The sequence below is a fragment of the Acipenser ruthenus genome, chromosome 3 (genome assembly GCF_902713425.1).
Source record: "Acipenser ruthenus chromosome 3, fAciRut3.2 maternal haplotype, whole genome shotgun sequence".
Lineage (NCBI taxonomy): Eukaryota > Metazoa > Chordata > Actinopteri > Acipenseriformes > Acipenseridae > Acipenser > Acipenser ruthenus.
The window spans coordinates 64853587-64925675 of record NC_081191.1 but is presented as its reverse complement, the minus strand read 5'-3'; the positions used below and the strand labels follow the sequence as shown (position 1 = coordinate 64925675).

The 72089-nt window shown below is 36.2% G+C and overlaps 1 protein-coding gene across 1 annotated transcript; it reads left to right on the top strand.

Moving 5' to 3' along the window:
• Positions 1–16890: 16890 nt before the first annotated feature.
• On the top strand, positions 16891–61434 carry LOC117394421 (coagulation factor XIII A chain-like). The gene is made up of 15 exons (XM_033992672.3): positions 16891–17046; positions 18598–18771; positions 22759–22947; positions 34651–34902; positions 35854–35972; positions 38398–38505; positions 40001–40175; positions 41558–41696; positions 49466–49569; positions 50273–50361; positions 50723–50876; positions 56157–56435; positions 57144–57304; positions 58038–58174; positions 60393–61434. Exons 2-15 carry the CDS (start codon positions 18630–18632, stop codon positions 60532–60534), a joined length of 2190 nt encoding a protein of 729 aa, XP_033848563.2. The 5' UTR covers positions 16891–17046; positions 18598–18629; the 3' UTR covers positions 60535–61434.
• The last annotated feature ends 10655 nt before the right edge of the window (positions 61435–72089 follow it).

Below are 72089 nucleotides of genomic sequence, written 5' to 3'. Positions count from 1 at the left end.
CTTTGAAGCTCAAGCAACTTGTTCCATTCCTGGTTGGCTGTTACCACAATCTTATCTTTCAATTGCCCACAACGTGCATTCAGGTTGCAACCCATTGTTGAGAACTTCGGTAATTAGTTCTTTAACTGTTTCACATTTTGACTAGGCTTACTGTTTTATTTAGTTGTTTAAAAAAATAAAAAATAAATAAAATAAAATAAACATAATGTCCCCTTGAACATAAAAAAACAGCATTTAGAAAACAGAGCAAATAGTCATATATTGGCATACCCAGGATATCACTGTAGTTGTAAATCAATACACACTGTTAAGTCATTGCACTGCCATGGTACCAATCAGTAGCAATTTCTACCATATCAGGATAACTGAAATATTATTTATTATATTGCTTCCTATGCGGGAAATGCAGTGGTCTGATTAGGTTTTCTTTGGTTATACTCTGGTTTTATAATGATACTCCAATAGTATTTTTCTGGAACTTGCCTTTGAAGGAGGTGTTACAGTCCACGTTTACCTTCCTCAGTTTTTAATTTGGACAGAACCTCAGGTCTAAAACAACTAACAGCTAACAGTATTCCCAGAAAGAGATCTTAATGAAAGACTTGAAGTTTCATAGGCTTGTCCTTACTGCACAGTAGGATGAGTTGGATCACTTCAGCTAACACTATCCAAATACTTGTTGCACTGAAGAGCCTCTTTGTGAAACACTACAAAACAGCCTCCTACTTTTGGCATGAAATGCTTGCTATAAAGGAGCTAATTCTTTACATTAACTAATTAGTAGAGGGTACTTACCAACTTTTCACAAAAAAATGTAATCTTTTGGTACTGTTTACTTACAAAGGGCTTGTTTGCATAGCTAATTGTATAGTTTGTATTGTTGAGAACAGCAGGGGTGAAGGTTTTGTGCACATTCTTATATTCTTTCAGTCCTTTTGTACAAGTGCCTATCAAAGTGTGCCTAATCTTTGTCTACTTCAGTTCCCTCCCCACTCTTTAGCTCTTTTATGCCAGTAGTGATTGTATGGTGATCAATCTCTGACATGTCTTTGACCAGCTCTACAAGATATCACTTACTTCATTTAACAGGTTTACCATGACGATTCCACACTATTATTTTCAATTTCAGTCAATACCAGGATAGGCCCTTAGGAAGTTAACACCCTGTTTTCAAGGATATCCCAAGGAGAAGTAAGCATTCAATCACATGTTTAACAGCACACTGCAGCATCAAACAAAATGCCACTAGCCACACACAAGCTGTTTGCTATAACTTTTGGGACCAGCAGGGAACGTTATTTATTTAAAAATGTAGATGTCATCATGCTATCATTGAACTATTATTTTCTAGAGTTAGAAAGTACGTGTTTAAATTGTGTTACGCTTGGATGGGGTTAGGCCAGGGCTACTTTTACTCAACTAAACAGTGATTTATCACCTTACTAAGACATGCCCGATCATCTGCAGTTTGGTTGCAATTATCGATTAAAGCAAGGGAAACTCAAAAGATAATGAAAAGTGGGCAGATGGACCAGTGCATCCTGAGAGACAAGGATACCCTCAACTGCTCTTCATGTCACAAAACATACATGTATGTACCAGTAGTTACAGTACCATACCATGGCATTACAGTAGTTGTATTGGCACAACTTTAGCACAGCACATTAATGATTCTAAGATACAGAAAATAATTTAAGATGACATTAGATACATCTCTTGTAAACCCAGTAATGGAACCCGAAAGATAAAAACCTTGTCAAATGATTCAAGTGATACTGGCTTAGTTGTTTAAATTGAACAGAAAATACATTAAAAAAAAACAAAAAAAAAACGCACAGCCTGAACTTGTCTGCTTATTGACATGTGCAATATGGCCATTTCAACAAAGAAATTAAAACTGTGTGGTCAATTTCTTAATTGTGTGGTCAATTTCTTAATTGTGTGGTCAATTTCGTGTGTGTTTAATTAATTTTAGTGTTTTTTAATTTTATTCAGTCAGACAATCTTGTGTTAAATAACCACCTTTATACAATACAAAATCTTGTAGATTTCCAAAACATTCAACCCAAACAATGGTTGAAGAAAAATAAAAAGTAGAATAAAAATAGTTGGAGCACAGCCTCATCCTTTGGAGCATTACGGTGCCGCCTGCTAAAAAACTAAGAATAAAATTAAAAATCTATACAACATGTTCATCCCGGTGAACAAAAAATATTAGGCAGAGGAGCATCCGTATTTGCTAAAAATTGGTGTGTCGTGTTCATCCCGGTGAACAAAAAACACAGTCAAAAGATATATGTAAATACATGTATAACTATGGCCACCTACACCACTTTATACATTTTGCTGAATGTGCAAATATATCAAAAATAAAAATAGTGAACTCCCCTAAAAAAAAATTGCATAATGTGACATCTAAGTTTTTTGTGAAAAAAACAAAAAGGAAAATATCTCTGGGAACCCAAAAACAAAACATGAACATAGTATAATTATACATATTACTAACTGGTGGTTTCATATAGCAAAATGCATTTTTTTAAATATATATATATATATATATATATATATATATATATATAACAAATTATATGGTATTATTTATTATTATTATTTGTTTATTTAGCAGACGCCTTTATCCAAGGCGACTTACAGAGACTAGGGTGTGTGAACTATGCATCAGCTGCAGAGTCACTTACAATTACATCTCACCCAAAAGACGGAGCACAAGGAGGTTAAGTGACTTGCTAAGGGTCACACAATGAGTCAGTGGCTGAGGTATTTGAACCGGGGATCTCCTGGTTACAAGCCCTTTTCTTTAACCACTGGACCACACAACCTCTAGGGTTGAATTCTGGAGTAAAGTCCTTCATTAGGATGCAGGTTCCAGGTGTTGTTGGGCAACGAGAATGTCTTTAATATTGCTCTTTATGTAAATCTCATAAGCATCTGAAGACCACCGACCAAGCTTTTTGATGATATGCGCAGGAATGTTCACTGAGCAGCTGTGGTTGCAGCTCCAGTCCTGAAAGAATGGCATGAATAGTTTGAGGAGGAAAGGCCGCCTTTTTGGAGATCTTGGAGTCTGCAGAAAACCAGGATCTGGAGACTGGTAGGTTCGTCACAGTTAGAAACAGTGGGTCCTGAGGCGCAATTAATACAATTAGTACAATATTTAACATGCTTTAAATGTACGGAATACATTACCCTGTGAATGAAGTTTAAAGTCTCTGATGCGGGGGTCCGATGATGGATCAAGGAACTGGTTTCGGTGGTGAGTTCACCATGCCGGAGAAACCCACGGTAGCAGTGATGAATGTTGTTTCTAGAAGGACATCTTTGAATGGGGAGAAGCATCCATAGTGCAGTGTGGTGAGGACTGCTTTGCGACATTTGTATTCTGAAGGATGGAGCAGATCCTTGAATGTCCCGCAGCAACATTTGCGAATTAGAATAGATTTTCTTTTGTATCCATTGAGATGGTTCATTGATCTGGAAGTATACTTTTTACTCACATGGCTTCCACAATAGACAAACTATTGTAAAAGTAGAAGGACCACAGTTTAAAGTGGAAGGACCATTATAAGAGTGGAAAAAAGTATACTTTTGACTCGCATGGCTTTCGCAGAGTACTATACTCGTGACTCACATGGCAGCCGCCATGGCCTCGCAAGGACTCTGCTATGAACTCTATTCAGGACTCACATGGTCTGACTCCTTATTTACATTTTCTATTTACAATTACTGCAAAGATAGTATTGTGGAAGGCAATCCTCCCTTTTTGATTGAAGGCATACACAACTCAGGTGGTACCATTTCCTGCAACACACAAATAGAAGTTGCGTTTGCTCACATGCAGGATCTTCTTTACAGTCCTGACCAGCACAAATAGTCCATCTGGGGAATGATTTTCTGGTTCTCACAGAACTAGCCACATACTCGTTCATATTATGCACCTCCACCTTTGCCTGGGAGTTTTGTTTTGCCAGACATTGGACTGCCTTCACAGCCTTCCTCAGTGCTTGCTTTCTATATTTACTTCTAAAATGAGGTGTATTCTTCTACTTCTGAGTCCAGTAATGTTTTTCTTTCAGTGATAAAATCCACTGGTGCACACAATCACTATCCAGTACTGCATACTTAAAATCTGAGATTAGCGAGCATGCATTTGCTATGACAAACAGACCACAGTCAACAAGTTAATCTGTATAAGTGCACTTATCACATCTATATATTTCCAGTCTTCAGGCACAGAGATCTCAGAAGAAAAATGAATTACTTTATTCATTGTCAACAGATGAGGGAAAACCTCAGCAGGTCTGTCAGTGTTTGGCAGTGAGTTGCACAACAGTGTAAATTTTGCTGCAAAATCAATTACAGCCAAACTTCTGTAAATGTCAGTGTTAAAGTGAATCAACACAAGACCATAGTTAAGGACAGAGTTCCTATCAAAATGTTGTATTATATTTACATATTCTATAAAACCTTCATCCATTCCTTCTCTCACAATAAAAGCAGTTTTTGCATGCTCAGTTATTTCTCCATTGATCAATTCCAGAGACGGTAAGCATTGGTATCGTTAAGGTATGCATTGAGACTCAGATTCTGGTACATACCAGGGCTCAAATCTTGTGTCACCAAGCCTATGAGCTGGAGTGGATGAACATAAAGGAGCACCCACCAAGGAAACTTCCACAGTGTCTTCTAGGGGGTGAGATATATCCATGAATTTACAGGAGAGACTTCTTACAGGTGAATGTCTTTTAGGAGTGTCAGCAGAGTCATCTTCCAGGGTTGTTACCATAACCGAGTCAGAGGCAGGATTGACATCATAGTCAACAATCTTTTGGTCTGGGCCTTTTTCTGTCAGACTTTCCCTCCTGACCTCTGCGATTGTTGTGATACAATGTTACATGCCTTTGGCACAACAATTATACGATAACACTTTCCAGTACTTGGACAAGTGCACTGTGAATGTTTGTCCAAGGAGAGCTTGACAGCATGCGTCTTGTTACTGAAAACACTCTTCACTACACATGTTTATAGCTGTGCATTTAAAAGATACAAACCCTATCTCAATGCATGTTTTCGAAAGTGACTCCTGTGCCATTCTATACCTAGGGCCACGTTCAACCTTTTGGTTTGGTTTCAGATGTTCCCTTTACCTTGAAAATGAATGTCTACATTGAAATTCCTTTTTCACCTGGTAGTTCCCCAAGCCACATTGTGCTCTTTTGAATTTGTATTCGGAAATACTATTGCATAGAGAGAAAGTGCCATTCCATGTACAGGCAGGTCTTTCCATTGTTTTCCTTGAGCATTCTGTTGAAACTTTCCAAAATTTTGCTAGTTGCATCCTTTTCTTTGAAAGCAGCAAACTATCGACAGTAAAATTGTGCACCATACCTCATCAAATCCTCCTTTAGGTTTCCATCAAAATACCCACAAAAGGATGTTGACCACCTTTCTCTGAAATTTCCATACAGATGGAGGGAAGTATGTTTTGATGATGCACATTGAAGCTGGTCAGCATCATCTTTCAATACCTTTACATCATCTCATTCCCCTCCATGTTTCTTAACCCAGACTTCCACATCCTTTAAAATGTGGTTTACACAAAACAGGAGTGGTGCTTTATGTTTAATTATATTATTATTATTATTTATTTCTTAGCAGATGCCCTTATCCAGGGCGACTTACAATTTTTACAAGATATCACATTATTTTTACATACAATTACATTATTTTTTTATATACAATTACCCATTTGTACAGTTGGGTTTTTACTGGAGCTATCTAGGTAAAGTACCTTGCTCAAGGGTACAGCAGCAGTGTCCCCCACCTGGGATTGAACCCACGACCTTCCGGTCAGGAGTCCAGAGCCCTAACCACTACTCCACACTGCTCCACAGAACCCTAACCACTACTCTTAACTACTGACTTCACAATGTCATTTTCTCTATCTGAAGCAAAATTAATTTTCCTAGACTTAGAATAGCCAAGTTTCTCGAAAACTGCATGCAGGAAATGTTCATGGTGCTTTTGAAACATATGTTCATGGATAACACATGCTACAGGAAAGACTGGATCACCACAGAGCTTGACATTTCTAAGGACTAACACAGACACAACACCCAATTTTAATGTTGTATCATAACTGACAAGCTATGCTAGATCTGTTGTTTTTCAGTCAAGGAAATTAGGTCTCTTCCCAACTAAACAATGTTTTGATTTCCCAACATTATCACCATCTCTGGATATAGATCAATGCTCCACACAAACCCATATACAGTAGATTACTTTATTTTATATGTTGATTTCAGAGAACTGCAGAAGGTCAACTGTCACAGATAGTTCTCAAACTCAGTTTACTTCTGAAAAGAAACCTGACAACAGCCACAACAATGTTGTTACAACATTATTTTTTCAGACTTTACAGTGTTGTAATTTGGTGTATGGTTCCTACAGTACAATAGTGTATACATTAACATTATTTAAATATTAATAAGATTACTACAGATTACCTGTCACATAATATTACAACCAGTTTCAAATCAGTAATGTGTATTTATTTCATATTTTTATATAGAGTGTTTAAAAGTATATTGGATATTACAAAAATATCTTGACATTATTATTTTTTTTAATTATCAGGATTCTTTTTCTAATTTAAGTTAAATATCTATAATAAAATAAAAAGATGAAACATGATATTAGTAATAACATTAATAAAAACACAACCACGATGGGCTTGAATATGCATTATTCGTACCCAAAGGCCAAATACAGTATTGCATTTAAGTAATTCAGAATTGTTTCCATTAAATTGTTTAATAAATACAAAAAATGAGTAATTGATTACTTGTCTTATTACTAGTAAGTAGTTAAAGTAGTAATTCAAAGTAATTTATAGTAATTATATTTGAAGTAAATTATTAAATAAAATAGTTTGCGTTGTAAATAAGTAGTATAGGCGATCTAAGCAAATAATATGTAATTTAAAATAACTTTCCCCTTTACAATGGTCTTCCACTTTAAACAATGGTCCTTCCCCTTTAAGTCTTTGCTGCCTAAGCAAGATGACCATATATGGTTTGGCAATCTTAAATCAGAAATTAAAACTCTCTATATATCTACAGAAAGGCATTAAGTAGCTGTTTCCAATGGTATGTATTTTGTTGGGGAATGTATTACAAAGAAATATTTAGACCTCTTTCCAAGTTATATTAAAAAAAAAAAACTTAGAACATATAGGAGCTGCAAAATTTTCCATGGATTTCAAATCAGAAATCAGAAATGAAATATATTATACAGTTGCAGAGGTTTTACAATGCATTTTATGAAAAACAACCTCTGAAATGGCAAAAAGACTGGAAACATTATTACCCTGTTTGTGATAAAAGTATAGACGTCACAAAAATAAAGATATACCACACAAGATGTTGAGTGATTCATTTTTTTTTTTATAATAATAATAATAATAATAATAATAACTACAGCTAAATAATGACTCTCCATTCTTTCACACACACCCACACACACAGAAACAAAAAGTAAACTACTAATAATAAAATACATAGCGTAATAATAATAATACTACTACGACAACCACTAGTCCGCTCCTGGATTTCTTTACAGTATGTCAACGCGGAGTCCACTGGCGCCATGATGGCTTTTGTTGACAAGTGGGCTCTAAATGGTTTCTTTTGGTGCACTGCTGCAATTATTTATTTAATTTACAGCTTGAAAAACCGGCTTTTTTTGTTAAAATTAGTTAGACACCATCTCTGTTAGTACCCCCTTTTTGTTTAGAGGGTGCTAAGTTTAATTTTTGTCACCAACTGTCACATGACAGCTGGTGAAGGTATTTAATGGTGCCTAAATAGGACTACTATTACTAATAATAATGATATTGATTACAGCTAAATAATGACCCTCCATCATTTTACACACACATCATTTAATATTAAGTATTTTTTATTATGTATTCTGCTTAGAGATACATGTATAAAAACGTGTTATTCTATGACCCAAGGGGCCTTACAATACTTCCTGGACATTGTTTCACCTGAGTGACTGCAATGACATAATACATGTTTATTCTCTGGGTCTTTATAAGCAATAATGGACACTATTCTTGATTTAATTTCTCAAAATATTTATAAATAAAATAATAGTTATTCATTCCATTATTATCAGTAATAATAATAAAAAAGTACCTGATAAGTTTAGTTCATGAAATAGTATCAGCTTATATCCACTCATTTCTTGATATTTACATATATACAGTATATAAACACATAAGAGATAATAAATGTTAATTGGATTTACATCATTTTTCTGTGTCTTTCTTACCTCTAAACAAGTTTCTCTGAAGCAGACTGTCTCCGAGCTGCCAAAACTCTTTGCCCTTTAGACACGATGGGGTAGATTTTCAAAGGCGACTAAATTTAATCAAACGCCTTCTTAGACGACTACATTTTCGTTGAGATTTTAAAAAATGACTTGGATGAATGACATTCATCGACGTCTAGTTTACTATTCGCGGCATCGACGCCCAACCTCTCATAGGTTAGCATCAGAGTTAGACGTCAAGAGAAGGGAGTGATTTTCAAATATTTAGACATTAGTCAGCTAGCCGTCTATTTCTAATTACTTTTGCATATGACAATGTATGCAGATCAACGGGAAGTGATGCATTTCGTCTAGGTTTTAGATGTTGTTCTGGCTTCACTTGTTGCTACTTGCAGTTGTTGCTACTACTAGCACTTGTTGCTACTAGCAGTTACTAGCTTGTGCTCCATCTTTTGGATGAGACGTTGTTGTAAGTGACTCTGCAGCTGATGCATAGTTCACACACCCTAGTCTCTGTAAGTTGCCTTGGATAAAGGCATCTGCTAAATAAAACATCAACATGAATCTTTCTGAGCTGAAAGAACTACAAAGCTCAGTGGTCACAGCAATTAAAGACCTCACCATGGCCATAAGGGAGTCCACCAATAGCTGTAGTTGTGGAACTGCAACTCAAAGTGCAGTGCCCACCTCTCCTGCTGCAGAAGGAAAGACAGCTGACAAACCCACTACGGTCAAAAGAAAAGCATCAGATGAGAAAGGCAAATGCTCTGCTCAAAAGGTAGCCAGACGCAACTTCAGAAGAACTAAATAAATATGGAATTTGTTTTTCAACATCAGGGAGTGGGACCTAGGCCGTTTTGTTACATGTTTTATCATTTAGTAATGACTCTCTTAATTGAGATAAATATCTCACCTTTTCATTTATGATACTCTCCAGGTATTTAAAAAAAACATCAGACCTTGCATTGGAACACCATTGAATTTTTAAAGTACAGTATTTTTTTTCCCGAAACAATTCAAAAAGGGACAGAGAAAATAAATTTGTGTCAGAGTGCAACTTAATTTGAATGAAAACTTTTTGGTAAGCTGTACCCCGTAGCAGTACATAAATATTGCTTGATAATTTACTTAAAAACTATTACTTTTATTGCTCAGGCTTTACTTGAGGACTTTTTCATGCTTATTGATCGCATTATCAACACGCTCCTGTTCTGATTCTGTAATAAAAACATGAATGTAATTTTGGGTAAACTCCAAAAATGTGTTGAGAAAACGCAGAAAATGCGAAGTTGGGGAAAATAAATTAACGTATAATGAACTATATACACACAAACCTAATTCTTTTTCAGCAATCAATTTGTGATTCTGACTCGATATTTGTTTAAGATAAATGTAAATAATGTTCACAACCATTACAACACACCTGTCTCCCTCTCGTCAACTCTCATCTCTTTCCACTCTCAGCTTTCCACTGTGTTCTTGCAAGTGAAAGCAGCAGGCACCTTCCAGGATGACTATTTACACCGCTTTCAAATGAACATAAAATTCAAAGCAAATATGAATCATAATTAAGAAATGGCAATACAATGTCAAAGCCATTATAATGTTATTGAAGCCGTATTGGTGTTTATTATAATAGTTGTAATACTGTACGGTTATGTGTGGGCTTTCCTCAGTGGTTAAAGAAAAGGGCTTGTAACCAGGAGGTCCCCAGTTCAAATCCCACCTCAGCCACTGACTCATTGTGTGACCCTGAGTAAGTCACTTAACCTCCTTGTGCTCCGTCTTTCGGGTGAGACGTAATTGTAAGTGACTCTGCAGCTGATGCATAGTTCACACACCCTAGTCTCTGTAAGTCGCCTTGGATAAAGGCGTCTGCTACATAAACTAATAATAATAATAATAATAATAATAATAAAGGCTACTTGTATTTAATTAAATGAAATTACAAGGCTAGTCCATGAAATATATTACATTTGCCTATTTCTTTTCATTAAGAAAAAAAAATGTTTTGGTAGGCTATGTTATCTATTACTACCAAACATATTAAACTAAATATCAAAAACATTTACAATTACATTGTTTCTAATTTGTATAACCCTAACATTGTCTTGCCTCACGTCTGCTATTTCTGGGTTATCTGGCTCAATTTTGTAGTCTTCAACATTTATATTGCAGATGACTGCAATGTTATGCAATATGCAACACGCTGTGATGATTTTACAGACTTTTTCGGGGCTATATTGAAGCAAACCACCCGAACGGTCAAGGCACCTAAAAAGCATTTTCTGAATGCCAAATGTTCTCTATGGCAGAGCGAGTGGAGCGGTGTGCTGTGTTGTATCTCTCCTGAGCAGGAGTTGTGGGATTCATCACTGGGGTCATCAGCCATGGTTTCAGGGGATATCCACTGTCACCTATCACAACAATTAAATAAAACAAACCATATGATAATCACACTCAGACCCTAAATTAATGATCAGAAAAAGAAACATATGCTGCTGTAGACCTAAAAATGATCCAGCACCCAGACACTTCTTCAGTCCATGTATTGCCCCACACCTGACCTGGTCAAAATGTCATGGCATGACCTTGGATATTTCCACACCACATCTGTTATTTTCAGATCTGCATCGCATACCATCTGGACATTGATGGAGTGGAAATTCTTACGGTTAATGTAAGAATTCCCATTGATTGAAGGGCAATGTAATGCAACATGTGTGCAGTCTATAGCTCCCAATGTGAGAATCCCACGTGTGATTTGTATAGAATTGACGTTTTACCTCACGTTGCTGGTCTGGATTTTTTGGCAAATGTATGTATTGTCCCAGTCTCTTCACCAAGGCATCAACATCTTCGGTAATGATTTTTGATATTGCCGACTGGCTTGCACCGCATATATCTCTGATCTCTGGAATTCCCCAGAGGCATAAAATCTAAAAGCAGCTGTTGCCTTTACTGCTATAGGTAACGTATTTCCATTTTTCTGTCAGACTTTCCAAATCTGGTCCAAGTATTTCACACAGATCTAATATAGCCTCTGTGTTAAGTCTGAAGCATCTGAAAACTTCTTCCTCAGGAATATCTAAATACGCCAATCAAGGACGATATACCCTTTCTCTATACATCACAGTTCATCTTCTTGCTCTCCTCTGAGCAGCTCAAACACACACCAGTTGCGCGGAACATCTCCGTTTTGTAGACGTGCTCTACATGCTGTTGGAGCAGGTCTAACTTTCAATGCCTAAATGACTATTTAGATGGCGTCTAAATGTTTTAAAATCACACGTAAATATGGTAATGAGCTAAAACCCAACTAGACGGCGATAGACGGGGCAGAAAATCTACCCCTAAATGTCCCTCTCAGTCACACGAAAAAAAAAAACTATCAGGAAGTGAAATGTAATCCCTCACCTGTCCAATGATGTGTTTCAAGCCTGAACTGCAAAGTACGATGGCCCTGTAAGTCATCAAAACGAAGTTCGTTTTTTACCGTGTTTACATGATCGCGGTGCTAGACGCACACTTCAGTATGATCGTGTTAACACGATCCCGGTCCTTAAAGGGTTAAACCATGGTCCTTCCACTCTTACAAAGGTCCTTCCACTTTTACAATGGTCCTTCCACTTTAAATTATGGTCCTTCCAGGTCCTCACCATTATCAGAATGTAGGATGGAAAGTGATAGAGACCAGCATGATAGTTTGATACCGACTGAGCTGAAACAACGTACTAAAATAGCAAAACATGGGAGTACAAATGTGTCGTTTGGAAAGACTGACTTGTAAAGATGATGTTATGTTGTGATCCTGTGTTACGTTAACAACGTTTTTCTTTTTTCTGAGATCCTGTTGCGCGTGATTGCTCTCGCATTCGGCTATGCCCCATAGCATAGATGCATCCTGACAGTGCATTGGATATGAGCAAGTAAGGTGTCAAAGTCCTGAACTTGATGTCAAGCATTTCAAGGAGAAATAACAATATGACTACATTTTACATTCCTACCTTTTGAGCATGATTTTGAGCATGAAGTTTACTGGAACAGGAACGTTCGGCAAAAGAGTTACTGGAATGAAGGATTGCTGCAAAATGAAACATTGCAGCGTTTGTACGATGGATGTAGTTTTTAGACGATTCCTGTCAGGACGTTTTCCTCCCGAATCCTGGACTGGTCTACAATTGGAGAGTTGAATCCATAATGTGAAGGTAAGGGACAACATTGATACGACCAGTGAGGGTACGCAACCAAACAAACGACAAACAGTAATTCGAAGCATGGCAGGACTGAATTTGCGAAATAGGTTCCTAATAGATTGATGGGAACTTGACGGTAATTGGCTTGTAGATTGACCAATGAATAAATGCGATGTACTAGGAGCTGTATTAATGATACCATAGATTTCTTGCCTGAAAACCTTGCAATCTTTATATTTATTTTAGCTCTTATTGTCTTCTTAACTTTACAATTTACTGTACATTGTCAGGCTTCAAACGCAGGCTTCAGATGTAGACTTTTGTGCGATGGAGCTCATGTTTAATGCTGCACTCTTCCATAATTCTTCTTCCTTACTGTACAATACAAGTCAATGGTCTCTGTCCTCAGGGTAAGCAGCTAGTTGGTTAATGCAAGTAAAGAAGGCATTGAAGGAGAGGGACTGTTTCACTCTCCAGATGAAATGACCAATGAAGTGCCAGACATGCGAACACAGATTTATATAACCTAACATGTTGAAAATGTAATACATATATGTTTACTATTAAGTAATTTGTGTTCAAAACTGCACAAGTGACACCTACATAGTAAATGGAAGCCGTAAAGTAAGATTTATGGAATAATTTGATTAGCTTAACCACTGTAACCTTCAACCTTAAACCAAAAATGATCAATAATACCTGGAAGAAGTACTGGAGGTGTCAGAGCACGATTTACAATTCCAATAAAACCCTGGCTTATCTGTCCCTTATACACTGTCTCTCTAAAGTGCTGACTAGGCAGCCTTTCACAAGGCAGATGTGCAAACTTACTTGTGCAACAGTTAAGGAAGTAACTTACCCCATGAAGCCACCAAAACAGCAACCACCATGACAACTGGGAAGAGTTTGTACATAACATATGATTACAAACTGAATCCAAGGCTGTCAAACATAATAATTTACTAAAAATAAAAAATGTACTAAGAAGTTGTGTGTATAGTAGTATAATACTGGACATTGTACTACATATAATATAGGGCTTGACTATTTCTAATGAATTACATTCATATATTTTAGTTTTACATTTTGGGAACATAAACATCTAATTCTCAAACACCGATTTTATATTAGTAACAATAATAACAAACGAAGCTTGTGTTGTTTTCCAATATGCTAATTTGTTCCCTGACATGTGGTGTTTTTCCAAATGGGAGTCTATGGTCACCCTGAGTCTTCAGAATATATTAGAAAAGACACGCTGCTATTTAGACTGCTACAAGTGGACTATTTTTAAAGATGTTGTACCTTTTTAGTTATTTATTTATTTATTTATTTATTTATTTATTTTTGTGTTTCATATGTATTATACACTGTGTTACTGTGTTATCAGACTTCATTGTGTAAATTATTGTTGTATTAGTTACAAATATTGTGATCATTTGTATCACCTAAAGTGTGACATTTTCTGCAGTACTTACTGTAGTTACTGTATTTAATGCAGTATTCAACAATAAGTACTTCATTGTACTGTAGTGTGGAGTCTTCATTAACTTTAATATTGGGACTGAAAAGCTTCAGAATAGTTGGAATGGTAAATTGAGATTTTTCAGTCTGAAGATGATGTGGATCTGTAAGTAGTATTTTCTTTCTTTGTAAACAAACTAGACCTCTGTTTTTGTACAACACACACACACACACACACACACACACTGGTGTATCAAAAGTTGACCTTTGTTAGTTCTAATTATTATTATTATTATTATTATTATTATTATTATTATTATTATTATTATTATTATTATTATTATTAATGTCACCCATATTTGCATTGTTAAAAAATATTGCGGCCGGCATCGCAAATCGCTACAAATTCACAGCCATGGTCGGTGCAGAAGAGAAATGCCAACAAACATATATATTCATTTGGATTGACATGAAGCATATGTGAATTGACAACAACCTAACAAGACGTAGAACTGAGTGAGAAAAATAATATGACGTCAGGATACAATTGTGGCCTACAAGCTATGATTTTATTGCGTGTGTCAATAGTATTCCAGATTGTTTTTATGGTTTGGAAGATCTCCAAACCAAGTGACTGACTCATATTAGGCTAAATGCCCAAAAGAAAGCAGAAGGTTATATTTTACTTTATGGGCATTGTAACAGGGGCGATCTGGACTGACTATCTGGCACATCCGTATTACTACAGGTAGAGGGCAGCAGTCTCGTGGGATCCGCCTGTCGGTCATGGCGATGACACGGAGAGGTGGGGAAGAAGGTGTGTGTGCTTTCCCTCTCTCTGAGTGGCTGAGGGGCGGACCTTGGGAGATTGCTCAGCCCATAAGAACTGGCTTGGTTGTGCACTCGGGTGGCCGTGTTCGGGGAAATACAGTGACGCTGGCAGAAGAGGCCAGAGTGAAACAAGGAGCAGGCAAGCCCGGCTGAGGGGACAGCCTTTCGTAAAAACTAATTTTCACAAAGTAATATAAATAAATACGTACCCGAGGGGACGTGAGTATATATACGGGGAAACCTGGCCAACCCCAGTGTATAGGAACAACTAAATGTAGGACGGAGACCCGTGCTGACCGGCTTAGCGGGAGTGGGGGCACTGCATAAGCAGCAGTTTTGTTTGTAGTTTTATTACTGTGTTTTATTTTCCCTTTATCTTTCACCTTTATTATTATTTTTGAGCACTTGAAGGTGCACGGAATGGTATACCTGTGTTGGTAACCCCGTGGTCCTGTTTTACAGTTGGCAGTATACAGACCACGGACAACAGCGCCCTCTGCGGGCTAAAATAAATAAAATAAAATAAATAAATAAATAAATCTGGGCACCTGTGCGGTGTTGGCAAATAAAATCTTCTGTCTCCCGTGTCAGTGAATACCCCCACCCTTCCACAGGCATATAGAATTAGCGCCCCACTAATTTACATTAATTCTGTAGGTTGTTGTTGACAGTTAATGCAGCTGAAGGAGATGAACCACACACCTACCCCTACAGAGAAAGAAAACACTCCCTTTCTGGCTCAATTACGCTTGTGTACATGTTGATGAAGAAGGTTGTTACCTTATATCAGCGGTTCTCAACTGGTGGGTTGAGCATTCCAATAATTCCGTAATTATAATACTTTTAGCCTGTACTTTTGTATAAAATAAATGACTATATTTTTTGCATGAACTTGGCATTTTAGCTAATTCATTTTGCTGCCACATTTCACAGTGTTCAGGTCGCGGATCTAGATGTACTATTGATGATCTACACACCTGCACTACACAACCTATTGGACCCTATTGTCTAAGGCACACTAAATTGCTACTTGAAATTCTAAAAGAACAATATACCCATAAGTTTAAAAATACATTTTACAAACTCTCAAATGTTTTGTTGTTGTCAAGATACACTTCAAAACCACCAACTGCATGACATACAATAGCAAACGGGTGTTCATGGGGCCATGGAGTCAAGAATGTGTTTTGGATATCTAAACCAACAGGACTGTCAAAACAATATTGGCTTTCTGATAAATAAGACTGCACTGGATGCAAAGCTATGGAATAATGTACAGCAAAGAATTATAAGGTGTTTAATAATCTAAATGGTTCACAAAAACGACTGAAGCCAGGTTAATTGCCAAGGAACAAAGAAATCTTGAGCTGTGAGACTGTATTTGTCAAGTAGTGGTACAACATATCTAAAAAATGGATACAATAGCTTTTGTGATTCACAAGATCCTTTACTATTGACTCCTCTGTGCAAGACAAACTTGGGAGCCACACCACTTAGTTAAAGGAGGGCAGAACAACACCTTTTTTCCAACACTGAATATTGTGCTTTTGTGTTGCCTTTTATATGCCTATTTTATATGTCTATTTATAACAATACACTCATACTGTCGATTTAAGAAATCAAACACTAAAAATCTATTTTAGAAAAAAAGGTGCAACTGTTGGAGCAAGACTAATGCAAACTGGAACAAAAACTTATTGGTGCATTTCCTTTGAAACACCCCTAGGATTTCTGATTAGTATAAATAACGAAGTACAGTATTTAATATTAAAACATATGTAGGGCTTGAGCCACCATCTGGCACCAATATGAAGCAAGAATGACTTACAAAAAAATAAATAAATAAACTGTGAGATGGTTCGGAAAGCCATTCTTCAGCTGTTCAGATAATTTTGACAAAACCTGCTGACCAAATTGGCAGAGATGGTACATTTCTCTTTGTTAATGTGTTCACCATCCCCATGGCTCCTCCTCACATCTTCTGTCATGGGTTGGCTTGTAGCTGTCTTTCAGTCATGAGCTGCTAGTGATATAGGTTGCTGAATGACCACTGAACGGAAATTCTTCCTGTTCCAGACTGCCCAGGGGCTCTTCTCCAACTGCATATATAAGTGGAAGCAGAAGTGGGCTCATTGAACTTTGCAAAGGAGAAAGCTCTAGTGAGAGTGAAGCTCCAGTGAGAGTGAACTGTTCTGCAACTGAGGTATAGTACTACTTATCTTATTTTTAGAAAGGTTTGTCTGCTCAACCTATTATAATAAGAACTTGATTTTCAAATAGCAATAAGGATAAAGTCTGCAATCTGTTTCTTCCTCTTCCACCTTTCAAAAAAATCTGCAGCAAGCACCTCTCTCTTTAGGAAAACAAGTTTTGTTCATGTTACACAACATATAGCTGTCTACATTCACCATCATCGGTGCCTCGTAAAGCCTTTAAATACTTTAAATGTATACTTTTTTCGGTTGCAGATAATGCTAGCGAATCAACAGAACAGAGTTATTTAGACCTTACAGTACTTTGGAAGGTTATTATGTTTTATAAAAACTATAGGTTTTGCAAAGAAGGAATTACAGTTTAATGTTTAGTGTTTCACACAGATCATAAACTAATACATGACTGCCTACACTGCACTTTAGCTACAACCAAAATTTCTGAAATATAACACGCACCCTTTTTACAATTTTAGGATAATTAATGTATTACATATTATACTGTATACTAAGTGTGCGGCATACTGGTAATAGTGTTCGATATAGTATATATTTTTTATAGGGTAGTATACAAGAGAAGTCATCCAAGGCAGCTTGGACATGTGTGTTATATACAGTGTGTACATTTTTCTAAGAATTATGAGTGTAGGGTTTTAACCAATACCTTGATCCTCAGCTGGTCAGAATGCATCTAAGTCTTGTTCTTCAGTACAAAAAAGATTCAGCGAACTGTAGAAACTTGTTAAACTCCAGCATGAAATTCTGAACAATGCTGCCAAGTATATACTGCTGACTCCCTAAACAGCTCTGCAACTCCCTCCTTTACAATGAAGAGAAAATACACATCATTTGAAGTGATGTATTATTTCCACTGAGCTTTTTAAAAACCCTTCCTCCTTTGAGACTTGAGACGTGAGACTTAACAGTTAAACAGTTGTGATCAATCTTCACACTTACATTTTTGCATTTATCTGGAAACATTATGATTAAACATTGCATTGATCATTTTGGTTTCATACTATATTCTGTACATGCTGTTGATGTACAGTATGTCTTGGTCATAAACCTTTTCATCATACTGATAGCTCTAATTTTGAATTTAAAATCAGAGCGGGGAATGTATGTTACTGACATGCTTGTTTTTATTTTCCCTGAAATACAAACTCGCCTCTAATTTGTTGTATCCCCTGCCATCCCATTTTTGCTAATCATTTTGCCAACTCCATAAGAGTTTTAGTCATTTGGTAAAATTGCTGGTTTGACAGAATGACCATGAACTTGGATTACAGACTACTACGACTAATAATAATAATAATAATAATAATAATAATAATAATAATAATAATAATGAATACTGTTTTTTAGTAGGGGTGTGCTTGATTTGGATTTGGAAATAGGTGGGCCAAACTGTGTGTGAGCAAAGTCAGGAATGTACATTGTTTAAAAACATTTTAAAGAATTATACATTTTAAGACTTAGATTTGAGGAACTACCTGTGAAAAGATACGTGCATTGATTCTCTGTTTCATTTGTGCTCTTCCCAGAAAGCAAATACCTAGGTTAAAAGTCTAGAGTCATGGCTGACAGAGACAGGAGACCACCTCCACCCACTCATGTTGGGCGCAGCAACATCCCTCCCGTCTCCTCTAACGTAGAGGAAGAAGCCCTCCCTGAGTTTGAACCCTTTGGCATTCCCAGAGGACCACCCAATCTGAAAGGTATCGAATTACATCTTTCTCTTGGTCTTCTTGTTGGGTGGATGGGCGTTTTGGCCCAATGAAGCAGCTTGCACATATGGATTTACTTACTTATTCAGTTTAATTGTATTTAAGTCATGCAGCCTAATAGGAAACAGAATGACAATTTTCAGTGCCTCCATTTGCCCCATTTTTTTTAAAGGAGAAAAACATCCATTACCAGTAACCTGACAAAATGAGAAAGAAACAACACAAGAATATTATATTAATATTAGATTAATTTATAGTTATATCAATTTTCACAGGTGGTTTTATCCTTTCAGAAAACAAGTGCTTCAAGTAACACCTGCATCTTGGTATAATTACTGGTATGGGTCACAGGTAAATGGGACCATTTTTTGTATGATACACATCAGGGCCTCAATGGTGCTTGATACCTTTTTAGAGACAAAATACAATTTCAAGGGCTAAGCAGAATATTAATGTGACCCACTTAATCCTCTATGACTGTGATAACCACAACATATAAACTGGTAAATTCACTGATAATATCGTCAGAGCTGACTAAACAGCTCAACAGTGACTACCAGGTCTTGACAGCTTGATTCATTAGAACTCATTCCAACAGGTTGTTATTGTGTCTCTTATGTTTTCGCTCAGCCTGTACCTGAGGGATGTTTATAGTGAGTGGGCAGATTATGACTCACTACTTCAGCTCAATTGGCTGTCTAATGGAAGCAATGCGTCACTAGCAAGAAGTGCCAGCCTTAGCCACCAATTTTAGACCAGCTAACATCTGAAACATGTTCAATTCTTTGTAGAAATCCTTTACACTCATTTTACATACATGTATTTAAGTACAGAATTCAGAACTCCTGTCAGTTATTGATGAGAACAAGCATTTGTATATGAGCATAATAACGCAATAGCTTCCGGCTGAAGCCGCCAAAGAACACCTTCAACGAAAAGGAAGTTTGAATAGCTGGAGAGAGGAGTATAACTACACTGTAATTGCTCATGTGGAATAGCTGAGTTATAGCGTAGGTTTATCACAGGAATTTTACATGCAGCCTTCATAATAAAAAGGAATGTAGTGAAATTGTTTTTAATCCGTATATATAAGGCTTTAGAATATTGTTCTTGCCTCTTATTAGCAATTGCAACATCATTAACCTTTCCACCTTTGGATTTCTAGACTTCTGATAATAATTATTTTCTGTGCTGTAGGTCACATGATCTGATTTGATGTTAGACACTGCACAAGAGGGGAAGCAGTGATAATGCATATAGTGCCAATAAGATTGAACATATTAAAACCTTGGTTATTGCTAGATAACTGCTGGTAGGACAGCTTGATTTGTCCAGCATTGATATAATGGGCAAAAAAAGAAAAAAACTCAGTATCCACTGATTCGTTTTTCAAATTTGGATGATTCATTGTCTAATTCGGAGTCCTCTATGCACACATTGCTAAATCCCAACAATGTAAAAACATGTTTCAGCTTTTTGAAATATGGTTAACAAGAATAGGTATTTTAGAGCTGTACTGAGAGGATTGGGAGTGTTGACACATGTGAAAAGCAGTGTAAATAATATATGTTTTCCAAGTAAATAGCAGTTGTGTGATTGGGAGAAAGTAGGAAAACAGGAAATCAGCTGTCTTGATTCTTTCAAATGTAAAGAAGTACTAAAAAGAAACTAGTTATATTTATTGACAAACATTTCACATCTTGATCAATGTCTCCATAAAGACTTGTTGCATAATATTGTTACTGTAGGTTATTTTAAATACTTCTACAATATATGCCTTTGCAGATACTGTCAATTTACATTGATCTTGGATCAAGATAAACTAAAATGTACATGAAAAATGTTAATACATTGATCCCTTTAAATACAACTACAAGAAACTATAAGGAAAAGTGATGCCAAAATGTTCGATTGCAATAATTTTACCATGGAAATGTTAATAATCCTATATACTGTATTATAGTCATGTGCAACCATTTCAAATCTTTCATGTGAACATTTCAATCTTCTATAACAGAATTAGTATGTCTTCTGACATTATTGTGTGTCAGCCCCTGAGCTAAGTTTAATAGCTGAAAGAAGACTTTTAATCGCTAAAAGGAGACTACTGTGTTTTACTGTGTCGCTAAAGACAAAAATAAACTTAAGGCTAAAATTCCTTTGGTCTGTGGTCAGGCCCTCTTTTTTATCTTTTTATTAAATGGTTTATTTACCACATGTATAACAAGATAACAGTCTATCTCGCCTGCTTAGCATGTCTTCAGTCAGTCAAATATCCTGCTGGCTGAACTTTATTTTTAGTGTCCCAGCCTCTAAAGGCATTTGAAATTTTGCATCTAGGCCTATAAACTGCCAGAAGTTAAAAATACCCCAACATTCCCAAGTGACAATTCTATAATTTGTGAATTTGGTTAATCCACATCTATGCCGTGTACTGTACTTTATTGTATAAGGACCTGTCACTATTTCACAGTTTTCAATATGTAATGTGTTTTATGTGTATTATATTGTAAAATTACGAGGGATCACTGTATTACTAATTGATCAATGGTAGGCAAGTGTATCAAGCTGAAGTCTCCATTTTGGATCCATACTGATCTTAGGTGTGATTGAGAATTTGTATGTTTGTTATGTTTAGTGGAGGCATGTCACATGCCAAAAAGGAAAAAAAGCATATAGATTCAGGGAACATCACTGATTACTACATTTTATTACCTTGTGTTTATCATTTGAATGTGATAATTGAAGATGATTTCTAAAATGGCCTATATTATTGCCTTAATTGGAGTTACCAAGTAATATAGTTAAACTGTATAGGAGTGTCACGGATGGCTGGGTGATGACGTTACAGACCAGGAAGTACAGCCAGACATGGGCGTGTGTTTATTAAATAAATCAAACAAACAGAAACACACAAAACAAACGGCACGATGGACAAAACAAATATATGTATACAGTGCGCCCTACCTATAAGACTCTCGTTTATAACGCACCTCGGATATAACGCTCCTACAGCATGTCCCCCAATTCCCTTCAGCATTCGTTTTATAACTAAATAAATATTAGGCCTATTACGTGGTTATGTTCCCTAATGCATTTACTTTTTTGCTGCGAGAGGAGCTGCGGCTTTCTCCAGGAGACGAGACACTCTTTTATCTACATGGCCATCTCCAAATTAGTAATCACTTAATCAATTTGGAGATGGCCACACTGCGCACAAGTTTAGAGGGATGGGGCTTGAAGCCCATCCATGTTGTCAAACAATAACAAAACATTGTTTAGCAAAACACAATACAGTACATTTAAATAATAGATACATACAGGGGCAAACGTACCCCGTCACAAGGATACATTTAACATTTTCATATACAGTATGTACATTATTTACATTAATCTACACAATAGATACCATTTCATCACATGTTGTGTGTGTGTGTGTGTGTGTGTGCAAAAACAAGAAAAACAAATTTAAATGAAGTTTACTGAGGTTTACTAAACAGGTATGGAAATATGATCAATAAAGGCTAATCTACATTGAAAAAGCCAAAACAGCTATTGGTTATAACAGCATGACGTTTCTAATTAACACATGTTCTCATGTTAAGTTGAAATAGTATGGGTAAACTAAGCATTTATTTGCAGCAGGTTTACTGCTGTATTTTTTTCAATATACTCTCACGTGGCTAAAAAGTTCATTGTAAGTATATTAATTTCAAACTTCATTTGAAGAGTTTATTATTTTTTTTGTCTACCAAACCATATACTGTAGAAATTCTGGTAGTTAAACATACACTTTTGAACACTATCAGTAGTCTACTTTAATTTTATATCTGATTAAACTATGCAGAACTTTAAAAATATGAGGAAATAGTATTGTTCATAGTTTTTACAGGAAAAATATGCTGTTACCTCAAAGAAATGTTTTTAAATTAAAATGACATCGACAGGGTGAAAGAATTGTGTTTGTTTCTGTGGCAGATTTCCTAGACATATGGGATGTTAACATGCTGAAGAATCGAGATGAAATTAACAAAAAGGAGCACCACACAGATCTGTATGACAACGTCAAACTAATTGTGCGTCGGGGGCAGCCGTTCCAGATCAAATTAACATTCAGCCGGCCTTACAACCCTGAGAAGGACCAGTTCTGTGTTGAGTTCCTCATTGGTGAGTACCAGCAGTTGCTGTATGATTCTGCCATCTTGGACTGTTCCACACTGTACTATGGTCACTAAGTTTAGGTGGGATGATATGTTATTATTTTCTTTGTAGTGCAAACAGCAGAGTTTAGGGGTTTAGAACAGAGGCAAAAGCTATTCAGTAAAAAAAAAAAAAGTTATTATCAGTGGATTACAAGTATGTCTGCACAGAAATGTGAATGATACATCTGTGTTAGTGACATATGACATAACAAATATGTTTCTGACTGTTCTGCGTCATTCTCTTATTTTGTAGAGGACTTTTTTTATCGTTGTCTTACTCTTATGGTGTCATTTTGTCTTTCTCTTCACTCTGTATTTTCTGTATTTAAAAAAAATATATGAAAACAAGCAGTGTGTTCGTACTGTAAACAAAAATTGCTGAGCTGTTTTTGAGCTCCTGTTTATAAATACAAGATCACATACTTGCAAGGGGGCAGATGGGCAGATCACACTAAGGGACAGAACTGTACCGGAGCTGTTCTGTAATATCAGTTTTTATTTTAGCTTAGTTTGATTATTGCTCCATTATTGCTCCAACTTTGTTGAAGCTTTTTTACCAAAGCCTACAACAAAGATGAAAGGTTGAAGTTGGTAATCATGAAAGAAAGACAGTCTTGAATTGCTTTAAGCATATATTTTATTTATACTTTATTTAACTAATCAAACCAGATTAAATAAATTCATAGGTTAAAGCTTTGGGAATAGGGCTCCATGTGCATTAAAACAAATCCTACACAATGTTTTACTACTATTCTAATGAGGACTTGCAATTGACTCCCTAAAATGTAGATTTACATATCATGGATCACCACAATCATATGTTTAGCAATGTATTTCTGCATTAATCCCTAGACACAGTGCAATTTAGCGCCACATAATGTATCTGTTTGGTGCAAAGTCCCGCCCTTCCCGCACCATTTTGCAATGCCTACACAGCCCCAGAATGACTGACACATTGGCTAGCCAATCTAAGACATACAACTATATAGTCCCACTATCATGTGACTTTTTACACTCACAGCATCAGTGCAAATTCAGAGAGGAATGGGTTAGGTCATACACGTGGATTAGGAAAAGTGCATATTTATCTTACGTTTTTTTCATACGTTTTGTAGAAAAGATTTTAGAATTGGATACTGAGGTGAAAACGGTAGTAAGAAGCATTCAAAGTTGCTGAGTTGATATTTAATTTTGAAATACTATTATTAAATATACAGTATAACATGTGTAAATATACAATCCTCCCCCCTCCCCCCGAAAAAAAACGGCAGGTGTCCTGTTTTTGCATTTTGAAAAGGTGGTCACCCTGTGTTTAAGTAAAGTGTGTACAAATATGTGCATGGCCAGAGATAATGACATAATTCTCTTATGAATGTGTGGAATAATTATTTCCTGATGCCTAAGGTTGTACAGGCCAGTAGAAATATTTAATAACTGTTCTCAATGTCCACAAGTGGCTGTAAAATCATGTACCATCAGTGTAACAGTGTTTGAAAGCTAATGGTGAAGGTGAGGTCTTAAATAGCTTAATTCTCCTTAAGAGCCATCTTAGGAGCATTGTAATCAAAAAATAATTTCATTAAGCCTGGGCAATTGGTAGTTTGGGAAGAAATGAACATTAAATGTTAATGAACCAAATTTCTCTCTCTTTTATTTATTTTTATTTTCAAAAATATCAATGCTTATTATTACCCTTACATAATCTTGACCTTTAAAAAATGTTAATTTCATTTTAAAGGTCTAACATTTAAAACTCATGAAATGGCAGCACCAGAGACTACAGTTCTCGTTGTTAGTTTTCATATATGCTACATATGCTGTTTTGAAGTTATAAAACAATAGGTCAAATACAGCCTTTCTTTCTACTAGTTACATTTCTTTAATGTTGTTGGCACCCTGCATTCTCAAGTTTTAAAACAAACAGGCCTAATACCCGCTAATGAAGATGCTGATATACCTTCTAACACTATTTCAAGAGTAGTGTAAAAATCAGCTCTACATAACATTCTGAAGGAGCGGGCACATCCATGGTCAAGTCAACATAGAGTTAAAATATAAGTATTCTTTGCTTTAGTCTCCAAAAAGTAGGAGCGGTGTTGAAAAAACGTCATGGCTAATGAGCATTGTGATAAATGTATTTTTAGTAAGTCACTGTCCTGTTTTTTGTAAAGTGGTGTTTTGATTTTATTTGGAGCTAAGAACTTGGAAATAATATCATATTTTTGACACTGCTTTAAATGTTTATCACATGCCTATAACAAGTCAGTTATTAATGACTTTTACAACAAGACTGTCCAGAGGATCCCTTTTAATGTGTCACGTGTTTTATTTATTTTAAATAGGGGTGGGCATCAATATCAATATTTTCATTTGATTTGATACCTTTATTTATTCATTTTAATAATGTTTTATTTCTATTTTGTTCACCCCAAAAGTGTTAAAAACAAATATGGATCAAGTAAATGAATAGTATGACAAGCTTAGGAGAGAACTGCAGGAAGGTCAATGATTTTATCCCAATTATATATTTATTTTAGTTGTGGGATAATTTGTGTGTTACGGTCTAGGTTTCATATTTGTTGTATATTTGATAAATGATGGGGGTTATGTCTGATGTCATATGCAGAGATGATTTGAGAAAACCCATGCCAAATGTGGTTGAGGGATAAACTAGGTAATTGATAGCCAGTTAATCCCTTAGCCACAATATAAAAACAAACAGCTTTGGCTGAATGGGGTTAGTGTGTCCAAAGGCGGAATGAGAGTCAGGAGGTGAAGTAAACAAATTGCAATTGCTATTCATGCTGGATTTATACCAGCGCTATACTTGTGTGTTCCGTGTCTGGTTGTCTCTCTGTTTTGGCCACTGTGACAGTTTGTTTTGTTTTGTTTAAACCTTTTGTTTGTAATAAACGTGCGCATCAGTGCTTCCATACCCCAGTCCTGTCTTCTTCCTGGTCTGACGTCACCTGCAAGCCATCTTGCCACACCCACACTCTCCTCTTAAAAAAAGAAAAATACTTGAGGAGGACTGATGCCTGATGACTGACTCGAGGAGGACTGATGCCTGATACCTGACGACTGACTTTAAGATGACTGGTGCCTGATGACTGACTCAAGGAGGACTGATGCCTGATACCTGATGACTGACTCGAGGAGGACTGATGCCTGACAGAGGAAGGAGTGATACCTGATGATATCCTAAAATGGACATCGTACACATAGAGCAAATGTGAACCAACAATACTTAGAGGTGACGTATTTCTATGAACTCTGAAATAGAAAATTATGTTGTTGGTGACTATAGACTGTTGATGAGTCGGGAGTGACGGTCTAAACACTGCTATGGAGGAAATAAAACAATGTCCAAGACAAAGACTTTGCTGGTTAAATGTAGGTTTCTTTTATTAAAAATGCTTGTCACACACCCATTCAGCCAAAGCTGTTTGTTTTTATATTGTGGCTAAGGGATTAACTGGCTATCAATTACCTAGTTTATCCCTCAACCACATTTGGCATGGGTTGGAGGCAATGGAAAATGGTAAGTACATTGACAACTTGAAACAATAAACTATTGTGTGACGGTTTAGTATGGAAGCTATTGACATATAACTGTATACGGTATATGTAATAATTTATATCCTGCACTCTTTGTAAACCTGTTTGTAAAGTATCTTGGCAATTCCTTGGATGCAAAATATATTCTTTTTCAAACAATCCTTCTTTAAGTGTACAGTAGAATACATTTGAACTGCAGTTTGCCTTTTGAAACTGATAAGCAGTGTGCCAAGCCTAAGTTATTTCTGTCCTGTGATATCTGACCCTGTCATGGCTGAAGCAGTGAGATATTGAAGTTTAATTTAGCCATACGCCTGGGATGTTGTTACTTTGCCATCATTCATTTGTCTAGAATTTAGTGTTTGTGAAAAGTGTCTGATGTACAGAACTGGAAATCACTCACATTTATCCGCAGGCAGCAATACAGTTCTAGGCCTATTATCTGCCAATGTGTCTGTAACCTATTCCAAAGGGAATATAAGGTGAGAGGATAATTCAGACTCTATGTCCATTCAGACTTTGAACTGTCTATGAGCTTTTCAGCAAGTGTGCTTTTATTTGTGATGGTTTTGGAATGTGAGCAGTGTGCTCTGGAAATTGGGTAAAGACCGCTGGAGCTCAGTCAAAAAAGGTCACAGCTACTTGAACACATGAACTGCTTTTTTTGGTGCTCACTACATTTTTCTGTGGCTTTTTTCAATCTAAAGAGACTTTCGTATGAAACGTTTCCTCTGTGCACCCAACTGCCACCAAGTACTGTAATGATTGGTAAACAGTCATAGACCTACTACTATAATTCCAGCAAGAGTTTGCCAGTAGCTACATATAAACTGCAGTACTTTGAAAATTAGTATACCTCTTTAGGAGTAATACTGATGAGGTGGTCTTTAAGTGTTTGGTCACTGGTCACAGTAGAAGTGTTGCATCCAGTGCAAAAGTATACTCTGGTTAAGAATTAAGAATTCCTATAAATCTTCTTTGTTGGCATTTCTTTAACAGCTGATTTCTCATAAACCATGTGAGATGCCAACTTCCAATTTTTAGTGTTATGGAAACTCCTAGGCTTCTCACAGGTGGATGTCGGACGCGAACCCGGAACATCTCGCTTTGAAGCATAGCGCCGATGTCACTATACAAAATAGCCAGTTTAGATTGCGTCACCTACCAGCCCTGACCCCTACCCCCGTGCACACTACACTCTCCCCTGCCAGCCTCAAGTCCGCCTTCGGACTTGCTCAGCAGGCTACAGGCTTCCAAGAGCATGCCGAAGTACCTGCATCCATTTCTGACACCAATGTGGCGAACCTCGGTTCCCGCAGGCAGGGACTTTCCACAGGCGGAGGTCGGATGCGAACCTGGGACCTCCTGCTTTGAAGCATAGCGCGGATACCGCTGTACAAAAGAGCCAGGCTCCCTTGCAGGAGCAGAGATCAGGCTTATGTCTTCATGTTTAGATTGCATCACCTACCAGCCCTGACCCATACCCCCGTGCACACTACACTCTCCCCTGCCAGCCTCAAGTCTGCCCGGGGACTTGCTCACCAGGCTACAGGCTTCCAAGTGTATGCCGGGGTACCTGCACCCCTGCGCCCGTGCACGCTACAATACCCTTCACTTTTGACCTAAGACCTAATATAGTTGCCATATTGTGTTCATGTGACTGTTTGGCTTATGGATGATAAAGAATACATATTTCAAAATATTTGTTCGAAACATTTTTTTTAACCTCCTTTCATAATCCTGAAATCGATACATACTTTATATACTATACAACTAGTGCTCCTTTTTCCCCATCCATATCCATTTTACTTCATTCAATCCGTGAAATTCCCCTAGGCCTCTGGATATGCTTTGTCAGGAATGGAAATGGTGACCCTGTGTCCTTTGAAAGTTATGTTACCAAAGATACCTTATCAGAAGATACAGTTCCTGAAAACTCTGAATTGGTTTGGCAGAATGAACCGGCTACATAGAATAACCAAGTTCAAATTGCTTTAAAGACATAAATAACCATTGTGTAGCTGATGGTTTTCTATCTCCATTTAATTCCTGTGTAATTGGTATCACCGAATGTGAGTGTATGTGTAACTAGGTTCCTATTTCCTGGAATGTTCATGAGAAAGAAAATAAACCCTGGTTAGTTACAAATCAAGAACAAAGGTAATTCAAACTTACAGAAGAAACCTACGACAAGTGTAAAACAAAGTAGTTATCTATTGAATAAGTAATCTGTTTGGAACATTTTTGCTGTGTATAATGGTGTTTTCTTCTGGATATTTACATTCTCTTCTTCATAAGGCAAGTGCATTGAATTATATTCATATTTAGTGCATGTTGGAAAGAAAAAATTGCAGCAGCTTGCATATATGTTAACAATATTTAGAAATGGCTAACATACAAAGTAATGCAACATTTATAATGTTTGGAAATTATTTTCAGTGTGGAATTAGTTTTAAATTTTGACAGAAAAAAAAATCATCTTTGGTAATTACTATGGGAAGCAGTCAAATCCAACCACAACATTACTCATCACTTACTGACTCATTTTGTAAATGAAGCTTTTTTGAGTCATTATGCTAGATGCAGACCAATATGTAATCATTTTAGATTTCACTGCTTTATGTTATAAAAATGAATCAATTTTCCTTTAAAATGACTACAACAAGGGCATATTATTTTTAATTCTGCTTTGTTGAAAATAATGAAGAAAATTATGAATTTTCTGGTCATGCTCATTTGCTTGTTTGGCCACATCTTTCACACATAATAAAGTCATGTTATGAGAGACATTAGATCATATTTTGCAAGACCACTGTGCACTTTGAAATTACAGACTTAAGTAGTGACTTTTGCGAATTGTCAAAAATCACATCCTTATATTGCACTGATAAATACCACTTGACAACTTATGAGTAGGGCTGTATTTTTTCACTGTAAAAATATGTATTTCAAGATATTTCACGATTAAACATAATATTTATTAACCCTTAGCGGTCCATTTATTCAGCGCGTCTCAGGCACGTCAGATCTAATTTATTTTCACATGCACAGTTTATTTTAGACGCGCTGTTTAAAAGTGTTTTTTCACAGTAAAACAGGTTTAAAAGGCACCTCATATCAACAGGACATTCAGTACTGCATCTCCAGTCCCGCCTCATCCCTTGTTCGCTGTATTTTTCACATACCTCTTCATAGTCGTGCATACCGATAAATCATCACCTGATCACTCGTTTTATCACCAAACTCCTCAATAATGTGACCCAAGTCATTATTTTATTACTATAACATCTCAAAAAGCTCTGGAAATGTCTGTGATATTCTTTGAGTGCTGGACACAGAAGCAGCTATCTTGTTTGTTTATGTCCGTGTTATCTCTGTGGTGCCGGGGCTATGTGTATTGCTCAGATCCACCACTTTTTTTTCGGCTTCTCTCGGCTCCTATCGGTCTCACTCGGCCATTGAATGGTTTTCTCAGATTTTTCCGGAGAAAAAACGACCAGAGACCTGTTTTACGTCTTTTTGATGATGTCGGACCTGGTCCGACATAGGACCGCAAACGGTTAAAGCAGAAAAATAGCATTGTCACATTTACTCTATAGTTATTATACAACAAATGATCCTAAATATGTAAATGCTTACCTGAAAAACAGTAAATGCCAAATTGTAGAATATTTTGTTTTTTATGTCCACCGTTTAAAGACATTCTACAGTATTTTCACCATCAGTGAATTATCTAACACAATTAAAACATAAATAAATGTAAAAATAATAACAAACACATAAAATGTTGCATGTTTATACTGGACAGAGCACTCTTTAGCAGAAATATTTCCGATCTTTGATGCAGTGTGTTCAATCGCTTACCGGAAGCAAACTAAACTGGCTGCCAGGTTACTAAATCTATAGTAAAAGATAGTGTGTTAATAAGACAAATATTTGCTGTATTTGTTATTAAGTAGTAAAAAAGATGTGTAATTACACTATTCTTTCAGAAATGGGAATTTTCACAGAGAACTACATATTACACCGCAGTAGGTAAATCTGTGCTAGCCATGAAAAACATACAGCCTTATTTATGCAGGTTATTTATGCAAATGTGCACAAATAACCTATTTTAAGCTGATCCTTGTTCAATTACAGCAGAAAAATACTTCTTCATGAAATACATTAGATAAGATAATGGGCCCTATTTAGCAAATATGTGTGCAGCTACTTCCGCTCGGGCAAAAATGATAGTGTTAGTAAACTGCCGCGATAGCGCACAAAAATGTGATTTAGAAGTCGGGTCTCGTGTGGGCTAACTCACATCAAATAGCGAATCATGCCCCCAGCCAATCACAGCACAGTGGGGGAGTAAGGTTACAACCAATAAGGATTCAACATTCCTTTAAGAGCACCTGTGCGTCTGGGATAGCAAAGAAGGCATTTTGAAACCATAAAAAAAGAAGGAAGGAAACAAAAGCGCAAATAAATTACAAATCTCCAGCAGCCCAAGTGAGGAGGATGACCAAGCCCCTCAAGCAAGGCTATGAAATAAAAAAGGTAATGTATAAGGCTTTGTCTGACCTTCTTGGCACTTGTAGCACCTGCAACCTTCACCACTGAGGTTTCAAGTTCAGCATCTCCTTCCCCCAAACCCTGTAATCTTTCCTCTGTAAGTTCAACATCACATCCATTACGGAGAGCTATGTTATGTAAAACACAACAAGCCAAGATGATATTTCTAACCTTCAGAGGAGTGTACTGTAGTGTTCCCCCAGACAAACATCAGAATCGCATTTTGAGGATTGCAAATGTTCGCTCAATTACAGTATGAGCATATTTAAAGGTCCGGTTATACCTCTGTTTAGCAGGGGTCGAGGGGTTGAACAGCGATATCAGTAGCCACCTCTTCAGTGGATACCCGGTGTCCCCTATCAACCAGCCTCTCAGACGGTCATCCCGCTGAAACGCAGCTGCCACCTGCGAATTAGAGAGGATAAACGAGTCATGAGCGGAGCCAGGCTGGTTTGCATACACATTTGTGATGTAGTTGTTGGCATCACACACTACTTACATGTTGACAGAATAGGTCCTCTTACAATTTATGTCGAGGTGCCTATTCTGTGTTGGTGAGCGTAGCTGCACATGTGTGCAATCGATGACCCCCAGGACACCAGGAAACCCGTGCCTCCCAAGAAAACCTTGCTTTGTATTTTGTTGCAGCTCGTGAAACAGGGAAATGGATCAATTCTCCTGCCCGCTTTAATAAAGTTGAAGTTACATCTCACACTGCACATGATACAGCCGACTGGCTCATGTCTGCAGTATAACAGATGATACCCTTAGTGCTACAGGCAAACAGTGTGCTCTCCGCATGTCTCCTTCCAGGTCAGCCTGAAGCAGTTGGCAAATGTCAGTGATCAGTGATCAGACAGGCTCAGAAAAGACTTCTAAATATTTGGGGACGTCTCCTCTCTCTTTGGCTGGCCATGTAGAAATCCAGTACACACTCCATATTTCTTTTATTTCTCTTTTTTTCACTCTCTTTTCTTTGCCTGCTTCCCTGGTAGTTTCAGCAGTATTTATAGTCGACCATGTAATTTGCGCACAGTTTATACCTGGTTTTCACATGTCCATTGAAATGCAAACACTAACACTGTCAATGGTTTGCTAAATCGCTACATTTGTATGCAAATGAGGACACCCCCCTAAAGTTCAGCCCATGTCCAGCACTACTGCTGACTTTGCTGGGTGGGTACTAAAACACAGTTGCTAAATCACATTGGTGGGCAAAGTCTGTTTGCCCACACGTGCGCCTGATTTTTGATGCACTAACTGTCTGCAAAAGTGTTTGCGATTGCCTTAGGGGTTTGCGAACATTGCTAAATAGGCCGAATATTTTTTGGCTGCTTTAATTCTAAAATAAATTATTGTTTTGGGGCTTGTTCTGTAGAATGATTCGTGGTGGTCTCCATCCAGATTTCTTGAACACATTCCAGTGTTCGGAAAGGCACTTACTGTAGTTCTTCATTAAAAAGAAACAGGTTATAACAAAATAACTAGATAAGTGCACAAAGGTTGTAACAGCTTTGAACTTATTATTTCGTGTGTCAGTTAGGTTATAACCCTACCAAAAATAAGATAAGAAGATATGACCAATTTTAAAGATTTCTGCAAGGCTGTTAACAGGACACAGATACTGAAGTTAAAAATGAATCAAAAGCTCCTGAGCTGCCCTGTGCTGGATAGCTTCAGAGTTACAGGAAAATGCTCATAGAAAAGAGAGAGAATATTAACAGCATACATAAATATAAGCAATAGGAATACATTTTATCATCAATTTGCAAAAAACATGCAAATATTTAGTGGCCAAGCGTGAAGTCCATTTTCAGTCCTTAATGTCCATGTGGCAATGTGTCCCGCCCCTGTGTGCATTTGTGTGTTATATGTTGTATGTTGCGTGTTGTGTGTAAATGTTGGTGTATAGAGATGGCTGCACGGGATATAAATGGGTGTGTGCAGCACGAGTTATTTAAGATGTAATTGTATTTAGGCACGGGATTGCACATCACTTCACGTGCATTTAAAGTAATTAATATGTGAGCACGAGGTTGCACGTAATTAATTCACGTGCTGGGATTCAAGTGAATAATTAATTAGTAATTGAATCCCAGCACAACAGTATAAATAGATGCACATTTCATTCACTCGGTGTTGTGTGTTCAGGGCGAAAGAACGGGAGAGAGTGAGGAGAAAGAGAACGAGAAAGAGAAAGTGAGCAATTGCTACGTGGTGCTGGAGGACCAGCACAGTATGTGTTTGTTTAGTGTTCGTCGCTGTTTGTTAGTGTGTGTTCGTTTTTGTTTGTCTCTTTATTTTGGCGTGAAGTGCCGTGACCTGTTTTGTGTTCTGTTTAAACCTTTTACTTTGTTAATAAACGCTGAGTGCTACCATTTGCACTCAGCTTCTCATCACCACCGTCTGTCTGTGTGTCTCTCTCTCTGGTCTGAGTTCCTCCCTGCAGCCAGCCTGTCACAGTCCATTATAAACATAGCCACACACAAAACAAAACAACAACACATTTATATAGGCAGTTTCAGAAATGTAAAGATCTTCCTGAGCTCAGAATTTGCTAAATAACAATTAAACACTACCTTAAAAGAATTTACACATATCGTTTAGAAGAGAAAAACAGAAGACAGAATTTAATACGTTTTATAAATGTCAGTCTAACTATTATAGAAAGCTGTAAACATGGAATACATATTCAAAGAAAGAAAGAAAGCTTCAATATTCCAGAACAGTTAAACATTAAATTTAAACTATATTTTAAAACATAAAGTAGTTATTGAAACAGTGTTCTAAATAAAAAGTAGTACCATATGGTTTAATGAATTAATATTCCCTAATGTGACCCTTCTTTGAGAGCTTGCATATTTACCCAATTCTGCATGTTTTCTTAGACATTAAACTTGTATGACAATGCTAGAGTAGAAGGAAAAGCCACTAAAGGGTAAAGTGGGTTTCTATGCATTTTACCACTTATTCATGACACCTAGCCTATGACTCAACACTTCAAGTCAATAGTTATTAACAATCCTGTATTTCCACATGTTTGTAGCTGAGGGATGTTTGTGCTGGGGTGTAGTGAGTAGGCAGGTTGCTCCATGACTCCAGACTACCCTATGGAAGAAATGCATCATTAGCCAAGGTGCCAGCCTTAAGCTGCCAGATTGAGTGAGGATATTACTAGATTGTGCCTGTCAGAGCTATATATCTCCTATCTGAATACTTTTACATTGGTGCGAGAAAGGATATGTGCTGAATAAACTGTCCCGGAGACCAGATTGAGCCTTAGTCAAGTTTTAAAATTAGAGCAGACATATCTATTTGGATCAGGCACATGGAAAACAAATATTCCTTAAAGTCATTTCTGAATTAAATCCAACCACAACTAACGAAAAACCTGATGTCATTAACATTATTGTAATTAAAACTCCCACTCTTTTATTGTCTAATCTCAATCACCTCATTGCATTATGATGATAAAACTGTCTTATTATCTAGAGAACCATGCAAAAAAAAAAGAACATACCGTAACAAAAGTATATTTTTGTCTGTCTTTAAGGTGGTTCTCCGCAAGTGAGCAAAGGCACTTATATCCCTGTATTCCCCAACCAAGAGCAAGTAAAAGGCGAATGGGGAGGCAGAATACTGCAGAGTGCAGATAATGTTGTCACCCTGTCCATCACTCCTGCTGCAGACTCCATTGTGGGAAAGTTCCGGATGTATGTAGCCGTAATGACGCCTTACGGCATCCGCAGAACGTCAAGGAATCCTGAAAGAGACGTTTACATCCTTTTCAATCCATGGTGTGAAGGTAGCATGCCATTTCATTTTTTACTTTATTCATTCACTAGGTTCATAGTTAAAACTGTTCTGGGTTGAAAAATCCACATACAGTCCTTTTTTTTAACCTTTTTGCAATGTTAGCAATCAGATTCATTCTTAAATAATGTAATCTGTATGAACTAAGGAGTAACCTGCTTATACAAATCGGTAAAATAATTATATATTTTCAATAACATGAATGTGTGAGTTGCACCTTGAATAAGCACCCATGTGCCTTAAGCTGCCACGAGTATTGCGTACTGTTAGTGACTGCTTACTATGAAACTAGGAAATCCACATTTGCCCAGAATTGACCAAATCTAAAACTGTCTATCTATAGATCACTTCCTCTTCATGTCAACAACAACTCTTGCTTAGCAATCATCTTTTTATTTGGTAGGAAAGTGTGTTCACTTTACTACCAAACATACACTCATGTCCCTTGCTGAGACAAACAAACAAAAAACTCAGAGCCATACCCAAACAGCATTAATGCTTTTACAGTGGCTTAAGTATCTTCTGTTTCCTTTTGGAGAAATGGGCTGGAGCTGTAAATGGTGGTCAAATGGCACTTGTTTTTCAAACCAAGTATGGATTCTCACATCCTCCAGATGTACAATAAACTTGCAGCAGTGTAACCATGAAAAACATTTGTCTAGACAAAATAAACCCCAACCCCCAATACCCTTTCTCTTAATTCAATGATACATTATGTCTGCAATTTGCCATGAACTGGTTATCATATGTACTCATACCTATTAAGTTCCTTAATAATGAATAGTTTTACATTCATAAACTATAAGGACAAACAAAAACAATTCACTTGCATAGTTTTTGTATGAATGAAAGAGGACATTGATTGGCCATAAAGATTATTTCATTGGAAAATAGTGCTGTTAGCACCTAGGAAAGATCTAAATAAATAAGTGTTCTTCTGCAGATGACTCAGTGTGCCTGGACAACGAGGCAGAAAGAAACGAGTATGTCTTGAATGATGTGGGAACCATTTACTACGGGGAAGCCAGTAACGTGGAAACCAGGCCCTGGATTTTTGGTCAGGTAATGATTTTTATAAACAATCTTTAAGAAACATTCTTTAAAACAGTCTGTCAGTATTGTGATTCAGACTGGTGTCTGAAGGCCAGTGTTGGCCCGTGTTTGCTTTAAAACCATATAATGTTAATAAAGGTTTAAATATGTAAATTGTTACTTTACTTCATGGCCTTAACAGAAAATAATGAGCTGATGCTCTTTCTGGTAGCATTGTGCTTGAATCTTTGCTAGGAAATGTGGCTAATGTTAACAGTGTATAAATCCAGGTTGTGTTATTTATTTGCAAGCATGAAAAAATACACCTAGTTGTCAATGGTGGCAATATTAAGAATCCAAGTTTAACAGGTGTTCTGTTACTGTGTGGGTATCTGCTGAGACATGAGACACACAGAGGGTTTTGATGTTGAAAATGCTGCTCTTACTTTCAGGTTTTAAAATAAATAAATAAATAAATAAATAAATAAATAAAAGTGGAGAAAAACAAAAACTGGCCAAACACAGGCCGAGCGGTGCTCCCACTAAAAGGGAGGTCTCGCTCCAGGAACATTCTTCCTAACACAACTAAATAAACTTTGTTTGGATTAGAATCCCCTAAATTAATCCCTACCTAAATGCCAGGATCCCAGTTAACACACAGTGGTCCTCGGTCGTGCAACTGGTTCACTCTCCCTGGCTGTCCACGCAGTCATGAATCCTCACACTGGTACACAAGAACAGGAACAAAAGACTAGCTTTTTCAGCTCCTTTTTAAAGGCATGTGGCCAGGGTTAATTGATCATCGTACAGGCCCAAACACAGTAACTACTACTGTACACAAGCACAATACAGCCAAATAACTACAGTGGCTCAGCCAGAAAAAGGTGCTGCAAAAACAGTTTGCCTAATCTAAAACTATGGCCAGTACCATGTTGGTCATGAATTTTACAAATATGATTGGACTGTTGTATTTTGTAGGGGTTCTAGAATAAACAAAACATTATTGTATCCCAATGTAATACAATAGCATTGATTCAGTTTTGGAAAACAATGTTCACTCATGTCACCTCTATTCCAATCTACCACAGCACACCTTCTTAATAATTGAGACCACCTCAAAATATCTGAATGTCAATATATCATTGGTGAGAATGACAAAACAAAGGAGTGAAAAAGCAACAGATATTTGGCATGGTGCACATTTTAAAATCTGCTTACTTTCCCATGTGGACTGCATTGTTAAAGTGGGTCTGATCAAAGGCTGAGGGCTGTAATTATTAAGAATCCTAAACACAAGATGCATTTACAGACTTATATCATTATTTGAAGGAAAACATCTGATAATATCAGAAAAATCTCAGACTTGTTTGAAAGGGAGTCATTCTGTACATATTCTGCTTCTAATTCGTAACTAACTAAATAGCTATTCTAGTGGATGACTTATCCATAAACTAAGAGTCAGTAACATGTTTATTATTCACATTTCACAAGCTCTATACACGTGCATTCTGGAGTGGGGAACTTCTGGAGCTAACCTCCAGGGGGCAGTAGCTCACTGAAAGCCACTGAAAAGTTCCTGAGTGTAAAATGTCAATTGGCTTGGGACTGGGAGATGCCCACTTTTCTTTAATTCTCCTGAATTTTTGTGGGGAACATAAGTGGACACTTGTGGGGAAAAACAAGTGAGACATGAAATTTGGGTGTTCTTAAGTTGTGGTAAAGTCAGCAAGACATTATGTTCAGAGAGCTATTATTATTATTATTATTATTATTATTATTATTATTATTATTATTATTATTATTATTATTATTATTGTTATTGTTATTATTAAAGCAGTCTGTTTTACAATATTTAATGTATCAAAACTTATATTGCACGTTCAGGTTCAATTTATTTATTCAATTTCTGGTATCTAGTAGCCCCCAAAAAATAAAAATAAACCATAAACCACTAAATAAACCATAAACAACTAAAGATTAAATATTATTTTGTGACTGCATGCAGGTAATGCGCAAGCAACATTTTTACTCACCCATGCCATTTATGGGTTACTGACAACCATTGCATTACAGCAAATCAGCATGTGTTCTAACAATTGCTTTAATAAGTCTATCCACATTCCTCCGCTGCAAATTTGGATGAGAGTCAAAAAGATTGATCTGTTTTGAGGGAATGTTGCTGTTTTGTTTGTAATCAGAGACCAAATCTATAATAAGGAAAACTATTTATCAAGTAGCAAAAGCAAAATAATTGATGTAGCCGCCTTGCACATGAAATATTTCAAAACTGAAATCGTAGTTCAATTATTTATCGATATATTCAATGGGGTTAGTCAATGCTTGTTATGTTAAAGGGTTAGAAACTAAACAGAAACACTAACTGGATAGAGGAGAGCATTTGATGTTGAACTTACATAGTGAATCACTATGATGTTGTGCTTTTCCCCTGGCACAGTTTGAATACGGTGTTTTGGATTCCTGCCTCTATGTAATGGACAACGCACAGATGCCTCTGACTGGAAGGAAAGACCCTGTCAAAATCAGTCGTGTAGCATCTGCCATGGTGAGTTGATGTATTCAGACAAGTTGATCTCATAAATATCCAAAATGAAATAGTTTTCAGTTTTAGTTCATATATATATATATCATCAATATTGCTGTGTTCTCCTGTTTGGCAGAGCAAAGACAATCTAAAGAGCGTGTCCTTCATTACCATGAACTATGTACTTACTTCAATAACTATGTAGTTTGCATATAATCTAGCGCAAGGCTTTTTTTTCCCACTACCCAAACGAGTTGAAGTTCTCAGACTTTATATGTTGTAACTAAAAAATAAATTGTATATAAAATAAATCATGAAACTTTTTCTGTATGAAACAAAAGCATGAAAATGATTTGGCTCCTACACTGGCAGTTTATAAATACACACTCACATGCCCCATAATCTTTTTATTTAGTTTCCTAATCCCAGGTTAAACCTCACCATGCATATTCTTGCCCCTGTATTTGCAGTTTGTACACAACAGATTGAGGTTACATATTATTCATATCTAAAACTAACCCTTGTCTATAATCTCTGTCTAAGAGGCCCAGTTGCTTGCTGGTGAGGGTGTCTGGGTCTCTTGTCTTTGATTCACTGGCACAGACAGCATGACAATTTAATCCTGCTGTCCCTAGCATTGGTTGTCATTGTGGGTAGCCAGTGCATGCCTGAGAGATGTTGATGGCAAATGCTAGTGACATTTCTAATTTCTGAAAAATATTTATATTAAAAGCATTTATATTAAGGGGCCTCTTTGCAGTGGCTAGAGTTTTATGTTTAATTGAAGGATATAACTGTTTGTGCCGGTACTGGTGCCAGTGCCATATGTAATGTCATACCAGTCTTTGCAAAATCCCATTTGAGGGGTAAAATACAGAACAAATTGCCCCTTCTTTTGTTCTGCATTAGTTGTCTGTGGCTATTATTTGGTTTACCACGGCACTTGTGGGAAGGATTATATTATGTTAATTTACAGCAAAGCACTATATGACAAAATAGATCATCAATGAAAAATTAAAACACAAAAAGTGGACTTTGGAGAACTTTGGATAAAATGTTCTTTATAGGGGAATAATTTTAATTATTGAAAGATATACACTGATTACCTGTGAGAAAAATATGCTCATCAGTAACAGTGAAAGTATAAATGAAAATGATGTATCACCAATTTAATAATGCATTTGTAAGCTTGTATATCTTGTCTACACTTTTACTTAAGTTAGTGAATAAAGTATCAGCAGTAACCAAGTATTTACAGAACAAATTAAAGGGATGGATAATTTATATTATTGTACTATAAAATGAAATGGTTGTATTACAATGGCAATGCAATAACAAAGGGCCAGTAGTTGCACAGGAGCAGAAACAAAAAGACCATTTGTAAAAGTTACAAAAGTAGTCCCCTTTTCTTTTTCACATAGCAATGTTGATACAGTTTATAATTGAGGAGCTACAGTAATATATTTAAGAAGAATCAAAGGGTAAAAATCTCAATTGCTTTCTGATTTTAATCTAGGTGAACTCAAAGGATGATGATGGGATTGTTGTGGGCAGCTGGTCTGGCGATTACTTGTATGGCGTGGCTCCAACAGCCTGGACTGGCAGTGTTGATATCCTGCTCAATTATGCCAATAGTGGGGTCCCAGTGTGCTACGGGCAGTGCTGGGTCTTTGCTGCTGTCTTCAATACCTGTAAGAGCCTTTTTCAATTACTTTACAAATACTCATCAGGAATGCACCGGCTATTATAAAAAAACACACCATTTTCAACTTTTGAGTTAGTGTAAATCCGTTATTTATTACCTAACGCTATTTGCATTAAACCTGTGCAGTGGGGTAATTTATTCTATACTATGCATGTTGATTTGTGGTGAAACTAGAAATAGGGCTGTTTAGTTCAATGTAGTAAATGACCACCCTTGAACTTCAGTGAGGTAAGTGACATGTGTTTATGCTAGGTTGCAATGCAAAGTTTTAGAGAGATATATAAATACATAAATAAATCAATCAATCAATCAAGTTGCCCTGGTCCTTGCTGACACTGGCAGGGGTTTCAGGTCAGATACTGGGAGTGAAATGAACATGGAATCCAAGAAAGCAATCAAAGTAAATGCAATTCTTACCATCATGATTGATTGCTCTTGATTGCTCAAGTAATTGAGTTTTAAACGTGTTTGTATCACAATGGATTTTATATAAGTTTAAACTTTTATTTGACTGCTGCTTCGTTGTTTCCATAACATGTAAACACTTTGTTTTCCTGACAGAACTTCCTAACTGTATGATACCTATAACTAGGGATTACTTAAAGTGTTAAACATTTTTTTTTGTATAATACTGCATTTTTTTGTGTTTTTATCTTTTTTTTTTTTTTTTTTTAAAGTTATTAAAAGTCAATATGGCAGTTGTGCACCTCCATCTGTAAAACAAAGCATTTGCATTTTGATGCAAATTGGTGTAATGTTGTAGAACATAGGGTTACCAACAACTTTTACATTGATCATATTTCTGAGAAATACTGTTTCTGAACTATTCACAAAACATAATTAATAGTAGTAGACTGAGTCTAAATGCTCACAATGATTAATGCTAGACTGGGAAAGGAAACGTTTCCTCAAATCTGCCACAGATTATTTGTTTAAAACTTCTGTATACACCTGCCAAGGAATCAAGTTGGGGGCAGCCATAAAGGTATTTGGTTGGTTATTTATATACAGTATATCGGAATGACTTTAGGATACAAAAAAAAAAATGCATTACTTTAATTAGTATTACTCATGGGTAACCAGTGTGCAGAAATATATCTCCAATCTGGTTTCCTTTGCTTTAATAATTACAGACAATGCTTTTCTTTGTGATAGAGAGAACCTGTTTAGGAAATTATCTTAAGACAATTACATGAAATTATACAGTGGAAGGTATAAAAAATATAAGGAGCCTGAAACATTTTTATCACCTTAACAGACAGTATATAAATATGTCTTATGTATCTTGAGATGCTCATTAGTACTTAACGTTACCATTATAATCATGCAAACCAATGCAATAACTGTATTCTGTGTGATTACTTTTAGTTCTGCGCTGTCTGGGGATACCTGGCAGGGTTGTCACTAATTTCTTCTCAGCTCACGACAATGATGGGAATTTAAAAATGGACGTAATTCTGGACGAGAATGGACAATTTATGCCCTCTTTAACAAAGGACTCAATCTGGTAAGTTTTACAGGATGTAAGCATTGGGACATTTAGTTGGTAGGGCAGTTAAAAGAGATGAAAGTGGGAGCTTTTCTTGAATAGAGGGATAGCAAAATGGATAACTTAAAGCAGCATGTGTAGTCCATTGTTTAATAAGAGTTGAAACCACTGTTAGCACATACTTAAATTCCACCCTTGAACCATAATAGGGATTTGAAATGAATACATCTAAAATTATTAATGTGTGTCTATTAATCTACTGGCTTTTGTGTTTTGTCAAGAAAAACACCCACAGTCCTAGTCTCTCTTCAGGGGCTTGTAGGTTCATTTATAAAAAATAAAAAAAATGGATGTTGAAGAAACTAAATATTTTTACTTTTCAGTAGGGGTGTGCCAAGTTATTGGATCTTACGAGTATTCATTACCATTATGGAATTTTGTTTCAGCTGCTGTAGCCAATTAGGCAGTGATAGCTGTCTATCTTAAGTCTATAGCCAATCCATGAAAGATGAGGAAGGACTAGTGCTTATTATAAAGATAGTTATTGTAAAAAAATAAATAAAATAATAATAAAATGCTCACTGGACTTCACATTCAGGTTCCTTCTAAATAAACATTAAAGCACTGCCTGGTCTCTTCCTGAAGGAAAAAAATGGCAGAATTATATTTTATGACACTTTAGCCCTGCTCCCTCGCAATAACGTTATCTGAGTATGATACGAGTACCAGTAGAAGTATGAGTATAATGAGCCGTGTAAGTGCAAGTATGAGTAAAGGGTCTTCTGCACACTCATATTATTGACTTTATTGGCTTAACCCTTTAACCCTTTGAGTAGTGAGTTCTAAAATGCACTGCCGAGGTTTTTTCTGTCTACTGCATGCGCTTAATTATTATGCGTACAGCTTAGAAACAAGCTGAAACTCTTACGAAACACTTACGAAATAGACAAATAATTTTTTCCGTAAATAAATAAAACAAATAAATAGATATAAATATAGTTTTATTTTGTCATAGGGAAATGTTTTGACTAAAACATAACAGGTAGACAATAAACAATAAACAACGGGGTGGAACAGCCACAACAACACGTCCTTAAAAAAAAAAAAAAAAAAAAGAAAAGGCTGAACTAGAGCGAGAGAGAGAGAGAGACACGAATAAATCATATCCGGGTAAACAGTGAGTGAGAGTGTCTAATGCTTCAGCATATGATACTCATTGTAGCATGGATCAACGCACAGAGCTTGGCGCCGTCTCTTCACTGTCGCTTGACATTGATGGTAAATATTCTTCACTTACATCTTCACTGACACACTCACTGACATCCGATTCAGTGGAAGAATTGTATGTATTTGAATTTAAATCGGAATCTGAATTCAGTATTATTTCTAATACTTCGTTCTCAATGAGCAATTTTCGCCAATTTACAGACATCGCTTTCATTTTTGTGATGGTTTATTGTATGTAATTCAGTCAATATCTAGCAGAGGGCAATAAAAAGTGTTACAGAAACCTAGTGTTATAATATCTTGTAATCAGAAGTTTTGTAGGCTCAGTAATTCAATTTTAAAGTTGCAGATCGTACCGGTACGTTCGTACTCCCTGGGGACCAGAGAGAAGTGAATGTACCAGTACGTTTGTACTACTGAAAGGGTTAAGGACTGTGACTGTGTAAACTTGATCAAACTGAAGTGTCTTTCTGGGCCTGTGATCGGGTAAACACGATAAAAAACACACTTCAATTTATTGACTTACTGGGCCACCATGTTGGAAATGCATATCATTGGATAGGGGAGGGATTGAATTCACACCCTGATAGTTTTTTTTTTCATGTGATATCACTGAGATGGGCATTTACATTTCAAAGTGCGGAGAAAGTTTACAGCAGCACGCAGAAACAAAACATCACAGGAACTTAAAATTATATTAGAACATTTATTCTGTCTTGTGTTTTAATATATATGTTTTTTTTATATATATATATATAAATATAGTCGTTGCCAATTATTTTTTATTATTTTCTCCCAATTTAGAATGGGCAATTATTTTATTATGCTCAGCTCACCGCTACCACCCCTGCGCTGACTCGGGAGGGCAAAGACGAACACACACTGTCCTCCGAAGCGTGAGCCGTCAGCCGACCGCTTTTTTTCACACTGCGGACTCACCATGCAGCCACCCAAGAGCTACAGCGTCGGAGGACAACGCAGCTCTCGGGCAGCTTACAGGCGAGCCCGCAGGCGCCCGGCCAGACTACAGGGGTCGCTGGTGCGCGGTGAGCCGAGGACACCCTGACCGACCTAACCCTCCCTCCCCCCGGGCGATGCTCGGCCAATTGTGCACCGCTCCCTGGGGGCTCCCGTCCACGGTTGGCTGTGGAATAGCCTGGACTCGAATTTGCGAGGTCCAGACTATAGAGCGCATCCTGCACTCCACGTGGATAATATATATATATATATGTTTTTACAACATTTATAAATATCAAGAAACGAGTGGATATAAGCAGATAATGTTTCCAGAACCAAATTATTTTTGTTTTTTTCCTTATTACTGATAATAATGGAATGAACCATTATTTTATTTATATTTATCTTGAGAAAATAATTGAGAGTAGTGTCCATTATTGCTTATAAAGATCCTGAGAATAAACATTTATTATGGCATTGTAATCACTCAGGTGAAACAATGTCTTTAATCTGCCCAGACATCAATATTTTTCAGCAAGGTCCCTCAGGTCATAGGTAGTTTTATATCTTTCTGAAATACTTTATAATGTTCCCCAGAGTGTTCTGACACCAATTCCATGATGCAACTTTAAAGAATAGATTTTTAGTGAATCTTTATAGGAAGAGAGTCAAATGCAGCCAAAATTGCTTGGTCCTGGGGGAGCATCCCACTGAAAAACGCTTAGTCCTTAAAGGGTTAAGGAACACAGAGTAAGACTGCACAACATTACCATAGTTTTTTTTTTTTTATCGAAATGGTGGAATTTTAAATGTTTAATGATCTGTACAGAGGCGGTACTGAGATCAGACTGTTTGGAACAATTGAAACGACAAGTCCGTTTTTTTAACATTTCATGAACAGTTGTTTTCAAGAAATGCTGTGTTATATCTAGGGCTTCTGATTTTCGGTTTTAACCGATAAAACACCCGTGATACAAAAAAAAAATGAATCTGGTGGATAGTCAATAAACATTGGAAAGCACCGGAAAAACTGTGGAAATGGTTAATCAATTCACATTGACTTTACCCTATTCCCATTAAAAAACAAAACCTACTATAAAAATAATAATAAATACATTTCCCAGTGCTGGGCAATGTCCCGCCTTCCTGACTTGCATCTATCATTGATTTGTTCTCAATACTTTAAACCCACCCCAACTACTGAATGACAGTACATTCCTACATTTCTATTGGGGACTCCACTTGCAAGATTTAAAACGAGATTACAATCAGGATGGAAGCTTGTTAGCGGGATTTCAAGCTGTATTACAGTTAAGATACAGAAGATTTAAAACAGAATTGTGGCGAAATGTACAATAAATGCCTACACACAAAAACCCCAGAAGAATGTGCCCTTGACCGTAGGGATTTCGTTGTGGAAGACAATAAAGGAAAGAAAGTACAACTTAAGTGTGCAAGTACTGTCGAGTTACTATACATATTTTGACAGAAAAAAACACTAACCAAAAACACTAATTTCATACAGTATATAAAAAACGAAAGCCCAGAAAAAAAAGGAATAAAGAAGTAAGTCAAATGAAATACGTTGATATTTTTTTCTATTTGTCTTTGTTGTTAAGTCCAAGTAGAATTTTTCAAATAGCAATGAAAAAGCAATCCATTCCCAGCTATTTATAATATTTTATTATGCTTAGCTTTAACTAGTATTTCTTTCCTTCTTGATATTTGAACTGTATTAGCATTAATTAGCCAGAACCCAGGTTCGGACCTGGGTAGGAGCCAGAGTGTGAAAGGGGCTTAAATAATGAGGGGGTTATCTGATAATTACAGGTGAAATTGGTAATGTAATTGTCAAAGTACCAAGTAAAAAATGAAAAAGTTTGCTACCTTGCATCACATTTTGGTCAGGGCAAAATAGATTCACACATACATTTCCAGAAAATAGACTTCTGAGAATGATTGGTTATTTAGGTAACAGTTATTTAGGTACAGTGATAAATGAGAAATATGTATATTCTTGGTAGTTGAAAACCAAGGTAGAAAAAATCAGTTATCTAAGGAGCAGAATTCAGGTTTGATAAATACAATCTAAATGGACTTTTCCTTTAAACACTTGCACTTAGTAACAAACTCAATTGTTATTCAGAAGAAAAACTTGGATCACTCTTGGGTTCTTGTGTGTGCATTTAATTTGATGTTAAAAAAGAAAGAAATGGCTCATAGTATTTCCAGACACTGGTTTAAATAATACATTGAACTTGCTCAAACTTTATAAATATTTAAAAAAAAAAGAAGCTGCTACCTTTGAATGTTAATGAAACATTATTGATTTTATTGCGTACTTTCAAACAAAAATCCCACAGAGACCATTCTTTAATCGTTATTAAGGAAAATGCCCTGGGCCTATATTTATCATTCATACATAAATAATTGACTAGATTTGTTCGTACGCATAAAGCTTAGCATTGTCGTACACATAATTAAATCCTGACTTCAATTTTGCATAAGGTACTCGGTACACACATTTCTAAGTAATAGGTGTTAATAAATCCCAATGTTACTAAAGTTGTTTGCACATGGAAATTTCCATTTAAAACGCCCCAATATAGCCATATATGGTTAACGTAGCCATCAGTCACTGCTCTGTTTTCTAGGCGAGTGCCCACACTGTTGTTTTGATTAATAAATTAATCGTGGGTTCTGCCTGGCCATTAGCCGCAGCATTTAGTAGACGGAGATGGGCATCAGATATAACCTGTACATGAATTGAATGGCACTGTTTTCTGTTCACTCTTGGTGCTTTAATTGCTACATGAGTACAGTCTATAGCATGGATCGTATTCGGGAACCCAACAATTTAATAGAAATTCCTTTTTACTTCAATCTGCTGTTCTTCTCTGCAGGGAAATTGAATGTACCGAGAACAGAGTGAAATGACCGAGTCCAAAACCCCAAGCATCAATGTGCTAAAAGAGACTCGTGAAATGCCAGTCATGTCTCTGATCTGCCTTTGAAAGATACTAGTGTCCAAAAACCAAATAGTAGAAGACAGAACCTGAATATGTGTAGGAATAGGATGTGTGCCCTTGGATGGCCTGTGCAACACAATTCCATTCCATTGGATAGCTGTATCTTGTGAAACGCTATTTTGTGCTTGCTGCAAATAAGTCATATTGATCCCGAAACTCTCACCAAAAAGGAACATTATTAGAAAGGTTTTCCAGAAGTACGAGCAGCCATTTTCAAATTATGTTTTGATATATTACTGTATGTGAATTTATAGAATGTGTTTTTTATTTCTGAATAGCCTACACACCTGCTACAACTTATCATATTAATGTCCTCCTGTAATTACCAGTGCACAACTGAAACGAGGGAGTTACAAAAACAATACCTTCTGCTGTAATAATCATGGTCTTGGTAACCAACATTTATATCACACTACTGCCTACATATTAATAACAATAGTAATAATAGCATATTTGGTATATAATAGCAATAATTTATGAAATAATTATATGTGACAAACATTGCAATTTCAGCAATACTTGCATCAATAACATAAAAATAATGAGAACATTATTTTACATATTGCTCTGATTGCAAATCTTTAATTGATTTAATAGGAGTTTGATCTTGCAGCACCATCATTCTAATACAAGGAAACAATCATATGCATGGTCCGGAGAGTGTGCGAGTCTAATTGTCTAGTCTTTATCTTTTCATGACCACATACTATATAAAATACACCTGGTTTAGAAGGGAATACTTGTGATAAACATAGGCCCTGGGTCCCACTTTCCTTGATCATATACATATATTTGTATATATGATAAAGATGATAAATACAAATACATTTTTGGTTAACTATACTGGTATTGCTTTAACAGAATGTGTGTAAAAGATCCCTGCTTGCATGCATGTGCCTAATAAATAACAGATGTTCTCATTTTAAACAAGCAGCTTTCCCATCAATTTCCATGCAATATTTGTTTGCTGTTTGTTGCAAGCATTGGAATATTAGCAGTATTATTTTATTTTCACCAAAATTTTGCACTTTGGAATAGTCCCTGATAAATAAGGCACTCTTTGTGTAAGATTGTGGCTGCCACAAATAATACGAAACATCTGTTAGTTTATTGGCAGACATTAACCGAATTACCAAAGAGTCGAAGACTTGCTTAAGTAATGATTTTCTTATGTCCCTCTTCAAGTCAAGGTTGCCTTATACACAAGAGTCCACAAATTATTAATCCACATTATTGCTGACATTAAGAGTCTTTACACTCAGGACAAGGAGATGGAGGACCCATTCAGTTCTATGAATTGGCTTCTGTGACAACTCTCCTGTTTACACAGGTTTTTTCTGTCACCACTCGAGATCTTTCCACTGGTTTTGGTGAAGACAGCACTCAGGACCACAACTGTTTCAGTTTAAACAGGGGAATCCTATATGTTTATTATTTACAAGAGAACTTGAAACCAAAATAATAACAAAACAAAACCTATGTCCTTCTTTGGAGCACTAAGTAAACAGTTAGTTTGGTTAGTGAATAACCAATACACTTTAATTCTAAAGAATTGGATGGCTAAACCATTTACTGGCTTTAAGCAGGATATTCATATATAGTGTACTTACATACACATGCACACTTTTCTGTTCTCTTCATTGTTATTTACTCTCTCCCTCTAACTCTCACACACCAGTCTCCCAAAAACCAACACTAGCTTGCATACCTGCTGGGTTTAAATGCCTCCCTTAACGAGTTCAGCTGTACCTCATTAAGAATCTAAATTGCTCCTAAGAGCCATCTTTTAAAACCCCCAGGACTTCTGGGAAGTGTAATTTTTTTTTATAAGGCTAGTACAAACCTGGGAACCTTTTTTCTTTTTTTTTTTTTTTACTCAAGTGTGCAGTTAGCACTATTATTTTGTGAAAGGAAGCAATATTAGATAAATACTTATGCAAATTATATTTTGAATATATAGTTTTGATAAATAGAAGTCAGGGACTGGCAAAGTACTTTCTGTTAATATGATAGTTATTTAGGTTATGAAGACATACACATACTCACCAGTGATTTGAGGATAGACTGGTGGATTGAGACAGGTAGAATTGTTCAATTGTTCAATCCACAACAAACAGTTGAATGCTCTAGTACACTCATAAGTAGATTGTTAATACTCAGTTATAGTAATATTTTATTGTGGCTTTTTTCAGTTTAACTTTTTTGTAACTGTCATCAGCTTGAGCATTCTTTGATATAGCCATTGGTGTTGTGTGGCTTATGTTTTGCGGATATGTACCATTGAGCAGCCTGTTTGGACTCCAAAGACACTGTTTAATTGAAGTGACCTAGGAAGTGAAGTAGTAACAGACTTCCTGGAAGACAAGCACTCAGAGAACTTTTTTTTTTTAATCTAGTGTAGTACCAGGTGTCATTTTAAAATTAAAATGCATGCTTTTTGTAGCATCTTTCTTTCAGAACTGCACATTCTAGGCAAGATCCAAATAATAATTTTGTTAGCTACAATCACTCTAATCCCTTAGCAGAACACTATTGTACAGTGCATTTTATTCTGTTTGTGTTTTATTTACTTAGGAATTACCACTGCTGGAATGAGTGCTACATGTCCAGACCTGACATCCCAGTTGGCTTTGGTGGATGGCAGGTAGTAGATGCAACTCCTCAGGAAACAAGCGATGGTGAATTTGAAATTCATGAATACTTATTTAATATACATTATTTTAAGAAGGCTGTCTGGTGTTCTTTGTGGTTAAGGCCCGTGACAGTGAAGACGGAGTGGGTCATCTAGAAAAGTCGCTAGAGTTATGTTGATACAAAATAAAGCTGTATTACTCAAAGCTGTTTACTCCAAATCATCATTAGCACAATTTTTATTTGAAAGGAAAAAGAAAAACGCCGTTACAATTCTAAACAAATAAGAAACAACTTAAGACTACTTACAAGTTCCTAAGTTAAAAGTCTTAGTTGTTATATCTGGTTTGGTAACTTCCGTTGTGTTTGTTTCTCATTTCTGAAAAAAAAATTGGTAATGATGAGCTGTAGTAAATAGCTTTGAGAAATTAGACTTATATATCTAAAATAAAGCTTAATGTTAGTGGTAAAATGACATGACCTGTTGTAATAAGAACACCATAAAATACCCATGTTCATGAAAACATATTTATGAAACGTATAACGTATATATAGCTGTTTTGTGAGTTTGGGAATACAAGGGTTTGTCAATAGGGACCATTATTCTTTATGAAATGTGCTATAAGTATGCAATTTATTTAATAATTATGAACGTTTTTAGCTTTTATCAATACTTAAAGTGTGATCACATTATACTGAATTTATATCAAGAAAATAGCAAAAAACTAACTTGTACTCATGTTCTTCCAGGAATGTACAGATGTGGTCCAGCTTCAGTCAAAGCTATAAAACATGGTCAGATATGTTTTAAATATGATGCTCCATTTATTTTTGCTGAGGTATGTTTTCTGTTTAGATTGCTTCTTGAGTAACGGTCTTGCAAATTATGGTGTCCCCTTGCATGTCTCCAGCTGCTTTCATCATGCATTATGATGATGGTGTGGTTCAGATTATCGGTTGGTTTGGACTACCGATGTTCAGCAAGAGTCTACTGTACGACTGCAAAGTTAATGCACCCAAAGTACTGCTATATTTGTAAAAGCCTTAAACCATTTCTGAATTATGATGTGCAGTGTTTGTGAGTGTAATACATTATTCATTTAGAATCTTCCTTGGCAGAGGCTTTCGCTTGTTTTGTTTTTTTTAAGTGACTTAATGTGTGTTCCTGTGTGTTTTGTTCACTACTCTCGACTGTTTCAGGTTAACAGCGATGTTGTTTACTGGAAGAGGATGAGGGATGGGACGCAACAACCCATTAAAGTCAACAAGAATCATGTGGGACAGATGGTATTGACAAAGGAAGTTGGCCGGGATGAAATAAAGAACATTACTGATCAGTATAAATTCCCAGAAGGTCAGTAGCATAATGCCATTATCTATCTATGAAGGGAGGAACCTGCTGTGGAAAACAAGTGTTTTTAATATGTATTTAATATTCAGGTGGAACAGATATAAATGAACAGGGGTGACTGTGACACATCTTCTCATTGAATTATGTATTCGATTTGTTTATAAAAATGTTTATAGAAATGCCTTCAATCATTGGAGAAATTGGAGAATATATTAGAAGCTGCTCAATCTGTATGACTGAAATTACTAAAAAATACATTGGTGTATGATCTTCAGAATTCTATATGCACTTACATGTGGCCATTAATTTGATTACATTAGTCCTTGCAGAAACTGCACTGGAAAAGCAAAACAATTGCCCCAATATGTTAATGTTGGACAGTTTTACAGGCTAGAACTATACCCTCCTAATGTAAAGGGCCTAGCTACCTTACATTACTATAGTATGTGACAAAATTACCAGTTAAGTTATGACTCTGCAGGATTAAAACATTTCTAACAAACGAAACCCTTGTAAATTAGGCTCTTCCTGTATCCATTTGGCAGCAATGCAATTTTGTCTTGTCCGTCTAGCATTACCTTTAGTGCTTTTATAAAATTGATTGCAGAGTGAGTGGTAGTGACCACCATCAACTTTCCATCCTGTCTGCCTGTATTGTTTACACGTGAAAAGTCTTTAGACAATTTCTTGTCCTCTTCTCAATGATATTAACAGGCGTTTACTACAGACTAAGTTAGAACTTATGCTCTAGTATTAGGTTGTTTATTAGCTAACCAACTAGCATAACAGGGAAAAATCAACATTTCCGCTATTCACAATCAATTTGATAACATGATTACAGATCACACCCCTTGTATTCAGATGTGTACAAACTTGAATCTGATCCTGACATAAACCAAATCAATTATTTTAAATAACTTAAAAATGCCTATCCTCTGAACAGGACTCTAAACAGCTAGCCAGCATGGATATCCAATTGATTTTTATAAGCAATTTTGATCTCTTATACCTCCTGTCTTTTTAAAAATAGTTATATAGTTGTAATTTTCTTCCACAGTTTATGAACACATCCTTAATCTACTGTTGAAAAATAATACAAATCCTTCACTTTAAGCCAATAATCATCCATTATCATTAATAAATACTGATATTAAAATAATAACACACAAGCACTTTTTGGGAGATGAGATAGACAGTTATGTCCATGCACTATGGTACTGTCCAGTAATATCTTGTATCCTTGGTTGTGACATCCCTGCCTTACCTACATGATGTTTACTAGGTGACCGTGGCAAAGTCAGACAGACAGACAGACAGTTATAATCCAGGTGCAAAGTTGTTTCATGGGTTTGTATGTCCAGTGTCTGATGGCAAAACAAACAGTAAACAATAATGATGGTAAGTAATACAGTGGCGTGTATTATTTAGTTTGTAATCCCCGGGTTTGTTCTGAAATAATAGTCCTGTTTATTGTACACCCATACGAAACACAAAACACATACACAAGTCTGTTAGTGCATGAATTAGTGCTTGTGGTGCAAATACAGTTATTTGTTATACAAGTGCAGTGCTGTTCCGGTTTGTGCTGGCATCTGGCGACAGCTCCGGAACGTGTTCGCTGTCTAATAATATCAATTAACAATTAGAAAAAAAAAACCACTAACGATACAGATACACAAAACACAGGTCCTTCCGGGTTCTTTTTCATTAACCAAAATGAAGGAACCGATTACGTCCCCTACTTATACCGTCACTCATGACCCCTTGGTAAAAGATTGCAGCCGCTCCTCCAATCCGCGGCTGCCACATCATTTCCCTTCCGGGTCGATGAGTTAATGTACCGAAACTCCGCCCCTTTTCTAAATGACTGACTTCCTTTTAACCCTAGGAACAAAGTGTCAGGCCAAGCAGTCCAGGGTACTCTGTTCCCATTACTTAGCGCCCTCACAGGTCTGGAGGGAGATTTACCACCAAGAATCATTGTCTTTCTGTCACAGTGACCTTTCAAGTTTTGACCTTCCTTTTAAAAAAATAAACTAGGGATTTTAATTGGTGAAAGATTAATCGATTAATCACACTTGAGGGCTTTGATCGGTTAAACATAATTGATCTATTAATCTTATCTACCTGAGTGCAGTATTAAAAAATGGTGCACAAAAAAAAAAAAAAAACTTGAAAAATGGCAGAGGGTACTTACTGGAAGGTATACCCAATATTTCACACTATCTCAGAATTAATAAAAATGACTGCAACTTGCAACATTTACTCATCGTGCTTTCTTTCACGGCAGTACTACAAGTTCATCATATCATTATAATCTCAAGTAAGTTGATTTTTCTTTTTATTCAACATATTTCTTTCAAACGGTATCAGAAAAATAATATTGCAAAATGTGTTTGTCTGAAACACTGTCTCGCTTAGTGATTTAACTACAGTGTATATAGTAAGTGTTTGCTGTTAAGAGCGTTAAAACGTAAGCTGAAGAAATCTAAAGAAATTTCCAATGCTGGACATGTTTTTATTTGTACTTTTAAATGTGTTTTATACGCCGTAAAAAAAAGCATAATTAATCAATCATTAAAAACGTGCAAACAAGAGTGAATCAAATAAACAAATACATCTTGACATTCCGAACAATCAGACACACATCTTCCCCTTTTTTGCTTTTAAAAGCACTATACACTTTTTGTCATACTACTGCATAAATAATAACAATATTAATAATAGCATATTTGGTATATAATGGCAATCATTTATGAAAGAATTATATGTGACAAACATTGCAATTTCAGCAACACTTTTAATCAATAAAACGCAGTTTGTGTTATAGTTGTATTACTGATTTATAATTGAGCTGCTATAGCTTTAAGAGAGTGATGTTCTATGCCACAGTGCTTGCAGTGACAGTGGAAGTGTTATGGGGAGTCCTGGTTGTAGTATTATGAGTATAGTCAGTACCTTACTTTCGCAGTTTCAGAATGTCAGTTCATATTCCTGTTTGTATAATCGGAAAAGGCATAAGTACTGTATATCCGGGAGACACAAGAAAAAACATTACCTAGACTGGTTTCACAAGCATCTGTCTGGAAGTGGTTTTCTTTCATAGATCGGCCGGCTACAAAAGCATTATATATATATACTTTATGCTACTTGTAATTGTCTTTTATTACAATTTCATATCACTAGCAAACAGGTGTGATTAATAGATTGGACCATTAATAGATTCATAGCAAATGTCAAGACTAAAACCCTGAAAAAAATATTAAAATAGGAGCTCTTGTGGCGCCTGCGGGTACAGTGCCTGACTGTACCAATTTTAAAATCCTTTCTTTTCAAACTAAAATGTCCCTTCTAGCAGTCTAAAACAGGGCTAATAAAAGCTGCACAGTGATTAGTTCCCACGGCTTTAATTTAATAAATTATTTTAAATGCAGAGCACTGCTGAGAACTCCCCAGGTCATGTGCCTGAAAGGATAAGTCCTCTAATGTATTTCATTTCAATTATATTTAATAGAATAAAAAAGGAAACACTGAAAGGGATTAATACAAAAAAAAAAACTGAGGACTCAGAAATGAAATTAAAATGACAGTATTGCAGCTGTATCAACAGTGTGTGGCCACTTCATTTGGATGTAGCAGCTTTATTTCGAATAATTAAAATGTGTGTGTGTGTGTGTGGAGGGGGCATATTTTGTTAGTGCAACAACAAAAAAAGGTTTTCAGGTATCACAAACCTCTGCAGCTGTTGTCTCTCCCTAGACATTAAGAGTGTGTGACTCAATGGTCAGTGACTCAGTGTTATTCCCTTATAGTTTGTAGTTTATTACACGTTAAACACGTTTACAGGCAGTAAGATAAAAAATAAGCTTGAACAATTATCCTTTGTGTTCACTAATTACGACTTTTCCTCACATAAAATCATGGCATTTATAAATAATGACATAGCACTCAGTAGTAGCCTCATTCTAAGTACTGTCCTTAGGGTGATTAACACCAGCTATTAGCATTTTAACCTAATGCCGAGTTTGACACAAGTTAACTGTTACAGCATATTTCCAATGCCAATGGAGGGGAAAAAACTCTCTGAACAAGGTACACTGTCTCAAAGTTAACCACTATGGCAAACTCGCAGTGCACATTTGCAGTTTGCTTTGTCATTGGTTTACTAAGATCTATACAATTATTTCACAGAAAAGAAATAGTTCATGTCTTCTCAATCTGCAAAATAATTATTTATGTACCTATTTATTATACCCTGGTATGTGTTCTTAAATATCAAGTATTACTAGTCTTGAGGGATCTAGTGTTACATTTTCATATTCAGCTGTTCCAAGTTACACCATGTTGCTAAGCAGATGGCGACCTTGATCTAAGAACAACAATTCTCTGAATTCACCTGTTTAATTAAGGTTTAAACTTTCTCTTTAATACATTGTAAAAATGGTGGTTATTTCACTCTTGAGCATAGCCGTTGGAGGTTCGTTGGATATTAGGTCATTCCTCATTTGTGGGTTAACTACAGAACTCCGTGAACGTGTATCCTCTAACTCTACACTCATGTATATTTACTGTGTTTAGTGAAGTAAGTGACTTTATTAAACATGCCAAATATCCCAGGGTGTAGAAACAGTCATCATTGATGATTAAGGACACAATTTATTAAAAAAAGAAAATAGATAGAAGCTATAAAACATTTATTTAAGTGTGATTCATAACAATGCCACCTCATATAAACTCCTCTGCTTAGTTTACTCCTAATGAACCTCTGAAAATCCATAAATTAACATTAGGCACCTGACAAGTCTGTATCATTTATCTCTGGCAATCGATTACTGACTAGCGCCTGTTAAGAAACTACAGACCCCACGATGCACGTAGCCAGACCATCCTGCCAATTAAATATTCTTGGGTGTGGAATGTAAATTGCCTTGCTTGTTTATCATTCAGCATTTTGTTTCAAATGATGGCATATGACCGTGATACAATCGCTAATATTGTGAAAATGGTATTTAATTTAAAAGTTTGCTTATGTAAGCTGTTTCTAGATTTGCAGAATTTGATGACTGTAAAGAACCTGTGATCAAATAACTTTTCCTTAAGTGTTTTATTTATTTTATCTACCTTACTAAAAAAGTGTATTATGTACTACTTAGTAGTAAATGTGCATAACTATGCTTCATTATTCTTTAATACACTTTGCTTTGTGGTCCAGTGGCCAGTACTACTGTTTCAGGGCACCTTTGTTGTATCATTTGATTAATGTTGTGGGGCTGTGCTCTGTAGGAACTGAGGAGGAAAGGCTGGCTGTGGATGCTGCAGTGATGTATAACCTGAAACGGACACAAATCACTGAACAGCCGACGGTGGTTGACATGGATGTGCGTGTGCAGGAGAGCGTGTTGATCGGGAATGACTTCAATCTGACATTGGAATTCAAGAACCGCACTGGACAACGCCAAACTTTGGTCATCTACGTTAATGGAAACATTGTGTTCTATACGGGGGTCACCAAAACGGAATTTATGTCTAAATCACTTGAGTTCACTTTGGGGCCTTGGGAGAGTAAGTTGTCTATGCTGTCTACAGCTTTGGTTATTAGAATAAATGACACCCATCATTTAGAAGTTGTTTTGGTCCATCAGTCAATAGTGATACACTATGCTATAGGCACTGCTTTCTTTTGTAGAAAACTAGAATATTTTAGACAGTACTATAGTATTTGTATATGGGGGTGTCCCCATTCTAAAATTGTATTATATATATATCTGATACACCTGCTGTTTGTTCTCCTATAGTACATGAATTGTGGTTTGTGCAGGGCCGCCACTTATAAAAGTTTACCACGGTAATTTTGCAGTGTTCCCATGCTTTTTACATGGTTATACTATGCATTTACCAAAGTTTACCATATTTTACTATGTTTTTCTAATTTGCTTTACCATACCTCTCTAGGTTTTGCAGTGCTTACCTATGCTTTAGCATGTTTTCACTATGCTTTAATACACTTTACTATTATTTTACTATGGGAAAGTTTAATAAGTGTCCAGAACTATGGTAAGATTAAGTTATAACTGTCTGCCCTTTTCAATTAACTTATTTTATTTTTTCACTGACAACAGTATTACATGATTGCATGGTAATAAAGAACACTCAAGACTATACATTATCTGAGTGAGAAAAGCAATACAGAAAGTGACTATTACTACTGTTTTATGCACCCAACTATATAGATGGTTTAATTCCTATGGTTTGTGCTTTTTTGTGTATCAGCTAAGACTGAGAACGTATTTGTAGAATCAAAGAAGTACATAAACAAGCTGGTAGAGCAGGCAACTCTGCACTTCATCATCACTGGACGTGTCAATGACGACACGCAGATTCTCACAGCACAGCACGTCGTCCCTCTGCAGATCCCAAGACTCACTATCAAGGTCAGATATCACCTCATAGCCTTGGCAAACAGATGTGAACCAGGCAGAGAAAGAAACCTTGTGTTAAAGCCCATGTCTGCTTAGTAAAGTATTTTATCCTTTATTTTCTTTTTTTAAAGCTGGAAGTGATCTACCTTCTCAATACTGTGTAAGAATTAAGAATAATGTATTCACCCATTAGGTTTAACAACATTAATCATTGGTAAAGGATCAGGAGAAAAATACCAAATAGTAGAAATGGATAATTTATGTAGAAGTAGTCGTTGAAGTAAAGTTGTAAAATAGAAAGAAAAGATTACAAGAAGGGGGTGAGGGTAAGTGAAAAAGCAAGAAATTATTTTGGTCAAGGGAGTTAGGGTGCTTGTTCCATAAAAATCTAAAATCTATGAGAGGTAAGTATTGTCCTGTATTACTGGGAATAAACAAGCTCTGGGTATTACAATGAATGGCTGAAAAGAGGGTTAAATAAAGCAGGTTTCTCGTATTCAAGTTTCTTAATCCTTAATACAGGTTTCTCGTATTCAAGTATATTAATAATGATACATTGGCTTGGGAGTTACATTTGAGCATCATTACCTGTGTAATATATGTTTTGCTTTCCATATCATAAAGCTGCAGCTAAAATAATGGAACCACAAGTGAATGTTACATAAAATTCGTGGCATGATGTATTATTATTATTATTTTACTAAACTATGTTTTTATTTACTCACCTCACTGGTTTCCTGTGCAGATAGAAGGTGTGCCGAAACTAAATGAGGAAATGTCTGCGACTGTTGAATTTACAAATCCTTTGAAGAAAAACCTGGAAGATGTCTCCATACGCCTGGAGGGGCCTGGGCTGATGAAAACCAAACTGAAGATGTACAGGTAAAAAGCAATGCTATGCACACATTTCTTATATACTGTTTGGATGGTTCCAGCTCATGGACAAAATTCTGGGGAGCTGTGTAATTGGGGGATGACCTAGAAAAATACAGTTGGTATCATTTGAAAAATGTCAAAAACATTCCAGGGATTTTCAACAATATATATATATATATATATATATATATATATATATATATATATATATATATATATATATATATATATACACTTCTGTGGCCACATACAATTCTGATTAGCAATACCAGAGGATATTTATCATGTTTTAACCTGTAATTACAAACATGGTGTAACATTTGATATACACTACCTGGCCATATTATTTGGACCTGTACCCAATATTGTGTTAGCCCACATTTGCATAGAGTTCACAAAGTGCTGGAAGATGTCTCAGGGGTTGTTAATCAATTCAGCCATTAATATTTTACACAATTGGTGCAACGAAGTGGCCGAGGGATGCAATGAAGAATGCCCTACACCAAGGCAATGCCAAATTCAATAGAGTACTACATTCGAATAAGGTGGCCAAGCAGTTTAGCTCTATTCAAATTGTAAAAAATACCAAAAAAAATATTCATTATATCTTTGTTCCAGTGGGCATATTTTTAATATAAATGTGACTGGCATTCATATCAAAACACACATAATGATACAAACAAGCAATTTTACACAAGGTTGTATCTTAACCACTATAATTGTCTTTCTCCATCAGCATCCCTTAAGTAATTTATTTTTAAATCAAGTCTTTGCGTTCTTTCTCTGTGGATACACAGAGTGGGCGTCATTAATTGGAGGCTGAACACATTATAAAACATTTATTCTTCGGAGTAACCCATCACCTGGGTCAATAGAAAAGTGCGACCAGATTATTTTGCAGATTCCGCCAAAAACAGTACGCCCCGCAAAAAACTGTCAACCATCTGTAAATGTTTATATTTTTATATTATTTTAGCATAAATTAAATAAATATATGCCTACCTTGTTAAGTGATAATGACTTGCAAGCCTGTAGCTCAAAAGAAATGTTTAATTCCCATTGAAATGTGTTCTTACCATCATCATCACATTGGAAACAGTAACAGACCAGCCAGTCATTTCTCGCTCTAATAATTTTAGATTTCCCCATTGTTTTTCTTTCATTCCTTGTTATGTGTCATGCTTCTTTCAAATACTTATACGCTCATGTATACTGTCCTGTGCTATTCACATTTTTTATAATTACCGGTATTTCAAATGCAGCTACATTTTCAACATATGCCACTGTGTAGTTTTGATCTGTGTTGTTTCACTTTTTAGGTGGTTCAACTAAAATATCTTTATCAAAACGTATTCAGATGCTATACTCAGAAGTTCATTTTTTGCATTCATTCATTCATGCATACACACATACATATAAATAGCTCTTTTGCACCTTTTGAAAAGATATTCTGTTTTTGTGAAAGAAAACAATAAAGTTGCTTTTTTGCAACAATCTATGATGTTTTGATTTTTATTTGTATATATCAATAAAATAAAGTAGAAAAAATGCAGTATAACAGAATTAATTTGACTCGAAATACCCCCCGCTAAGCCAACCAGTTTTTCAATATACATTTATTGATACCGTTTCAAAGAAATACATTGAATTGATAAATCAATTTACTTGCGACTAAGATAATATGATAAACTTGTAGTACTGCCGTGTAAGGAAAGCACAGATCAGTAAATGTTGCAAGTTGCAGTCATTTTTCTTCATTCTGAGATATTGTGAAATATTGGGTATACCTTCCAGTAAGTACCTTGCACCATTTTTCAATCTTTTTGATACCACACTCAGGTAGATAAGATTAAGCGATCAATTGTTTTTTAATCGATTAAAGCCTGCAGGTGTGGTTGATCAATTCATCACTAATCAATTAAAACCCAGTTTTTACCTTTTTCAGTTTAACCAGTTAAGACAGATGCCATAAACTTACTCCTATCAGTGGCACTTACACAGTTATGGTTGCAAAAGCTCTCTGCCAGGTCTCAGGTAAGGTCCTTCTCTGGCGGACCAATTTTTATGAAAAGTTCATAACCTTTCACCTCCAGGCTATTGCTGTAGGTGAAAGGAAATAGCCCTCCTTCTGGCTAGCACCAAATGTAAGTATGTTAATGTACAAAACAAGAAAACTATCAATAGTAATTATACATGTAAATAACATGGACATTTCTGTTTTCAGCATCATCCCACCAAATTCCTCTCTCACATGGACGGAGTATTTTAGGCCCTCAAAATCGGGTGTGAGGAAGCTAGTCGCCTGCCTGGACTGTGCAGCTCTTCACCAAGTACTTGGGGTGACTGAAATCTATGTTAATCCATGAGGAAAATAACCAATATACTCATGAGATTAAACAAATAGCTATCAATATCAATGGAAGGTTCTAGATCATGTATAACATCAGTATTTCCGTTGTCATAAGATATTACCAAGTAATTCTGTATTGTTTCATGGTATTACCCTAAACCTAGTCTCAATCCTAATCGTAACCTGGTCACTATTAACAGTTATTACTATGTAACAGGGAAAATGCCTGATAAATACCACAATAATTACCACCATTTCTGTTTAATATAAAGCTTGATCCAATTTTACTTAAAAAATGATTTAAATGAAAACAGATTTTGGTAAGAATGCACCATCCTTCTGGTGTATGTTTTCTATTAAGAAATTGAGGTTTGTCTATAATATTTAAATCAAATAATAAATACAAAAAAACTAACAAATAAAAATAAAAATAAATAAAAATAAATAAAAAAAAACACCAATACTTATTGAGTATAGTAATATATCCTGATAATTAATCCTACAGTAATTTCCCTATTTTCGATGGAGGTTAGGGTATGTGGAATGATAAAAAAGGCGAATAAAAGTATTTGGCGATTATATTCATCTACATAGGCTGACAGTACAAACCTACATCTATTCTTTGGACCAGCAAATATAACTTTGTAGGAGGAATGTGAAGGCTTGCTTTTGTTACGTAAATGCTTTAAGTACTAGCTGAGAAATAAGCGTTAATTTACTCTATGGCAAGTAATACTTTTTTAATTTCTAGAACGTAGTGGGTTTTATTAATGTGCTATAAAATGCTTACTGCAATGTATTGGGACATATCTGTACTTACCTTAACATTTTACTCCCTGTCTGTTTTATTAATTGTTGAAATGCATATTGCATGTATTGGCATATCACCATATAAAAATATTTGTTCTCATTGTCATTGGTTGTGTCTTTGGTTTACACTTGTCACACAATATCAACACATTTTTTTCCAACAGTATATACATACTATATAATCAGTCACCATCTCTTTCCAAAAATATTCAATTATTTATAAAGTTTCATTTTAAAGAAGGCAGAGGTGGGGGTGGAATACACATGAACATATTCCAGTCCAAATGGACCATCATTGGAAAAGTGTATTATGAACAGAAGGTTTGATATATCGGGTAAATATCATGAAAAACCATGACATGACCATGTCATGGGTGGATGCAGTGATAACAAATGTTTATTATCCTTCCGCCACATACCACCCATGACATAAAAAACATAATGGATTTTCATGACATATCTTGATTATTGTCACACATGTTCTATAAAAAATATCAGTAAGAATACTATAGCTATCCAAACTCATTTGAATGTAATCTGTTACTGTTTACAAGGCAGTAAGGAGTCTGCAGTACAGAGCTTGTCCCTTCCTCCTTTGTATTTACTGTGGAAATTTCAGCCGACTATTCAACAGCACTGTGAATTTGAAGAAAATGAGACACATGGAGTAACTATATATATATATATATATATATATATATATATATATATATATATATATATATATATATATATATATATATATATATATATACTTTTTGCTATATTATGCTTATTCGTGACTTTTTTCATATGGTTTAGGACTTAATGTTTGTGGTTATCCACATGTTTTAGCTTAATTACGTTCAGCTGAGTGTTTATTATTATTATTATTATTATTATTATTATTATTAGTAGTAGTAGTAGTCGTAGTCGTAGTAGTAGTATTATCAAAACACTGCAATAAAGGAAAATGTAAAACTTGAATACAGTACATACAAATATGAATAAATGCATTACATTTTACCAGGTTTAACCTAAAATTGACAAACTGAGAAGAACCAAAGTCCTTTTATAACAAAGCTGTTTAAAATTCCCAGTAATGGTTTTTAAAATGCTACATGAATAATGAATGACCTTTGAGTCAAGATTTGAAAAGTCGATTCAGCATTAAGGTAGAACTGTTAAAAACAGAATGCCATAACAATAAATTAGAGAATGAACTTTGGGACTCAGTTTCTCAATAAAGACTGAAATAAAGTCCATCTAGATAACATTGGAGGGGACACTCAAGTGTTTTATGATCAGCAGCTTCTAAATGAGCAAATAAATGACCTAACGTGATGAAAGTTCATGCTGAATGACTTTCTTAAGAGAGATTCTTAATGATTATTAGTGAATTGGCTCCTGAAGAGACTATCGTAATTTCCATTGAAGCTGAATATATATGAATTTGAATTAGAAAGCTTGATTCCAAATTTGAAATTTCAGGAAGTTGCTCAAAATCTTTCCTGCATGGAAGTACTTTTTAAGGTGAAAAAGTTAGGAAAACTTCCCCAAATAAAAGTAGGGGAAATTGATAGCAGGAAGTTGGAAAAATAAACAACCAAGACTCCCACAAAGATCCAACCAATCACATTTAATAAAATAAAATAAAAATTCAAATGTGATATATATATATATATATATGGATGGAAATACATATTAGGTACTGTAAGATATACTAGAACTACTTTCTTAGCTCCATATACTTTAAATGTTACAATAACAAATGTAATATTTATTGTTTGCACCATATACAGTGTACATTTTTTAACATTTACTACATTTTTCACAACATACCTGTATCAACAGTATAAAGTACCCATATCCCTCAGTCAAACAACATTGACAAACTATACATTTTTACTATAACTAAATATTTTTCATTAAAGGGCTTCAAATGTTATAATGCTTTTTTTTATTACTTTCTGTTGCTGCCATTTTGAGGCATTATAAAAAAAAAATCTGCTTTTAACTGACTGGCAGGGTTGAAAGGTCACATAGTCACATGATCTGAATGGAATGAGGAATGTCTATTAAAGTCAGGCAAAGGCAGATTGGCACACTTAGATTGATTGCAAACACCATAAAATAGTAAGGGAGATGTAAAACAAGGCAATTAAAAAGATATTTGAAGCTATGTATTCTTTAAGACCCACTTATCAATAGTGTTGCTATTTTCAGTGCCATATCAGAGCAAATAAGTAGCAAATCTTAGTTAAACATCATGACTTGATCATTGCACCAGGACAGTTAGCAAAAAGTCTGTTATGTGGTAATTCTCAGAAGAACAGCACCTGACTGCAACAGTAAGGTCATTATGTTATAAGTCCAAGAAACACTATGGTTTTAGTTAACAGAAGGTTTGTTATATTGTAATTTCTAAGCAACATATCACCCGATCAGTTCACAAAATGTTCAATATGTGGTAATTCTAAGAAACAACTGTTATTTGGAGCAAACGCAGGTTCCACTTTGAGTGAAGCTGGACTCCGTCTTATTCTGTCGTCTGTGACTGAGATCTCTACCTTGTTCATTCAGTCAGGAATGAAAGTCTTGCTTCAGATCCCGTCTACTCCAGTACTGGCTCAGGTCTCCAGTATTTAGCATCATAGGTATGCTGAACCAGTTCTGGCTGACCCTGGTAATGTATTGAAACTTCCTGTGTACTCCCTACATTTTATACATTCTGGGATTTTAACTGCTGCCCATTCTGTGTGATTTTTACACTTAAGACAAGTTATCCTCACTATTTCTTTTAGATTAGGAATATGGATTGGTTTTCCTGAGCTAATTCTAGCATAGGCATGTTCCCATCTAGGAAAACAGTCTTTACAATATCCCTAAGAGTTTCCCTTTCTTTTCTGACATCTGTTACAGTCACAATCTTTTTGTCTCGGAGGGGCCCTGTGGCAATGTGCCCCGCCCCTGTGTGCATTTCTGTGTTGTATGTTGTGTGTGGTGTTTTAATGTTGGTGTATAGATGTGGCTGCACGGGATATAAATGGGTGTGTGCAGCACAAGTATTTAAAATGTATAATTGTATTTACTTCACATGCATTTAAAGTATATAATATGTGAGCACGAGGTTGCACATAATTAATTCACGTGCTGGGATTCAACAGTATATATAGATGCACATTTCATTCACTCGGGGTTGTGAGTTCAGGGCGAAAGAACGTGAGAGAGTGAGGAGAGAAAGTAAATAATCAATTGCTACGTCGTGCTAGAGGACCAGCACGGTACTTGTTTAGTGTTCGTCCCTGTGTGTTAGTGTCTGTTTGTTTTGTTTGTCTGTTTATTTTGGCCGCAAGTGCCGTTTTTATTTTACAAAGTGTTTTTGTGTTTGTTAAAACCTTTTATTTTCCCGTAATTAATAAACCACTCAACAGCACTTTCATTCACTATTTCACTCGTAGTGCTGTGTGTTCATTTCCTGGTTCTGACGACACCACTCAGCCAGACTGTCACAGGCCCTCATTTTCCTGGAATATATTATCCTTAGCCCAAACCTATCTGAATCTCCCGCAGGAATTATGAAAAGTCCCGTACTTGTCCATTTCCATTTGTTCACATAGGTATGTCATACTAGGCACTCCATGAGCCATTTTAATGCTCTCAACATAATATTGGCTCATTTCCATGTCTCCAGAATGCCACACTTTAGAATCATAATTCCTGTCAGTTGGTATTTCCACCACTAAATTAGACAAAGATCCTGCCTGAACACCTATGTCTATTTTGTATATTTTCCATATCTGACCAGGCCTAAGGACCTTAACTAGCTCCGTGACAATCATCTATGAATCTAGAACCCCTGCAGTGTATGTATATGTACCACTTATGTATAACTTCTCAGACAACCAATTTCAGCCAATTGTCTTGGGTTTATGTCCTTGTAACAGGGGAGATCTGTGCTGACTGTCTGGCGCATGCGTGGTACTGCAGGAAGGGGGCAGCAGCCTCATAGGTCCGCCTGTTAGTCATGGCAGTGACACGGAGAGGTGGGGAAGAGGGTGTGTTGGCTGTCTCTCTCTCTGAGTGGCTGAGAGGCGGGCCTTGGGGGATTGCTGACCCTATAAGATAACACTCTGTTGTTCCCTCAGCCTGCCCCTCTAAGACGAAACGAGCCAGCTGGCAGAAGCTCTGCTGCCGAACCGAGCATGGCCGGAGAAGAACGAGCACACCAAATAATTAATTAAAAAGAAAAAGAAAAGGAATTTTTAGGAGAGGGGAAAAACTTATCTACCCTTTTTCTTTCGCCTTTTGTTTTCATTATTATTTTACGCACCTGCGTGTGCGCTATGACCTGCCAACCTTTTTACCATTGCTAGTATTAGGTTGTGCTCTGCAGCAGTAGCACAGTGCCACCTTGTGGCGAAAATAAATCAGCGCGCCAAGCGACGTTTCAAATAAAACCTTCCGTCTCCCGTGTGTCAGTGAATTGCCCACTACCCTTCCACAGTCCTGTTCTTGTTTTTTGATATATTTAGATTATCGCATTTACTGAATTTAGCACAGTAGAGCGCCACTCAGGTAAACTGCTTTAAAATTAGGAGGCAGATTCAGTTATAAATCTGAAACCTCTTACTAGTATGGTTAAGATGTTCTATAATGCAGTCTTGTAGACAGAATGTGTATATAAGTAGTAGATTTTGTTCTTGTTAAAATCAGAAATGCATTTAGCATTATATATTTAATTTAGCTTTAAATGGAAACCAGCCAGGGCTCAAATACATTGAGAAGTGGTTTTCATAAAAGCTACCCTGCAGCATAAATCTAATCAGTCTGTTAAATTCTATATCAAGACTTTTTAAGATGATGCTGTGGCTGACCTTCTTCAAATGTCACCGTCATCATAGAAGTGAAACATTCCAGATGACTAGTGTACTGGACAGTGTTTTAGTAGTATTAAGGTTTTGAATGATTAAATGTTACAATTTTAATAGTTATAGTTATAGTTATACCTAATTATTTAAAACAGTCAATATATTTAATTCTTTTAGAAATTACATTCAGTCCCAAATTTACAGTACCTCTTCCTTAACTCATAGTCATACTTTGTAAAATATTAGTAACGTGTAATAAACAATAAAGTTTACTGCACTGTATGTCTATATATTTCTCACAAATCTTCTAAGGTGATAAACTGAATGAATTTGAAAGAATTGTGTGACCCAACTAAAGCAAGTTTTTAAGGTAAATTAAACCATCCTTTCAAAGCTTGCATAATACCATTAACCTTTATTATTTTTGTACAATGGCAAGAAAAATTCCTGAGCTCTGATTGGTCAGCCTTGCACTAGACCCGTGATGTTATCCCAGCATAGCATCACAGATCTAGTACCGGCAACCTCCTCACTGAAAACTTAGACAGACATATCAATCCGCCACAACTGTCAATAACACAGAATAAATTACACAGTTCCTGAAGTGAATTTTACTTTAAACAACATGACAACTGTGGAAACCTCATTTGGTAAAGAGCATTTAAACACAGAGCAGCCAGGAGACAGCACATCTCAATGAGAGAAAAAAAAATAAACATTAAAAAAAGACAACTGGAGATTGACGCTGAGGGACTAGACAAAATAGAATCTGACAAAAGTGAAGCATCCACGAAACAACAAACCAACAGGGCAGTCAAAGTTTTTTATGAGAGTAACACAAATATAGACTTGACAAATGTCACGATAGAGCACCTTAATACAGTTCTATGACAATTTTATGCCTCTGTCTGAAATAGGTTGGGAGAGCCGTGTGGCATAAACAGTTGCATGGGGATCAGAGCGGGCTTAAACAGACACTGAAATGAACCACCCCTGAGCCGTATTAATATACTATTAGGTCATAGTTAATATATTACTACAGTTGTAAATTGAAAACAGGAACTATTTTATGAGGCGGAATGTTATTTCCACATTTGTCTAATTAAAATCACTTTTAAACATATGAAATGAGTCTTATTTGCTATTTATCCCAGCACAACACATACCCTGGCTTGATAGTTGCCCTTATAAAAGTTCACCACGTTATTTTTACATGATAGTTTTACACTTTTATAATGCTTTTGCTATACTATGCATTTACCTTGGTTTACCCTGGTTTGCAATGTTTTTAATATGCTTTACCATACCTATCTGTGCTTTACAATGCTTACCTATGCTTTACCATGCTTTCACTCTGCTTTATTCTATGTTTTTACTATGGGAAGCTTCTATAAGGGATGAACCGGTTGCCGTTCAAAAGCTTTTAACAAACATTGGCAGAAAGTGCTAGTTAATAACATTAATTACTACAAAAACGCTCAACGAAAGATAATGAGGCAAAATAAGTCGAGTAGATAAAGGTTTGAGCTATTCCCTTCATCAGTGTGATAAAGCCTTACTAAAGAGTATATAGGCTACCTTACAACAATCTGTTTTGTGTATTCAGTTTGTGTGTCCTGTGTATTCAGGCAGTGGCATAATTTACTTGAACTGTATAACAGAAAAATTGGGTAGTGCTGTAGGAAAATTAGGATTTAATGAGCTGGCAATTGACTTGATTATATTTTAATGGGCTTCAGCTCGTAGGAAAGAGCCATACTCATGAGAAATACATACAAACTGACTAACCAAAAGAAAAGGTCAAGAGGTTATTGTACTGATGTGGAACTGCAAAGACTGTTCAAATAAAGCAGTTTAGTTTAACAATGTACCAACAACGTGTAAGAGTTTGACGACTAATAAACCAGTAGCGGTAGCTGCAGTTCACTGATCTACATCATTTATGTTGATTTAACAAACATTAAAGTTATTCTCCCTTGGGTGAAAGTTAACAGAAGTAAATCAGACTTAAACACACTCATTTTATACATGTCAGATTAACACAACTACTACAGCATGCATAGGCCAATTTCATTTATTTTACTTTTTAGGTCACAGACAATTGTACATTTAATATACATCACTGAGTAAGGGGCCCCTCACTTGTTTTGTGTAAGTCAAAGAGCAAAATAAAGAGTACTGTTCCATATTTGTGAAAAAATAAGCTGAAAAGAATCGGTGCCAGAATGTGACACTGTTTGTAATGTGCAGCTGAATGTATTGTAATGTAGTTTTGGCAATGCAGTTGAACATATACCTTAATTTTCTTGTCTTTGTGTAGTCAAGTCTGTTCATCTCCAAGATACAGATCACAGCATTTGCCTGAACTGATCCGTGTCACTCATTAGTGGTTTGTGGAGGTTTATGGATTTTATACTCTTCTAACTTTGGTCAGATACTTTAAAAATAGCTTGTTAAGCTTGACTTTGTTCCATACAGTGGCGACTCATATAGAAAACACTGCACAGTATACTGGTCTTTATTACAAGCACTTTTTAAACACACTACTTTACAATGGCTAACCCTGAGCATGGACCCTGATATGTAGTTTTTTGACAATCTTACTGTAATTAAGCAAAATGTAGAAATAGACATATAGTTGAGCCATAAATCACCTCTTTGGTTTACCAGCAGACAGAGATTATGAGACCAGCTAAACTTAGTTGTACTTGTGTGCAGTAGGGTTGGCAGTGCACCGGGTTTGCTGGCTGTGGCTCCGGAGTGACTCCGGCAGCTCAGCTCCAGCTCCAGGCTGGCTGCAGAGCTGAAAGAGACCCCCTGCTCCAGCTCCAGGCTGGCTGCAGAGCTGAAAGAGACCCCCTGCTCCAGTTCCAGGCTGGCTGCAGAGCTGAAAGAGACCCCCTGCTCCAGCTCCAGGCTGGCTCCAGCATCCCCTGCTCCAGCTCCGGTACTTAAAAAAACATCTGTTTAACCGTTCAAACATAGCAAAATAGAAAATAGTATAATAAATAAAGAGAAACAACGCACAGTTAAATATTTTTCCTGTTAAAAGTTAGGGGTAAGTAAAATATTAAATACTGGAGAAAGGATAAAATATTCAATAATAGTCTAGTTCTATCCTTCTAAAGTAAACAAAAGAGAGATAAACTTTATAATAAACTTTAAAAATTCTTAATTTTATCTAAAGATGAAAATTACAAATGAAAATTAGTTTTTCATAATTAATATTTATGGATCGTTTTCTGTTAACAACTAGTTAATAATAGGCCTGAAAGTTTTTTTCAGTAATCCTTTAAAAATACTTATATTCCAAAAGTACTGATTAGTTGCAAAAATAACTTTTAAAGTATTGGTAATTATACTGTTTTGCAGAACATTAAGCCAGTATCTGCACTGGCATGTTTTACATCTTCAATAAAGTACTTAAGTTCTAATGTAAAATTAAACTACTTACACAATTCAGCAAATACAGTAAAGTGTGTGCATATTAGTTTTTAAACTAAGTAATATGTAACTTGTCTCCTCTTTATATTGACAAACACAATGTTGTGTTGTATTTTTCAGTTAGTATACTTTTACTAATGTACAATGTTTAGAATCAGATTTCATACCTTTAAAGACTTTTAAAATGTAATAAAAATGCAACTTTTTTTCATCTCAATTTTAGTGATTGAATAAATAAGCTTTGGAGACTTGTTCACAATTAATACACTAATGTAACAATACTGTAGATTTGAGTATTTCAATATTAATTAATATTATAATATAATAATTTTAAAAAATGTTCTATATAAAAATGTGTTTCTCCAAACTGGACATATTTACTACATAAAAAAGGATCTTTAACATAATAAAGTGAGATGATTTACATTTTCTCACCTACAGTAAATGAAGGTGTTTTTACAGCACAAAATGGTTGCAGAGCAAGAGCAATCCACTCCAGTATAGCTTTGTCAACATCTCGTAGTTTTTCTGATGACATTTGCAAACTCCCAGATAGCATTCCAAAAAAATGTTATAGCTGACGTTGCTCCTGCAGTATTTTTGTGTAAACATTTGAGTGATGTCTTTCCAGGTGCCATTTCTGATTGAAAGAGTCTCATGGTACAGCTTGCACTGTGTTTTGCCCTGATGTAAATGTTGAAGACAACTGGAAACATCTTTATAACATTGCTCAGTTTGTTCTTCCTGTGTACCTCAGCCATGTTGATATGGAAAATACTGAAGTGGTACTGATGCAAAATTTAAACTGGAGCATCTGGGGGTGGGGGCTAATGGGATTGTCCACTCAAAAGTTGAAAACATGTTTCTCATCATTAGTAAACAAGTAGTGAAGTTGTGTGTGGATGTCAGGTGATTTTTGGATTGGTCAGAAACTAGCCTTATCTTTATTTCTGTGGCAATTCAGGTGCAGGGGGCCACATGACTCAAGCATGTGACCTTAATTTTCTGGCAAACAACTTTTGGCCAATCAAAAGTCAGGACATAATTTCTGAAACAGATTGCTGTCAAATTAGGTGAATGTAGGCAGAGCAAGGGTTTGGTTAAAATTACATCATTTGAAAATACTTAGAAGAGTGTAGAGTGTAGAGTGAAAATAGACTTGCCACTCAGCTCCAGGTCTTGAAGCTGTCTCCGGGCTCTGGAGCCGGAGCACGGCCAACCCTAGTGTGCAGTACTTTCTTTCTCCAATAGAGGGCTTTGCGCTAAACTATTGATTTCAATTGGATGACTTATATTCAAGTTATTTAGAAAATACAACCCTAGAGAAACGTGGAAATGGTATGAGGTACAGTGCAGCCTTTTCAGCCAAACCCTGAATGTGAAAATGTTATTTTATATTTTCACAGGACAGTCTCATTTTAATTTCAGCAAAATGGTATGTTCCTGTTGATGCTTTAAACTGGGACTTGGTGTGACCGGGTCTTACGTCACGTGCGTGGATCACCGCTGTTAAGCAACACAGAGACAACTGGGGGTGGAGTTGAAATGCCGGCACAGGCGCGCAGGATTTTATTAATACAAACAGAAAAGAAAGTAAAAGGTGGTCATGTGACGTTACCAGCCATGGTAACGCACAGAGGACACATACAGCAAGCTGTACAAAAGGCAAAATAAAACACAGTACAAAAACTACAAATAAAAGGTGCCCCAGAGGGCGAGCGCTAGCCTTAAAATGAGGCGTCCCGCTCCTGGAACCGGCTACACTACGTAACCCTCGCTATACATCACATGGGATCACAATCCCCTAACTAACCTACTCATGAGCCAGTATTCATACAACGACTCGTGCTGCTTCATACGGCCTTGGCTGGGCATTGCCTTCACAAGCACCGCCTGCAATCTCAGGGTTGCGTAGCTGTCGTTCCTGCAGAGTGGACCCTCTCCTCCCGAGTATACGCAGCTCCCCTCTGGCATGGGATTGCAGTCGCCCCGAACCATCTCCCGCGGATGTTTTTGAACTGACGGACACTCGGTCAAGACCCGCCCACCTGCTGATTGAGGTCCAGCACAGCCAATCACTTGCTGCCCTTCCCCTCAACCAAGCCTAGCAGGCAGCAAGGCTCAATCGAGCGCCCGTCTGTAAAACAATAATTCAATTAAACAAATCAACTCCAAAACGACACACAAACCCATTTCCCCATACAAATTATACCAACACTAAATACACACATGCAGGGCAATCGCCCTGCTACACTTGGTAAAACCTAGAACAGTAAAACTCACAATTAAAGTTTGTAATTTTATTACAATAAAAAAATCTTGTTTCATATTTTCTTTTTAAATTATGAATCCTTTAAAACCATATTTTTACACATCAAAATGTGCTAGAAGACTATCTAAAAATAGGAAATGCCCATCAAAGTACCTCCCCTATATGTTCATTTTTTCCACTGACAATAGATGTTAG

Bases quoted from the DNA above. Each gene is read 5' to 3' on its own strand.
- LOC117394421 (XM_033992672.3), top strand. From the start codon at position 18,630: ATGGCTGACAGAGACAGGAGACCACCTCCACCCACTCATGTTGGGCGC. The intron at 35,973-38,397 runs GTAATGATTTTT...CCCCTGGCACAG, and splicing joins GGCCCTGGATTTTTGGTCAG to TTTGAATACGGTGTTTTGGA. The intron at 50,362-50,722 runs GTATGTTTTCTG...CGACTGTTTCAG, and splicing joins CTCCATTTATTTTTGCTGAG to GTTAACAGCGATGTTGTTTA.